Below are 67,950 nucleotides of genomic sequence, written 5' to 3'. Positions count from 1 at the left end.
GCATGCTTAAAACGAGCAAGGATTTTTCCGATGTATCAAGCTTGGGATGAGTAAAATATATTTTTCTTGCGATCCTTTGATCTCAAAAATATATACATTCTCCCAAGTCCTTTATATTGAATTATTTGGACTACCATACCCTTACTTCTGACAACATTTTGATATTGTTTCCAACTACCAAAAATGTTATCTACGTATAGTACAAGAAATACCACCACGTTTCCATCACACCTTTTGTATACACAAGACTTATCCGTTTACTCAATAAATCCATAGGTCTGGATTACTTTGATAAACTGGATGTTCCAAGACCTTGAAGCTTTGCATCAGTCCATAGACTGATTGAGCTTGCACACAAGATGCTCTTAGCCCTTTGCAATGAACCTTTCTGGTTGTTTTATATGGATGCTTTCTTCAAGACTTCTGTTAAGGAATGTTGTCTTGACATCCACTTACCAAATAGATAAAAGAATCCGGATAGACTTAAGCATGGCTACCAGTGAAAAAATTTCCTTTTTCATCTAGCCTTGTTTTGAAAGTTTCTACCTTCCTGTCTATCCCTCTTTTTCTATTATAGACCTTTTTATACCCAAAGGCTTTTACACCATTTGGTGGTTCTACAAGCTTCCAGATTTTATTAGAATACATATATTCTAATTCTGTTATTCATTACTCTTTGCCAAGATATTGCATCTTTATCTTGGAGTGCTTCGTCATATGTCCGGAGATCAGGTTCATGTCCTCCAGGGATCGAGTCCAAAAACTCTCCCAAAACATGAATCTTTTTAGGTTGCCTAACAACTCTCCCACTACGACAAGGCACTTTCTGCAATTGTGTACGTGTTGCAGTTTCCTTGTGGTATCTCATCTTGTACAATTGATACTAGATTAGACATGTCTTTTATTATTTCCTTAAGAACAAATTTTCTTATGGGCACATGGTTTATTACATAGTCCTTTTCTAAAAATCGGTCATTGATGCTAACAATGACCTTCTGATTTTTAAGACTATAATCCTACTTTTATTTCTCTAGGATAATCCACAAACAAGTGAATTCCTGTCCAACTTATCATTGTCTCTCTTCAGCATATGTGCTGGACTACCTGAATCCGAATATGCTTCAAAATAGGCTTACGCCTATTCAGCAATTCTATATGAGTAGAGAGTTCTGACTTTGGAAGGTACTATGTTCACTTCCGTTTCCAGAGTATATCCTTAAAATGAATTTGGTAAAATAACTCATCATCAATCTACTTATTTCCATAAGAGTCCTATACCTTCTTTCTACTACACCATTCTATAAGGGTGTATCAGGTGCAGTTAGTTGGGATTGAATCCCTACTTCTGATAAGTGACTCCTAAATTCTCCTAAGAGGTACTTGCCACTACGATCTCACCATAGTGTCTTTTTACTTTGTCGTTTCTCCACATCAGCCTAGTACTCTTTGAACTAATCAAAGTACTTAGTCTTGCGGTACATTAAGTAAATTTATTTGTATCTTGAATAGTTGTCTATAAAATAGACGAAATATTCAATACTACCTCTTGTCTAGATAGTCATAGGATCACACAAATTAGAATGAACCAATTTCAACATATCTTTGACTCCATACCCCTTAGACTTGAAAGCTTCTTGGTTATTTTTCCTTCAAAGTAAGACTCCCAGGTTGGAAAGATTTCCACTACTAATGAACCCAAAAGTTCATCAGCTACCAATGAATCATACTCAAGTTAATATAACCTAGCCTTAAATGCCAAAGATATAATTGGTTCATTTCCGAAGGTTACTTTTTCTTAAAGTTAGAAGATGTGTTACTAATTTCCATTTGTTGCATCGTGAGAGTTATTGGATTTATAAATTGCCAACCAACGTACCAGAACAGATAACTTCTCTCGTTTTCTTAATAACAACTTTGTTATTAAAAGAGGCAGAATATCAAGTTCTTTGAATAGTTTAGAAATTGAAAACTAGTTCTTTCTAAACTTAGTGCGTAAAGACAATTACTCAAAAATCCATGTTTTATTCTTATCAAAAGATAAACATCTCCCACTACAACAGCTACCATTTTTACAGTAGTGCTCATGTGGACGGTGTTTTAATTTTCATTTAGTTGTCGGGTTTCCTGGAACCCTGCAATGAATTGCAGACATGATTAATGGCATCTGTATCTACACTCCAGGTTCTGGTAGATAACACCACTAAACATGTTTCAACTAATGAATTAAATACACCTATATTGTTCTTAGTTCTAAGAAGACAGTCTACTTTTATGTCCAAGTCCTATTTCCAATCATTACAATTGGGATTACTAAGTCTTTCTTATAGTATGACTACTAGGGGATTGACAAACATTTTAAATCCTAAGAATCACAAAAATACTTGGTCAAGATCAACTCCTAAAAAATCCCCATGAATTTTGTATGTCACGATAGTGTGGACGTATACAAAAACGAAGAGGTGATTTTATTCATTAATTTTATTATCTCGTCAACTTTACTTTATGACAAATAAAATTAATAGTTGATCTGTCTTTGATCAAATATTTGGTCAAAAACTTTTGAATTTTAAAAAAATATGGATTCCTCAAACAATATTATTTAAATTCACCAACACCTCAAACACCGTGAATTTTGCATGCCACGTTAGTGTGGACGTATACAAATTCAACATTTGTAAAAGGAGGGTTTTAACCCATTAATTTTATTATCTTGTCAACCTAACTTTTTGACAAATAAAATTAATAGTTGGTATCATTTGGTCACACAAATAATAGAAGTGACTCCGATGGGGAGGATACTATTAGATGTGTCTAAGTGTATACCATTACTTGACACTAAGTCCATTAATAAGATTATGCCCCTTCCGTTGGGGAAGATCACACGCTCTTAATTAACTTCCTATAGTCATCCAAAAATGGAAGTCTGTTCTAGTGATCCACAAACAAGCTCATCCATTATGGAGGAAGGCACTCAGAGCCAACGCGCAAGCTTGTTTGCATCACTTACAAACCAATAATGGAGACCATGGGATTTACTTAAAAATCTCTCTCCCACTTAGTTATTTATAAATGAGGAATTTTAACTATGCTAGCCTACTAAATATGTAAACTAACATGCACACACAGCACAATATAAAAGCAATAAATAGAAAATCTAATTTTCAACTATTATGACTTTTATCTCTTGTTGTTCTCCGTGTGTTGTCATCCCAAGCTGCTGCCATATTTGGCCACTGCCACCGGGTCTAGCTATCGCATCCATCTTGCTCCTAGTTCCGCTGCGCCTCTGGTCCTTAGAAGGTTCCACGCTTTGCAAGATTCGATCTGCGACATAAATAGAATTTTACATTTTGATCCTATATTCCTCGAAGGAATGTACGTGTAAACTAGATCGAACATAAAATAAAATTTACATCCATCGATCCTATATTCCATAAAAGGAATGTACATGTAACTAGATCAAAAATAAAATCCTAATAAAACTAAATACAGCTCCTGCTGTATTTTATAATACAATCATGCACAGATAATAAAATGCCCTTGACATGTCCAAGGGTCCAATCACACACATAATAACTATAAGCCATAATAGTTGGATCCTGCATCCACAAAGTTAGCATATCCTACTATTAACCTGCCTAAATTATGTATGACATGTGCATAATTAAACTAATACCAAATACACAGAGGCAAAACCCTAGCTCTGATACCAATTGTTGGTTGCTACTCGGAAAACCTAGAGGTTCCACTATACAAAAATTTTGTACAAAGGTCTGAACCTTTTCCTAGCTACCATGTGTTCTTTTAAATTAAATTTTGGATCGTCTGCGGAACTTAACACGTTTGATCCAAAACTTAATCTATTCGTTCTTTTAGGTTTTGACTTGGGTCTCCTGCGGAACTTAACACGTTCGACCCAAATCACCTTAAGTTATTAATTCCATTAAATATTAATTTCCATAATTGGTTCCCAAGATCGACGTGGCGAGGCACATGGCCTTCTTGGATATGGGAGCAACCACCACCGACTAGACAAAACCTTTTATGGAAAGCTAATATTTAATTTCCTAAAATAACTTTAGGTTAACCGAAAAGAACAATCAAATCACACGGAAAAAAAAATAAAAGAACACAACATCGAAAAACATATTCGAAATACTAGAATCGCATGCCTCTTGTATTTGGTATTATTTCCAAAAATAACTAGTATGATGCGGAAAGAAAAATTACTAGTTATACCTTTTAGAAAGACCTCTTGATCTTCTACCGTATTCCTCTTCTAATCTCGGACGTTGTGTGGGCAACGATCTTCCGAGATGAGAAACCACCAAAGCACCTTCTTTTCCTTTCTTCAAATTTCGGCCAAGCACAAAGCTTCCAAAAGATGAAGATCTTTTCCACCAACTAAGCTCCAAGGGATGTAAGCTTTCTCTCCTTCTTCCTCAAGCTAGATCCGGCCACCAATTAAAACTCCATGAGCATGAAGAGGTTCGGCCACAAAGAGAAGAAGAAGAGAAGAAGAAAGGGCCGGCCACACCACCAAGGAAAAGAGGGAGAAAAATAGAATAGAGTCCTTCGCCTTGAAGCCTCCTCTACCCCCTCTTTTATAATCCTTGATCTTGGCAAATAAGGAAATTTTAATAAAAACTTCCTTAATTCTTTTGCCATTGAAAAGGAAAATTTATTTAATTAAAAATAAAATTCTTTCTCAATTTTATTTGGCCGGCCATATAAAAGCTACAAACAAGGAGAGTTTTAATTAAAACTTCCTAATTTGTCTCCAGAAATTTTTATAAAAAATTTCTCTAATAATTTTTATCCCTTTATGATTGGTTTATAAAAAGGAAATTTAATAAATTAAAATCTTTCTTTTAAACATGTGGATAAAAAGAAAGTTATCTCTAAAAATTAAAATCTCTTTTAATCTACAAATAAGGAAAGATATCAAATCTTTTCTTAATCTTTTGTAGAAACTTATAAAAGAGAATATTTAATTTTAAACTCTCTTTTAAATCATGAACATAGTTAAAAAGGAAAGTTTTCTTAAAATTTAAAATCTTCCTTTAATCAACAAATAAGGAAAGATTTCAAATTTTAAACTCTCTTTTAAACATGTAGATGATTTACAAATAAGGAAAGTTTTTACCAAAAATTAAAACCATCATTTTAAACTACAAATAAGGAAAGAGATTAATCTCTTCTCTTAATCTTTTGTAGAAAGGTATAAAAGGGAATTTTTAATTTTTAAACTCTCTTTTAAAATCATGATATCCACATAAGAAATAATTTTAATAAAAATCCTTTTTAATATTCTAGTGGCCGGCCACCTAAGCTTGGGACCCAAGCTTTGGCCGGCTACCTACATGACTCATCCACTTGGTCTTGGCCGGCCCTAGCTTGGGTTCCAAGCTAGCTTGGCCGGCCCCATTGGATGGGTAAGAAGATGAGTATGCGGTGGGTATAAATCTCTATATACTAGAGGCTACGATAGGGACCAAGAGGAGGAATTGGTTTTGGTCTCCCGATGAAATTAAGCATCCCATGTTCGCCCCGAACACACAACTTAATTTCATCAATAATAATTCATTCCACTAAAGAACTATTATTGAACTACCGCACCAATCCCAAATTACATTTTGGGCTCATTCTTATTATGAGTGTGTTAGTCTCCCTGTGTTTAAGATAACAAATATCCACTAATTAAGTAAGTTACTGACAACTCACTTAATTAATATCTAGCTCCAAGAGTAGTACCACTCAACTTCATCGTCATGTCGGACTAAGTCCACCTGCAGGGTTTAACATGACAATCCTTATGAGCTCCTCTTGGGGACATTCTCAACATAGATTACTAGGACACAGTTTCCTTCTATAATCAACAACACACACTATAAGTGATATCATTTCCCAACTTATCGGGCTTATTGATTTATCGAACTAAATCTCACCCATTGATAAATTAAAGAAATAAATATCAAATATATGTGCTTGTTATTATATTAGGATTAAGAGCACACACTTCCATAATAACTGAGGTCTTTTTGTTTCTTTATAAAGTCAGTATAAAAGAAACGACCTCTAATGGTCCTACTCAATACACTCTTAGTGTACTAGTGTAATTATATAGTTAAGATAAACTAACACCTAATTACACTACGACCTTCCAATGGTTTGTTCCTTTTCATTATGGTCGTGAGTTACTATTTATAATTTATAAGGTACTGATAACATGATCCTCTGTGTGTGACACTACACACCATGTTATCTACAATATAAATTAATTGAACAACTACATTTATCATAAATGTAGACATTTGACCAATGTGATTCTTATTTCTAGATAAATATTTATACTAAACGCTAGGCTTTTAGCATACACTCTAATACGATCGACTACCGAAGGCCACTAGGAGATGTTGGTTTAAATGGACTTTTCCACTTTCTCAGTGTGCTCTTGTATAAGTGGTTATACTGTGAGCAGGTAAACATGGTTGAATGGTTTAAGCGAACTGTACAAAGCAATCATGAAGAGGAAGTTGTTGATCCGTTAATTGAGGTTAAACCGTGTCAACTGATCCGTGACAGTTCCACTTAATGCATGTGAAGTTTTGAAACAATGTCACCCTTTTTAAGTTTTCCAATTTGCCATCAAAGGATTATCCATCTGAAACAAGTTGACAACTATCAAGTTAGAAAACACTTGTATTTTCAGAAATGTGTCCAATTTCAAGTCACTGAAATAGAACTCATTCCAAATATCTGATTGGACACATTACTCAGGAACACCAGTCGGCAAGAAAAGGGGACTTTGAGTTCATACAAGTCTGCCCAGGTGACACCACCGGCTAACTCTGAAATATCGATGTGGTGACCATTTGATGGGAAGCTTCTGTAAGTAGGTAGTTTTTTATTCTACCTCCTGTAATTAACTCGACCACATGGAGCAGTAATCAAATTCCATATCGAAATTTCAGAAAGAATATTGAATGTTTCTTATATTCTGAGTATCTAAGATTCAATAGGTCATAAAACAAAAATAGATAATACGATGATAAAAATTGTTAAACAATTAATATACAGACATGCACCGTCATGAAATCTATGAGTTCCCAGTATATGTGGCTCACTTGGTTGCAATTATAAACAGAGAACATAACATAGCTCGTGAAATCATTGAAAAAAAGAGTGGGCAACTCGTGTGTTGCCATCACGCATCACAGACATTCCATCAGACTCAATTCCTACAATGAATGTCTCCTCGCCCATTCTCTACGTTTCTAGTACACATCGAAAAGGTATTATGTACATTAATTAGATAATAATAAGAAAGCCAATTACGTTCAAGAACTAATAGTGCACGGATGGGGGAATAATAAGACGATTTAACTTTAGTTTAAATATGTAATGGATCCCTTGTGTTATCACAAAAATGTAAAGACATCTTACATTTTTATTACAAGCTCTCTCGGAGGCTTTTGTAACCTAAATCTTCAGTTTTGATGCAGCTTGCAACAATAGCATCACCCTTGAATTACCATACGAACCAAAAGAATTTAGGAAGAAACGCAATGCATGATTCAATCACCTGAAGTGAATTTCCATTAAGATATATGTCTTCTTCAAATCGAGTTCCTAAAGAATGTCCATTGAGGGACAACCATCTCTTCAAAGAAAATTGATACCTGCAGCACAAGAGGCTAGAATTTGTCACAAGGGAACCATAAAAGATTTAACTTAAACAAGAAAGCACTGTAAGAACCATGCTTAGTTAGTTTTTGTTCGCCAAAAAATTAACAAGGAAGATAAATTAAGTATCAATCCGATTTTACTTTCCAACAAAAAACCTAGGATATTTCAAAATGTACTTGGCAAATGCCATTGGTAATATATTTCAATTAACAGAAATTGTTCTCCATGGAAAACTATTTGTGCTTGCTTAAATACCTACTACTGCTCTGTAGCCTTTTCAACATCTGCAGAATATGAAGGTCTCCATTTCCTATCGTAAGGACCAAAAGTATTCTGTTCGGAGGATTTATCTGAATTTAGCTTCTTGTCTAGGAGATACAGCAACTCTTGTAAGCCAACTCCTGTCACTGCAGAAATTTTCACACGGTTGGTTGCCCAGGTTTCATGGCTTTCTTTTGTATCCTTCTTATTATTCCATTCTACCAAACAGTCATCATCCTTTTGAACATCAAAATTTTTCAGATTCTCTTCGGATGGAAGTTCAGAGGGAACATCACTGAAATCCGTGTTCCCAGAAGAGTCCATGTCATCAGCACCATCCATAGTTTCTTCTTGTGAAAGTTCAGAAGTCTGGTGATCATCACACTCATCATCCTCAGCATCTATAAGTTCACCTGATGAACCATCAGAATCCATATCCTCCTCTTGCCATTTTTCAGTGTCTTCACCAGTGCTTTCTTCTTCTTCGTGGAAGTCTTCAGCTTCACCATTATTTTCAAGAAGATCAATCTTAACAAGATCAAAACAAGATTATCAATAACTTATTTTAACCAACACATTAAATAAATTTAAACAATAGTTTTAACATCTGTTATCCATCATATGCATAGCAGTACTTTATTCCAAACTTCAATCATATTTTGAATCTTCTCGTCTGATACCCCAATTTGTTTCAGCACTTGTAGTACAGTTTCACGTTGTTCATCAAGATCAGGTGAACTGGAGTCTAGCACATGCTGCAGAATTCCCAATCAGGTATTAGACATGCTCTGGTTTTTGCAGAAAAAGTAGGGTTCATATGTTGACCAAAGAGTATACGAGAGGAAACTGCATTTAATATTGTAACATGAAACTAAACCCAATATTGTAAATTTGTAACAGACACAAAATCCTTCACCATTGACAAATAATAACAACCACCACAACTATACAATAAAGCAAACCATGTCTAATCAAGTTAAGATCTAGCACACAAATATTATCCCACAATTAAACTCTTACTAGGAGTATGTTGCTATTAACAGTTAATCTTTCAAGTCACTTTAGTAGTTTCAAGTGATCTTTCCCTCACAACAATTCTAATTGATTCATCTGAATATGAATTTTGTTTGCCAACTTGCTTGATAAGAGAAAAAAGACTAAGATAATAAATGAATCCTAAGACTGGTACGAAGGATAGAGAAACAAATCAAAATGAAAACCGTCTAGAAGCATCACATATCAAATGTTTAATATTGCTAGCCCTTGCAAATATGTAGCAAGGGGTAATCAACAATACCTTATTCAGATAGTATATCCAGTAGGTATGCCAATAGATAGACTAGTACTATAACAACACAAGTCCAGAACAGTATTCATATGGCTACTAGATCTTCATCCAGGTACTATATCCAATCCCAAAAAATAAAGCAATGCATAAAAATACCCTGTAGGCGCTGACAAATTGAGGACAACATTGACTTGTACTTTCTTCTTAAAAACACAAACTTTAAAATAATAAAAAAAGAAGTCAAGATAAATAAATAATAAGAGAACAGCAAACCATACTACTAACAAGTCTGCTTCAACCACTTCTTCCAAGGTTGCGTGAAATGCTTCCACTAACTGAAAATTAGCATGAACATTGTCAAAAAGCAGTGGAGAGGACCAGGTTCTCTCAGATGACACATCAAAACAAAATAGTATTTGTATTACCTGTACAGGCAAATCTGAGATGAAGCCAACGGTATCACTAAGAAGCACTTTCTTCCTGGTGGCATGATCAGCGAATAATTTGGTGCAAACAGAAATAAAATTCTAGCTCCTACTTAGATGGGTTTAATTAAGAATTGAAGATTACAATAAAAATACCCTGATGGAAGAATGACACTCCGCAATCGAGGATCCACAGTTGCAAATAACCTACAGAGAGGTAAAATTCCATGTAAGCTGAGGCATTTTTACATAGAATAACAAACAGTTATAAGAAAAACAAAATTCTTAAAGGTTGGGATAGATGCTTGCAAAGAAAATACTAGATGTGAAGTAGAAATACCTATCATCACTGTACACATAACTTTCGGAAAGAGCACTGACTAATGTAGATTTGCCCTGGATAATGGTGTTTCAAATGAGGAAGGGTAGTTTGATCAAGCTAAAAAACAGCAACTAGAAACTTTAAAGAAATATAGCTGAAAATTGATCCTAGTCTAGTTTCTTTTCCATAATTTAAACCAAAATATAACTAGCTAGGAAAACGATACAAGTGCAATCACATACAGCATTTGTATATCCAACAACTGCAACAGTTGCCAAGGAATGGCCATATGAACTACCATGCCTTTTGCGTGCATATCGTTGCAAAGCCCTTGTTCGTCGAACTTCCTCAATCTGGGATAGTAAATAAGTTCTACGTTCCTGGATTCTGGAGTTTGTTCAATGGTTGAATAGAATCTTTAAGCAACATTTCTAGAAATTAAACGAGAATCAAATGAGACATGAAAATAGAAACATCATTCAAGATATCTAAAAATAACCTCCGGCGTTGAAGCTGCAGTTCAGTTTCTCCAGCACCACTAATGAAGCCACGCCCTCCACTTGCTCTCCTGCAAAAAAAAAAAGGTTACAAACGACAAATATTTGAAAGATCAAATATAATTAAACATAGTATTCCTGTTTGTCTCGTCTCCAAAACTTGCAGAAAAGTACTAAAATATTTATCCTGAGGAAAAAAAAACATTTCCAATAACTTCCAAGGCATTACTTCCTCATATGATGAAATTAACGAAATTGTTTGCTTCCAGAATGAAGAATAATCATCTTAAATACTTAGAAATCACTCAGCTACTTTGTGGACATGTCATTTAAAGTGTAGTCCAATCAAACAATAAGGCATGCATTAGTAGTAAATATCAGAACCCATAATACTGCCAAGCTATGCTACTCAGACATGGCTAACTAAGTTCATACCATGTTCGATCTAGATGTAAATTTTTTTGTGGATAACACAAATATCATTGTTTGACATGGAGTGTTGTTGTCAGGGGCCAGAGCCAATGTAGGTACGGGGGAAAAGTATTTTGAGTAATGTAGATGGTATGCATTAATATTTTGACAATTGCATAGCCATCATGATGTATGGTCACCGGGAACCAATAATCTCACACAACAAAATATTATCATAGAGAAGCTGATTAGTATGGAAATATTTTTGTTCCCTTTCAAATATGATTAATATTGAAAGAAATATTATCATACAAATGATGATTAATATGGGAGGTATCTTACTCATTCTATTTCGCCCAGGATGGCTATTTCAAATTTATCCACCTACTAAATTGTTCATTCTTAAAGTATGTTGTGATGTACTACTTTACTAAAATTTCTCAGTGACTCCAACGAGTTTGACTGTGACACAGGTCCTGTTATGCTAATCAAAATAGTCTTCCATTTCAGCTAGCCAATCTATAATAAATCCATCCAGGTTTAATCGGCCATCAAACTAAACTTCTATCTCAACACATGGTCTCATCTCCTAAATTATGCCTAGGCCAAGATCCGTTATTGGTTCCATGAAAGCGATTTTCTCTAAACATGCAATGATCATCATGATGCATTTTATGTATAAGTGAGACTTGTGAGGTTATATTAAATGAGTGATCTAGTCTATCATGATTTTCATTCCTTGCCAAACTACTGAATTGTTATATAGCATTATAGCATATTCTTTAAATCATTGTAGGTCATCTACTGAATTGTTATATAGCATATTCTTTAAATCGTTGTAAGTTGTCTACTGAATTGTTATATAGCATTGTTTTTTGAGAGTCTACATCCCTTCTCTTGTCATTACTGATATAAAAATTGAAAATAATGAAATAAGGAAGCACAGTAAACTAGGAAACAAATAAGATAATAAATAATGATGATGATTGTTTTTAGGTAGGATGGAAGCTAAGGTTTATTAGAAATACAAGAAGCAAAACAAAAAAATTAAACGAAAGCAATTTTAAGAGAGGTTCAATCACACTAAGGTGATGTGAACTTAGTCTATTGTTGAAATTGTCAACACAGAATTCAAACATTGATCAATGATTGGTGCTTTGTACTAGGTGTCCGTATCTTGTAATTTTGCAATGTGCTTTGTACTGGATCAAATCAGCCTTGTAGTATATCACAATTGCTTCCCTCTTACAATGTGTATTGAATTGAGTTCAGAACCTCTTAGATTGGATCCCAAGTGATAGGGACAACAAACTTTTTTCCTTTACCCTTTTTTCCAAATAATTACTACTACTCGCTATTCTTTTTTTTCCTTCACCAAAATTGCAGATTGTCAGTTGAAGTCAAGCAGAGAGGTGACAGTGCAGATTGGACATGAACAGTTGATGAACAAGTTCTTCATGGAGGCACGCTACTGGAATTGAGGCTCCAATTATGACAGTGGCCAACCTAGAGAGGAGTCAGTCAAACACATGGATCCGCAGAGGGGATCATGAATAGGGTCAAGCTTGAGATTGTAGGAGCTGGGAGAGGCACAAACCACTGCATGAGGTGGCGAACGATAGAGAAGCAACAGGATTGACTATTGCAACCAGAACAGGGTAGAGAGCACGTGTACACTATGGATGGTCTACAAGATTGGTGGCTAAAAGTGATGGAAAAAGGTAGTGGTGAAATAAGAGTATTGAGGAGTGAGGGATACATCGCCGGTTCGCATAGGAAGGCATGCCTGGAAGGATACGAGAAGTTAGTTTTCATTTGAGGCTAAAGAGAACAAGAAAATGTGAGGTTGCCTTTATTTGCTATGGTAGCAAGAACCAGTGAATGCAAGAGAATATCAGAAAGTATCAAATACAAAATCCAAGAATTCAACTCTCATATCAAATGATGCAGCACCAAAAACCAACAATCTCATACATAGAACAAATTAACAAATCAAATATTATTGTGTTTGAGATCTTTCGCAAAATCCACCCCAAATAAAATTGTAAATAAAATAAAATATCCTATTAAAAAAACAATATTATACCTAAAGAACTAGCTAGGTTGGAATGAATCATTTATTCTCTAAAAAAATAATTACCAAATCAAAACTAACTTAATTAACTTATTCCCCTAAATAAAAGGATCTGCCAAAATCAACTTTTACAAAGTCTAAACTTGCAAAATTAAAATTCCTAATTTGCATAAGGGGACCATACCAGAAAAACTAAGCTATAACAGGAAAAATCACTTGATTCATTGTTCCAATATAAATTGGTAAGAAGCATTGGCAACTAGAAGCATTTCAAGAAGCATTGGCAACATAAAGTATTTCAAGATTACTGTGAAACCCCTACTATTGGCAAAGCAGGGCTAAGTCAACTGCTAAGGTAGTGGATAATGCTCACCCTCGAGCACTGACAACTTCTGCTTCTCCACTTCCCCCGAAAGTCAGCCGGCCACCTGAACCACGGACTCGCACAAGTCTGCTCCTCTTATACACGAGGGCTGCTAATTCTGACTATGGCAATGAGAGTAACAAGTTGTAAGTCAGATTAAGTGATGTAATTCAGCTGTGAACGGATAAGAAAGATCATGTTCTTAAAAGGCAAGAGACTTTCTCAGCAAATGGATATAGAAGCAAAAAAGTGAACTAACATAGTTTGTTCATATAAATAAAAAATATAAAAAAACTAAGATACCTGCAATTTTGCTTCTTTTGTTTCAGCATGAGCATTGAATATCTCAATAATAAGTCCTACACGATCTAAGACCGGTTTCCCCCAAGCAACCTGCTAAATCACATGATGATGCAGTAATATCATACATCTATATAACCTTCTAATTGAACCGTACTAGCATCAACTGAAGATTAGACTAACAGTATATAGCAGCAGATATTAAATACTATATTAATCTTTCATGTACACCAATACAATTACTGTATAGTGTATATCAATAAACTCTCTTTAATTATCACCAACCATTGCCACACTTCAAAGGGCATAAAATTTTATACTTGATGCCTTTATGAAAGTTTTCATGAAGCTCATTTATCATATTTATTTGCAATCATATTAAGTTCAATTCAAGTTTGTGCTACTGATTAGCTAAAGAATATTAACTCACATGACATTAGAAGTTTTAAGAATTTCCAGGGAATTTCTATGCTTAAACATAAAGATGAAAAATCTTAAATAAGAATCAATAACGATTGAAGACTACAGATCATTTTTATCATAACAAAAATTATATGCAAAAGTACTCCAACTTGCCTCCAAATTCCTTTGTTGAATCCCAGAAAGGATTGCATTGATGAAAACTGCATCTATGTTATTCTGTTCAATGAAATCAAGAAAAAAAATGTCACATCACATTGAGAATTGAAAATAAAACAAATGGAGAGAAAACATCTCCTACCTATATTAGAGAATAGAAGAGTTTCATATTGTTTTCAAAAGATAATCTTACATTTTGCAAATAAGACTTTCTATAAGCAATTAACAAAGAAGAAGCATAATTAATGTATAAAAAAAAAATTCTATATTAGGTTCCTTTGATATGCAACTGACCATCTCATTACTAACATCACAAAATTGAAAACAAAACTAGAACGTAATCAATATAAATTGAATTCTGCATGAATTTTTAAAATCTTTTATTCAGTTTAATAAGTCATACAAACAAAACAAAAAATTAGGCTTCCTTATGTTTTCTATTTAAACAGACAGCATATGAGGGAAGGTTCTGACCTCTGCAGAAGATTAACTCATAATCTCCCAGAATCTGTTCACAGAGAAAAAAAACAAAGATAGGCCAAAGGGGTGGTGAACTGTGAGTCCACTACACTAAGTATACTAAGTGTTCATAACTTGATAAGCATCTCAATCAAACTCTAATTCAATTGTCCAAGTTGTGAATCATGCTAATCAAATAGACATTGCAAGTAACTTACTTGGTAAATATGAACCGCAGAAAATTACAACTTAAATTAAATGTATTAAAATTGCAAGTTGGTATAAAATAAATTCAGTTAAGGATGCTTGAGAGTTTGTTACATTGTTCTTTGCTGGCTATCAAGGTCTAGCGCAATCCTAATGTTTTACATCACACACCTTCCAGATGTATATTATATATAGACGATATATTATTCTAATTGATATGCTTGCAAATAGGATAAACTCAAAGCATGGTTTGTGAAGAGAATTTTTAGAGCCTATGGAATTTAAGCTAAATAGAACTAAAATGTAGCTTCAATAATAAGAAAAGAAGGGAATAACTAAAATGGAGAATAATATGTCTCCGTAAATTGGAGTTTTAGATATTTAGGATATATTATTCAACAAAAATGAAATTTTGTTGGACATTAATAAAATGGCAACTTGGAACACGAAGCTATTGCGGAGTCCCGGGGAAGAATTTATTGTACGCATCTTTATCCTGTCTTTCAAAAGACTGTTTCCGTAACTTGAAACCGTGACAAGTCACACAGCAGCAACTTTTCCATTGTGCAAAGATAATGTATAGGATAAAATGTGGATGGTTCAAATAGCAAGAAGCTTCTGAAGTTGTATTTTCGTCACCCATGCCTTTGGTTAAAAAGAGGATTTTGTATAGCGCTATAACAGCACTCAAATAATAATAATAATAATAATAATAATAATAACAATAATAATAATAATAATAATAATAATAATATCATTAATAAGTAAAAAGTGGATGGCTAAGTAGAAGCTTCTAGAGTTTTTGTGTGATTGGCATTTGCCCCTTCATGACACAAAAGTTTAATAATATTGTCGAAGGATCAGCCATACTTGTTATGATACAAAGTGTTTGGCAATTAGAAAAACATGTTTAAAAAGTGTACAGTATATAGGAAATACTAAAGTCATGCATTGGGATAATGGGAAAAAAGAAAATGAATTATCCTGGGTTAATTATGAGTATCTTCAATAATCATAAAATGAGAAAATATATATTAAGATAGTATCAAAATACTAAAAGATGACGAAAAAGCTTTATTAGTTAGACAAGTATGAATTGATTAAAGAAGCATGAGGTGTCGAAGGACACCAAAGTAACCTCATTTTAACATAATTAAAAGTGATTGAAATGATCTAATCATTATTAGTTTACTAGTGTTATAATCTTAAATAGTTACAATTATCAGAAAAGCTCCAAATGATCATTTCTTAATTTTCCATATATAGAAAAAATAGAGTAATAGACTATAAATGACATCTCTTATGCCAATGACACCAAAGGGACATTACATGAATGGAATTGGGATATAGATGGAATATAATAAAATAGAGCCACGTTGAGGGAATATAATAAAATAGAGCCACGTTGAGGTTCCCTATGAAATGAGGCATGGAATGGAGCAACTACGAAGAAGTTTTGGGAATTACGGAGGAAGATTTGGACTCATTGTTTTAGTTGGTATCACCCAATCAGATATGACAGATATGATTCAATCATACACTCATTTAATGAGTAAAGAGAATTTTCAAGTTGAAGTACATGAAATCATAAGTCTTTTTAATTTCTACCATTATAGAAAAGACCATCCATATTTGGTTATGTTATATATAAAATTTGAACCGAAACTACATTTATGATTAATTATTTCAATTTCATTGGCTATTTGGCTATTGTTCTTTCTATCTTCATTAAATTCAGTAGAATTCAGAAAGTATATTGGTCAAATCATTAATATTCTCTTAATTATCACTAGCATCTGCAATTTAGGCAAATGCCATCGCCTATTGTTACTAGTAAAATAAACAAAATCAAAGAAAAAAGAGAAGGAGAGAAAGAAGGCAATATATAACCTACTTTCAAAAGTAAGGAGACTAAACAGGAACAAGAGGGAAGAGGGATCCTCTAAAAAGAACCCTTCCCTTTATTGGGAAGGATCAGGACAAAATAGACCATGTCTTGTTGTCTTTCTTCTGTACCATATAAATTATGTAGAGTATCAATTTACAGCTTGTAATATCTAAATCAACAATCCACAATTCACAAACTTGTAAGCATAGTCAAGCAGGTAATCTGTATAGGGTTTACAACATTTAATTTCCAAAATAAAAAATGTACACAAAGCATGCAAGTAGGTAAAAAACTTCATTAAACTAACTGTTCAACAGAGGATTTAGATAGGTTCCTTGATTGAGTCAACTCTCTAGCTAGGGATACTTTCTAGGATTTTGCATAGAGCAATTTTATTAATCTACATATTACAATACACTCTGATTTCTTTCTCAACTATCTCTGGTCCATTTGTTCCTCACCACTAGAGATCCAAACACCTGGGGTTTTAATGTTTGTTTGACAATATGTTTAAAAAGTCCTAGCAGGTCAAAGATGATTAGATGTTTGGCAAAAGGAAAATCTTAAGGGAGTGAATTTTAGGTAGTAAGAAGTCTTGGAGGAGTGAACTCCAAGTAAAAGGAAAACCCTAAGGGAGTGAACAGTGAAAAGTCTTGGAGGAGTGAACTCCAAGCAAAAGGAAACCCCTAGAGGAATGAATCCTAGGTAGTGATAAGTCTTGGAGGAGTGAACTCCAAGCAAGTGTGACCGAAACAAGGTTTCCGGTCGACCGCTCACGGTCAATCGGACTAGCGTATTTGGACGACCACGGTTGACCGAACTAGCGTATTTGGACGACCAAAGTATATGTTGCTAACACTGTTTACTTTACTATTTGTATTTATTATGCTAATTTGGTATTGTAAGAAAGTCTTAGTGGATCAGGTCAATCGGACACTAAGTTGAAGAAGAAGTCCAAACAGGTGGCCGGATGTTTGACAAGTAAGTAGGGTAAATCCTGAGGAAGACTTTCGTTCTGGGTAAGGACGTGTCCGAGTTGGGACAACCTTAGGCGTTGATTAAGAAACCAACGGAGGTTTCTAAGTCAAGATAAGAAGTCTTAACCAAGGAATGAAATCTCGATCCATGCCGCCCGACACGGACGGTTTTTACCGTTTTGACACCGGACCGGCACCGCACGGCAACAATTTCGTTTGCGTCATCGCGCGTGTCAAGCACGTGCAACAAAAGGAAGAAGGAATCAAGATGAAGACTTATCCGGAAGGAAGTATTGTCGAAAGATCAGGGTTTAGGGTTAGGCGACGGCGAAGACGAGGCGACGGTAGTGGCGGTGGTGGCGGCAGGCGAGGGGGAGAAGTAGTGGAGGAGAAGCGGAATCACGATGAGAGTGGCGAGGAAGAAGCGGAATCACGATAAGAGAAAAAGTTGAATTTTATTAAATCGTTAAATTTTATATAGAATTTATAATTTCTAATTAATTATTATATATATTATAATTATATATTATATAAATTAAAAAATAATTAAATAAACTGTTAATTAATTAATATAATTAAATTATATAATTTTATTATTTTTATTTAAAATATAAAAAATAAAGTAAAAAATAATATATAGCTATATAATTTAAAATAATTTTAAAATCAAAATTTAAATTATTTTTATAAATAAAAATAGATTAAAATTTTATAAATATATTTATATATATACCGAAACTGTATCGTTCCGGTCTGAAACCGAAACCTCAACACGGGTCGAGATTTTAAACCTTGGTCTTAACTATTAATTTGATCCATGCACAATTATCTACCTCTAACTCTGTTTTGCAGGATTCTTATCGTGTCTATTGTGCTAACTTTGTTTTGTAAAAAAAAATAAATAAATAAAGATTTTGGTTAACCGAAGGGTTCGATTGACCGAACATGGTGGTTTGGTCGACAGATATGAGCAAATAAGCATAGACCAAATCCGTATTCAAGCAAAAAAAAAAGGAAACAAATGTTCAGTCGACCGGTCATAGGATGATCAGACACATGGAAAAAGCAAATCAGATGTGATCGGATCAAACTAAATTCTAAGGTAGTTCAAATATAAATCTCAATGAACAATCACTCTAGTCTTCTTTCAACGATGATTCAACCGAACTTATATGTCACAAGAAATAAGCATAAATAAAGAAAAAGTGTAAAATAACATGGACTTCAGAAATTGTTCTTATTTATAGCTTTAATTATCATTTTTTTATTGGGTGATGATACTAGGGAGACATCCAATTTGATTAAAAAAATAGCACAAGGGCAGAGTTAGGGATACGTAAATGTTCCACCAGAGACAGGGCAATAGTAGTGTTAGAGAGCTCAATATGGCCAATACAGATCTAGATGTAAACTACAGTTGATCTTGTTTGGATCATCACTCATGAAATAATATAATTTGAAATGATAATTGAAGAAGGCTCCTTGTTTTGTTTTCTCCCACCAAGATCCTCCATTCTCACTTGTTCCCTCATGACATGCACATTATACGAAAACCAGGTATATAACACAAATCTGATGAGTGCATAGTGAGGAAGGAGGAGGAAGCATTTCTTCAAGGAGAAATCCTCCACTTAACCACTGATATTGTATGTCATAAATTTCAAAGTGGCGAGTAACAATTAGTTCCTTTAGAAAAGTTTTGGAATGTACCTCTGTTTCAAAGGCTGTAAGATGGCATTTAACATTTTCAACTGTCCCTTGTCCAAAATATTTGTCTGGAATAGAAAAGTTTCACCCAATATTACAACCCTATGCAAAGAGTTGAAAAGGTTATCTGATATACTAAAAAGTCCCTAGCCAATTCATGAACTTATTTTTCTGCTAGGCTAAACAATTTTCCAAGAAGTTAAAAATAAATTTAAAATAATAACAAGAGTAAACTTGTAGCATATACTTCAACAAGTTTTATTTTAGCGAACTCCACATTTTTTTTCTATATTTCCTAGGTATGTTCTTCACGTTCTCTTGCATGAATGACCATACAAAAGAAATAAAATTAGCATACTCCACTTTCGTCCTCTTTTGTATATCCAAAATTTTCCCAAATTTTTTATAACTTTCACACATTTCTATTTTCACTTTCCAAGACCAATTTATTCCCCAAACAAAAAATAGAAATTATGCTCTAAATTTCTAGTATTTAGCCAAAGAAGTTTCATAGAAAATTCCTGAAAGTAGAAAACAGCAGCCTAGATCTAGATGCCAATCATGGTAGAATCTAAGCTAGGATCATGCTCCTATCATTTGACCTATGAAACTTTGACCACCATTCCTACTTAAGATTCTCAATCTTAGAAGTAGAATGTGCCCACATTCAAATAGATATTTGAGGCTTCACATAAATTGAAAGCATACCATATGGAAAATACTTTTGTAAGAGAACTCTTTTTTATCTTCTAAGTCAATCTTTTTCATTCGTGCCATTGTCATAAATTTTACAGGAACTATTACTTGATACATAAAAACACAACAATTTAACATTCATATTCCATTGTGAATGACCACATGTATAATAGGAATAAATTACCTAGTATAATTCCCTATGTTTTAGATTAGTATGCTAGAGTCTATAAATACTTGGGTTGTATCCTATTTGATACAACATTAGTAAATCTATGTTACATTTTCACTTAGTATTAGATCCAGCTATTTACCCAATGTATCTCCTCCCCTGTCCTTCCCCCAACGAGGTTGCTTCTTCTCCATGTTTGCAAAGTGTGCCCATCTCTCCCCTATTCTTGACCACCATGTTCTACATTATGGTCTTGGCCTCCTAACACTTCCCACTTGCTTTGTAATTCCACCAAAAGCCCTCCAATGCATCTCATGTTGTACCGACGCCAACTAAAATCCCTCCTCTCCCTCCTATTTTTGCCTAGACCAGAAGATCCAACCAATATAATAATTAATTAGAAGCATCTTGGTGTTAGTCAACCATGATCCTCTCTCGCTCTATGTTCCTCCATGAGCCAGTGTAGTGCCAAAGTGTCTTGATGTCGATCAACAAGGAAACAGTAAATTTCACCCATGCCAACCAACATGGCTTAGCACCTCAAACCATGGATCCAACTCCCTTTATTTCCTTTTCATTGTAGTGTCTAACTTTTTCCTTTTGTTTCTGACCCTCGATAGAAAACAAGTCCTTGGTCCCCCTTCCCTCTTGGAGGAAAACCACTTTGCCAAATTTTCACTAGTACTTCAACAATTTTAATTATGCTTCATGATATAAAAATAATGCAAAATTCAAAATGTTCCCAATAATAATATATACTGAATATTAAGATATCTATTAAGCATAAATGGAAAATATTTTTTTAAAAAAGTATTTTGTTAAATGGTAGGATCTTATATAGCTATACTAAGATAGATGAGATATGCACCTCACAATACCTATTGTCTGGATCCTTAAAACGTCTACATAATGACTCTCTTCTTTGATTCAAAAAAATCAAAAACTCGAATTAAATACTAGACCAATTGACAAATACATGACATTAAAACCACTTTGGTTCCACAAAGAATCTAGATATTCACAATTTTATCTTTCTACAATAGTAAATTTACCCATGTGGCAAAGAATCTAGATATTCACAATTTACAATAGTAAATTTACCCATGAATCTTATCTTAACATTGAAGGTATCTATCAACTATAACATGAAGATATATGTAACGGTTTCAAGATGTTTTAATTAAATATGAGGTTGGCAAATAAACAAACAAGACTTCAATTGTCATACGTAGGTTCTTTGGTTTATAAGGAGTTAACGTGCCACTAAGTATTCTCACTAGTTTAGACTCAAAAGAGGGTGGCTGGAATATTGAAAAAGCAGTGTATTTCAGTTGATATTAAAAAGGAAAAAAAATGCATATTGTATTGCTATTATATCAAGTTCTTCTTGCATCCCCTACTGTGATGTAACTAAATCCTTAATCTGGTTCATTATTATATATCATTCTATCATACAGCTGAAGATATATGCACAAGCCTAGCACACTAACTCTATATTCTAAAAATAACATCAAGGAAACAAAATAAGCAGCTATGACAGCGAGTGTTTCATAAAATATTCTGTATCCACACACTATAAAGATACTGAATAGAGATTTAAATGATAGGCAAAACATTATGTTTTGAGCAGTTTGATGGCGACTGCTTGTAAGAAGCATTACATACTGCTTCCCAAGGTATACATTTTATGATTGGGATAATGCTCAGTATAAATCAGTGAGGCTTATTTTTTGTATACATTTTATATTTTATTGTCACTAAGATATGGTAAAATATTTCATTGACAATATGCCAAAATTGGCAGCCGTTGATGCCAGGATGGAGTATGAATTGAGATTACCATTTCTTCCAAATAAATAAACTTTACCTGCTCACCCCTTCTTATTCTTTATTAACTACATTGATATTAGAAAAATAAAAATGAATCCATAAGATTGTAGAGGAAACAAATTACAAGATAATTAGTATGGAAGTTACTGATGAATTCTCTTGTTGGCTGAAAATAGTCATAAACAACAACCTTGCTCTTTCAGAGAACTGGTCTCAACTGATTTAGATACTAGGATTTACATAATATATCAGCGACGGGATAGGATCTTAGGATAAATTGTGAAACAAGTACTGTACAAAATGTCTCTGATTCCAAGATCTAAACCATAGAGAAGTCCAGACTTCAGAAGAATATGCGCACCAACTCCAAAACTTACTAACAGCTTTCTGCCCTTGATATAAATAATGCCAAATTGTCCAAAATCGTGATAATCTAAAATGAGAAAGAAGGCAAAGTGCAAGTGCAAATGTTTTTGGGAAATACTGAGCAGTAGTCTATGTCCCGATTGAAGTAGCTACAGTAGCAACAACATCCTATTATTGTTTTGAGCATCATTCGCTTGTCTGTGGAGTCATGCCTTCAGTTCCTTCTAAATACACCAACTCATATTTACTACCAAGAACCAACTAACTTGTTTTTCATATGTTATAGACATCAATCTACAGCACACTTCGGAAATATATTACAATGTGCTCTCATATTAGTAAATATTCCATTATCCGTGCTCTTGGTGAAAAATTATCCTTCAACCGACTTAAAACATAATCCAACTAAACCTCCAGAGAATGTGTATGTTATACTGATATAGATCGAAGGGGGGAAAAATCGTTAAGTTCAATTATACAACAAAAGCATTCCACAATGTAACCATATAGAAGAAACAAATAAAGTATGCAGACAAGAATGTCACTTGAAAAGGAAACCATGCGAATAGCAAACCCGAATGCATTCTCTGCGATCTGGCAGCGGGGTTCTGCACAACGACATGGGGAGGCCGCTCCTTGGCGCTAAACTCCTCCTCGAAGAATCCATCCCTAGGCTCCTCAAGAGAATTCGCGAGGTTAAGAGCTTCAGCGAGCTTGGATTTGAGGAGGGAATCGGGGCGGAGGCGGGGCTGGACCACGAACAGCCTCGGCGGTCGCGTGGGGTCACGACCGAAGATAGAGACGCTGCCCGCTGGAATCTCATTTTGATCGGTCTCCTCTCTACTTCGGCGGCTGGAGGAGAAGGAGGCGGCGGGGAGTGGAGCGGAGGAGGAAGGTGTCGAGGGGAGGGCCGGTGAGAAGAGAGGCAAAGGAGGAGAAAAAGGAAAGAGGGGAGTGGGTTTGGGCAGCGACCGGAGTGGGGTTCGGAGGCGAGCGATGGCTCTCAGCATGATAGAGGGTTGCTCGGCGGAGGGAGTGGCAGACACGGGCGGCGGGGCGAGCCGGCGATTGTGGGACTTAAATTTAGACCAGCGAAATTTCGTACTCCCCCTGCCTGAAAAGAAAATTTTATTTTGCTCCCTAGTTTACGTACTTTGTAAAAATGCACTCACACTTTTAATCTATCTCTTCCGTCGCTCATCGTGTTCCGGTCTTTCCCTAGCCACCCACAATCGCTCCCTCGCGCCTCTCCGTCTCTTCCTTCGCGTCAGATTCCGATTTTTCCCACAACCCTAAAGCCTACGCCACCCACAGTCGCTTCCTCGCGCGTCTCCGCCTCTCTTCCCTCTCCAGCGCTCCCTCGCTGCTGCCGCCCGTTCCCTCTCTGCTGCCGCTCCCTCGCTGCTGCCGCCGCCGCCTGTTCCCTCCCTGCCGCTGATCCCTCTCTGTCGCCGCCGCCGCCCGTTTCCTTCCTCGCTGTCGCCGCCCGTTCCCTTCCTCGCTGTCGCCGCCCGTTCCCTTCCTCGCTGTCGCCGCCCGTTCCTTTGCTGCTGCCGCTCCCTTAAGCATCTGTAGCTGCATTGGTTTGAAGTATATATTTTTTGGGTCAGTTCTTTCTTCCTAAAAGTATTAAATGGTTTGCACATGAAAAATAGAGGATCACGTGTTGATTTGTGGAATTCTTTTAACTTCTGGAGTTTTTACTGTGATTAGGTATCTGTTATCATGTCCTAGAACCAATGCATAAATTACTTAATAAAACCAATTAATGTTTTTTCAGGATTTTGTAGATATGTGCTAATTTATGTATTTATTTTCACACATTAGGATTGTTGAAGCTATCCAGAAGCTTAGCAGCCTTATTCTTACTCAAGGACCAAAACTTTGGTTGCAGGTTTTATCGAGTGGAAGGTATACAAAGATGTGTATCAAAGGTATGCTAACTTTGTTGTCACTGTGGTGATTTCCTTACTAATTTCTTCCTGAGTTTAGTAATCAAGGTAGCAATCTTGTTGATCAATCATTGAACTGGTATGTTAGCCTTTCTTAATGTTCTGCTCTCATTTAGCTTACACTACTTTTGCCTCTTAATCGTCAGCAAGTCCCACTGCTCCCAATCTCTCACTACCTTCTTCAAAACTTTATTGATCATATTTTTTATATCAGAAAACAAATATTTATCACCAACTTTATACACGTAGTAACCTTATCACCAAAAACATAAAGAGTAAGATTGTTTGTTACATGTATTGTAAGAATTTAGGTATAATTATGGTGTTATTTCGAGTCAACCAGTTCCACCAATCCTATCAATAGTCCAATTTTCAAACATTGCCTATATATTTTGTTGATGTAGTCAGTGCCACAGTTCAAGGAATGTGAAACATGAACAAATAAACTTGGGTAATTAATCTTTTTTATCTTGTATATTACTATAAGAATTATGTTGAACTAATAAAGTGGCATAATTTAGATGTGTCATTTGTATAGCTAAGGTAACAAAAGAGGCCGATAAAATATTTTAGAAAGGTGAGCAAACATGAAGCATTTATAGAAAAATGCCCAAAAATCACCTGATTTAACTAGAACTGAAAATCGAGGTTTTAAGTGAGAATCAGACTAATGAACTGGTTGTTCCTTAATTCAAATGATGCCCAATCTGATTCTAAAAAAAATGCCAAAAAGATTGATTAGTTTAGAGTTTCTGTTTCATATGCCTCAAATTGTGGCATCCATCATGCAAACTAAATGTATTGGTGTAAAAAGTACTGAAGCTCCTAATTTATGTGTATCAAATTAATTGCAAAATCACTAATAGGTTTGCCCTAGTAGTAAATGAGTTAGATTCAAAGGGCTTCCCGCCAAAGATCAGGGGATTCAAATCTTGCATAATGGCACTATTAGGAGAGCTTAATCTTGGTCTTGTTGCAATGGAGATTGTTTTACATTCAAGTGATATGAAGAAGTCAAAAATAATATATATATATAATCGCATAATTAAGGATTTTATGATCATGTAATTCCCAAAATTGTGCATTGATCATAAATTCATGAACATGAAAAAGGATAGCACTGCAGCTCACAGGTAATGTAGAATCAACACAAGTAGAAGAATATAAACGAAAAAAAAAAAAAGAAATGGGCTTCTCATCCACTATGCCTACACCTGATTCAACCTTGACCTATACCTCTATAAGTGGGCATCGACCAGACTTGATCATTAACAGGTCACTGACCATAGATCATCTATGCTTCATCCATAAGCTACAACCTTATAAGGCTTCACCCTAAATCTCACTAAACCTTTTTGGCCCTCTAACCTACAAGGGTATAGACAATATGCATATAATATCCACTACTCAATCACAATATAATAAATTTGTTTATCATGCCACTTAAATAAATCCAACAGGCACAACGTGCCCTGTTTAATACAAACTTCTATCAAACATTGAAAATAAACAGACAACGTGCATTGCAACAAGAAACACCAACATTCACCAAGGCAATAAAAAAAAACTAAAAAAGCCATGTTCAATCCTACAAAACCAAGAATCCACGCACAAAAAAGTACCCACAGAATGAAAGATAGCTCGTTCAGTTAATGAAACGAATTATTCTAGAAGAAAACACCTTTACATGAGAAAGGAAACGTATCCGCGAGTAGGAAGCAAGATCTACGAGTTAGGTAACGTTCTATAAGTACATGTGAGATTCAAGGATTGCAGAAAATGATGGTACAAGAAGTGAGCGTGTAATAGAGAACGTGTCACAGCAGGAGAGGCTGAGGTTGTTTATGCTCCTTCGAATTCTCATGGTCGTAAATCTCATTCTGGTTCAATTGCTAGTGAGAAATGAAATTTCCTGGTATGATATGATTCTATCTTCATAATTCTGGAAGGACATGGATTCTATTTTTGTGAGTCTTTCTATATGGTCACATGAATTGTGTTCTCTGATTTTTTTTATTAATTAATCCAAGTATGATCAGTTGATTACTTCTATAAACCTACTAAATGTCCTTGGTTTTAATATTTCATCCATTTATTGATAGAACCTATCCTTTGAATCATACCCATATATGATCCTGCAGCATCTTTTGTATTTATGATTGTTTGTGTCATCTCAGTTGGTTTCTCTTTGCCTAGATCAACTCTTCTCTTTTTTTTTTTTTTTTTGTCTTTTTCAGTCAGGAAACCTTGCCAATATGTATAGTAGGCCAGTTACAAATGAATCTGCTGACCAGGACAGTGAGAGTGAAGAGATTGACATCAGGAAGATATTTAAAGACATTGAAGACTTGGGTATGGTGCTTTGAATTATAAAGTTATTAATAAGTAGTGGCCATCTGAATCTTTTTAAATCTATTACCTATAAAAAAAATCAACAAGGTTATCAAATTGAGATTCATATTGTGAATGTTTTTCGAGAAATTTTGAATTGCTAATTGTTTTTTAGAATAATTTTGAAATCATAGTAAAATAATATAATATTACTTTTATAGCAAGAGGGAGTAAGATGATGCTATTCATGATAAAGTATATAAGTTCATATCTTACATTGATGGCCATATTATTATTCGTATCGTTCCAGTAAATTCCCAAAGAATTGAAATGACATTAGCAATAAGAAATTTCTTCATTAAAGGTTCTTTATATAAAAAAGTCATTGTCAATTAATGGAAGATTGACTTTGATTTGGTGTGATTTTTTATGTTACTATCTATTTTGCCCTCACTATCATTGTGTTTGTCTCACAAGACTTGTTCCTCTCAGTGTTTGTTTGTTGCTTGGTCTACTACTTTCACTATTATTGACTCTGCTTCTTCACATTGACTATTTATTCTTCTATTTATACACTTTCGGATTCCACTCTCTTTAACCTTTATACTTTTATAATATGAAATTTATCCTTTTTTTTCTTCTTTATACTTTTACATTGTGTTGGTTTTACTTTCTTCGAGGTTTGCTTTCTTAATTGGATAAAATAAGATTAATATTGATTCATATGAAAATGAACCAAATCATCAAGATGCCTAGGTTCTTTCCATTTCTGATTCATACATAAGAACTGTATTTTTCGATATGATATGAATCATAAATTGTACCATTCTAATAACTATACTTATGGAATCATGTTTTTGCTACTAATCATTTCCTTCTTCATTTAGGTGCATCCAATATGCCATGGAAGGAGCGGAAGCAACTGGAGAATAGAAAAGTTGTCCACTTAGGTGGAATGATTGCATTGAGACTTTCTACCTCTCATCATCTCATCGACTTGTTGAATATGTATCTGATTTGATGATTGTCTATGTGAAGCACCGCACGCGTTGAGTGTGGCAAAACCTGCTATGAAAAATCAGAAGAAAAGAGAGCTAAAGCAACAGGAACGGGTAATCCACTAATCCATCACTTGTGCAATCTCTTTTTGTTCTATGGATTTTATTTTATATATATTCGATGATTTTAGGACTTGATTCTCAGCCGGTTCACAAGGAATCGATCAAGGACGGACAGTAAAGATAGGATGCTGAAGCCGGAGGAGCGGATTCCGGATACTGAAAACGAGTGAGGGAAATTTCAGGAAAGATGTACTGGATGTGAGCATCTGTTGAAACCCAGTGGTAGTAGTGCATCCAAAAACAGGGATGATTTGGATTACAAGAAGAGCCATAAGTAGGAAAAAAGAAAAGGGATGTTCGCACCACCACTAGATCCAATAATTTATTCAGGGAGGCAAGAACAAGATGCTTGAAGGGGGAATTATCCCATGCAACTTGTGACGTAATATATATATATATGCCTCCTTATGCAATTTTAATCGTATTAATTATAGCAACACTCATTCTTTAATTAATATTAGAACATATATATGAGACAATGTTGAGTTTTGTTGGATTCTTAATGCTAACCTCCTCTTTTAACATGACCCCCTTAAGACTTACTAATAGAGGTGATGGGCACCATGTGGGGAAGTGAAACCGTTGTCAATGTTTCATGAGAAAGTAGAGGGAAGAAAGGCTTCACTTCTGTGGTATGTTCATATTAAAATTTCGAGTTATCACTAAAACGTAGCAATTAATATCACCTAATTAAAGTGAACGATCATGATTCATGACTCGCGCTATCCGACGCCAAACACTGGCCACCTACTAAACACGGCTATTAATGCCACACCCCTGCTTCAATCGATCGGTTCTCTTAAATCACTTTTGAAATTCCATTAATTCGATCGGTTCTCTTAAATCACTTTTGAAATTCCATTAATTAGATCACTATGAGTATCTATATCAATTTCTCTATCCAAAATATATAATTTAAGGTAAAAATTTTATTTTATTAAATTTGGATATCCACTTTTCAATATATCATATATCAGTTTTCCTATTTTTTCTCTCTCATCTATAATGTTTAGGGAATGAAATTCATTCCTTAAATTTAGAGAAGTACTGTTCATAAATGCATAATTTAGTGAATGGATAGGATAACTGATGTAAAGATTTTATAATTATCCTATCTAAAATTTAAGGTAAAATTTTTGAATAAAATATCTAATATAAATACTCTAATAACTTGGATTTTAGATTAATGGCCTTCGCTAATCAAAGTATGCAAACGCGGGACACCATGCGACTGGTTTTATTTGATCGGCACTACCACGACTCGTTCCCCCCAAATTATATTTGAGGGAGGCATATGCGAGATGGCTGCATCCTTTGAGTCATTTTAATTTTCCCTCACGCATGGTTTATTCCTAGCATCACGGTACGGTTCCATCCATCAGCGCATAATTGGTTATCCATGATCCATACGTAATTAATTAAGTAGCGCATAATTGGTTATCCATGATCCATACGTAATTAATTAAGTAGCGCATAATTGGTTATCCATGATCCATACTCAATTAATTAGCATTTGCAAATGGCATCAGCTCTTTCCTCTCCACCTTGCTCCTCTTCACAAGAATGAAATTACCTGATCCTCTCGATACGGTTTAGTAATGAGGTGTTATCATCATAAGATTTGGGATTCGAATCTCAACATAATCGATATAAATGTCTCTCTTATATGTCAGTCATTATTCCAAAGGCTAGTAGCTATCCGTGATTTACCTCTTCCGTGATGACCTTAGGACGGGTTGGTGGGTGCGCTGTGAGCGAGCGTAGTTGCCTTTCTGCTATCACAAGTATGAAATTGTTACCTCAATTTCATACTTATGTGTTCCCAGGACTATGGTGTCGCGGTAGGACATTCAAGTTGTCACCCAGGCACCCGTGGTTTGATCCCCAGCTATGGTGTATTTGTAGAAATTTTTTCTCCAAATGGGGGGCGCAACCAAAGGATACTGGGCTTCTAGGCTAGCCGCCGTGCGAGCTTCCCGATTTACCCTAGTGGCCGGTGGGAAACTTCCGTAGGATCGGACTGGTCACCCCAGGCAAGGCTAGTAGTCACTCGTGATTTACCTCATCCGTATTGGCCCTATAACATATTGACAGGGGTGTTGGGGCGAGCGTGTCACCTTTTTGCCAACAATTTCAGTCTTATGTATTAATTACCATTTAGTCATTGTTTATGATTTATGTGTATCATGGTAAAGCTCATATTCAACATTCTAAAAAAAGGGCATCCGTGTATCTCGGACATCTCACACAACTGAGCGCATAGTCATTTATAATTTATAGAGAGGTAAAGGAAATCGAGTAGGTCACTACATGGAATAAGAGGGTATTTCTTCCAGTTTCGTTGGGAATCGACCATTACTTTCTGTAATAACTGTAATAGAACTAATTATGTTAATACAGTAATCTATAATTGCACCAATAAATGACGAGCATGCAATAAACATTAATAACAGTAAGGGTTAAGAAATTGTGTATCTCCGGTCGAAGCGTCGGACGTGCAAACTGTCTTTAGAGAATTGATTGCCGCCCACGGTGCAGAGGCTCTCCGTAGGTGCACTCCAAAACGAGCGCCGCACTCGGACTCAACCTCAGATCGCGAACCAAGCCTCAGAATTTAGAAAGAAAGAAGAAGAAGAAGAAGAAGTAGAAAGCAAGGGAGAAGGAATGCTATGCTTTCTGGAGTGAATTGAGAAGGAAGTGAGGAAGTGTATTTATACACTTGAAGCAATGCAGAGGAGGGACGCACACTTTGCTTCTGCTACCTCCACTCGATTTGGGCTTGGCCCGCGCATGCGTGTAGGTCCTCTTATTATTGCTAAGCAAGGATGGAAGGGCTTCCTATATAAGCCCTTCCAAGCTTCTCCACTTAGCAATGTGGGACTAAAAATACTCCAAAAAATACTTTGAATTTTTTAAAACAAAATTCAACACTTTCTACAACTCTACTATGTGATGACCAACTCGGTCAAGCCCGAGGGCATAAAGTTCATATTCCAATGATATATATTGGATAAATAGATACATTTTTCCAAAGTTGAATAAAATGATGGTGTTATCCTGCATACCCTTCGGCTATGTTTGGTTAGGGATAATGTAATTAAACTTGTAATTTAATAAACTTTGTAATATAATATAATGTAATTAATATTACATTACTACATTTTGTAAAAAAAAACTTGTATGTAATCTTTGATTACATTCTTTTATTTGGTATCCATTATTTTTTATAAGAAATATAATTTGTATTATTATAAAATGATAAAAATATTATGCAACCTCTACCGGAGGCGGCGACGGTCGACAGTGGTGGCAGGTAGCGGGCTGAGGGCGACGAGCGGTGGTGGCAGCAAGTGGCGGCTGCGGCGACGACGACTAGTGACAACAGCGACTGACAGCAGCGAGCGATGATTGGCAACGGTGACAGTGGCATCAATGACCAGTTGGTACAGGAAATGAACTAGGGTTATATTTGACATTTAAATTTTAGTTAAATATTGAGCTTAGAATATAATCTGGATTAAGTGTTGTTGGCCTTGTAATTTAGATTACAAAACTTTATTGTCTTTTGTAATCTATATTACAATACAACTTTAAGAATATATCAAAAAAAGTAATCAATATTGTAATATATCTTGATTACATTACAATATTGATTACACCTCACCAAACGTAGCCTTAATGGGCGACTGTGGCCCCCACAGACATAACTGAGGTGATAAGTGGATGGAGGTTTGTAACTTGAGGTCAAGGGTCAAACCTCGGGATTGGCGGGGTGTAAATCCTTGCACCACGTATAACTCACCCCCCCCCAATCCACTTGTCTCTTCAATCATCGTAATTTACCTCCTTCATGTTGATCCTGGGGCGAGATGGTGGGAACGCTAGGGGCAAGCACTTCACCTTTTGTCACTTAAATGAGCGACTATGGGCGACGATCCGACAAGGCAAATCTGACACTATTTTTGTTTTTTGTTTTAATCCCTCGCCTCTCTTCCTTCGTCGAAATTTTTTTAATCTATCTCTTCCTTTGCTCGCCCCATTTCGGTCTTTCCCTAAACCCTAAACTCCTCGCCACCCACGGTCACTCCCTCGTGCCTCTCCACCTCTTCCTTTGCTCCTCTCTTCCTTCACATCAGTTTCTAATTTTTCCCTCAACCCTAAAGCTCGCTGCTCACAGTCACACCCTTTTACCTCTCTGCCTTATTGGAGCAATCTTGCTCCAAGTATCATTTACTTTTGATGTTTAGCTAAATAAGTTTAAGTTAGGTAATGTTAGTGGCCTAACATGAATGTTGAGTAGTATTTACAAAGGAAAGTCCAGGTATGAAGACTTGGCAAGGAAAGCCCAAGAAGATAGTCTTTGCGAATGAAGTCCTAGAGCGTGGCTCTTAGTGGTGAAGTCCTGGAGGTGTGACCTCTAAGAAAACTTAGCATGACATAGTTGAAGGAAGCACTTGAAGGCAAGCACAAGGATGAGGAGTCGTGGGCTCGAAAACATCCTAAGGGCGAGGTTGATGGAAGGTGCTTTAAGGAGTAAGTCTAGGCTAAGGGTAAGCTTAAAATATGAAAGGATCATACTTGAGTTATTTAAAACTCAGCTTGAGGCGTATCAGTCGACTGATGTTTGATCTAGAAATTCACAGAGTTTGCAGCAACCTATCAGTTGACTGATCCATGAGGGCAGTCAACTTGTATAATACCATTGAGCTGATAACGGACAGAATTCCCGAAGATCTTTAAAGGAACAGTAGTCGTTACTTGTTACCAGTCGACTGATGCATCCATCAATCGATTGGCAATCGGGGTTTTAAAAATTAGCCTCAAATATAAAAGGCTTGAGAGCTTGGAGAAAAACACAAGAACTCTTTCATGCTAAAGCATCCTTAGGCTTTTCAAGTGATCTCAAGCTTCCATACTCTCAATCTCTTCCTTCTACGCTCATCTTTCATCATGTAAGAGGAAGAGATCATCTCGTAAAGGTTTCTCCACCTTCGTGCTTGATTCGAGAAGGAGAAGTTTATAGTGGAAGTGTGCTCATCAGTGTGGATCCTTGAATTAGTCACCTCTAGGAGGTGAGGACCAAGTAAATTAAGTAGTTAGCATTGCATTTCTTAGATTTTTATTCTAGCTTTTCCATTGTTTGTGTTTCCGCTAACAAAGTTCTAGGGAGAAATCGAAGAAAGACTATTCACCCCTTCTAGTTAAACATAAAAGTCCTAACAAGTGGTATCAGAGCCCGAGTCACCTCGGAAGAACTCACCATCAACCGAGCATCAAGATAACATTTCAAGAGAAATATAGCATCGCTCGACCACCTTTGTTTGATGGCAATAACTTCACACATTGGAAAAGTAGGATGAAGTATTACTTAATGAATGATATTGAAAATTGATTTATTATTGTAGATGGATTCGAAAAACCAAAGGATGAGTTTGGAGCACCTCTTCCAACCAAGGATTAAACAAAAGAGATGTCAAAGAAGGCTCAAGCAAACGCAAAGGCCACAACAACCCTACAATATGGACTCTCCAAGGATCAATTAAGTAAAGTAGGATCATTCAACTCCGCCAAAGAACTTTGGAAAAATCTCATTGAGTTGAATGAAGAATCAAGGAGAGCCAAGAGAGATCTCTTGGTGGGCCAACTTCAAACCTTCACCATGAAGACCAATAAAACCATTAATCAAATGCATGGTAGATTCAAAGAGATAGTAAATAGGCTTCATATAATAGATGAGAAAATTGACAACTAGGATCTAGTAAGGTATGTTCTTCAATCTTTTCCTATAACACCTTATGGGCATCAATAGTTAATGTATATAAGGTTTCTAGAGATCTCTCCTTAGTTAAGCTTGATGAATTGTTTTGCGAATTTGAACTTCATGAACAAGCTAACTGTTGGTGCAGTTAGTACCAATGATCAAGCCTGAGTTTTGATGAATGACAAATAGATTAAAGTTAAATGTATTGTTGATCTAACCTTTGTTGGGATATGTCCAATGTAGTATGTACTAAAAACACATTTTGTAAATATGTACAACAGAATACATAACAATAAATGAACTAATTTATTACATCACACACACCATACACATGCAAAATACAATCGCGTAAATAAGATCATAAAATAAAAAATGAAATCGAATAATAATTATTTTACGTATACCTTACGGATGACCTGTACCGAGAAGGATATCAACCTTTTGCGACATTATCGACCTCGCCTCTATTTGTGTCCATGCCAAGCTCTTCAAGACAACACCAAGTGAATAAGCTTCGCCTTCAGAAGGTACTAGCCATGAGCAAATGAGAAGGATCAAGAAGGGGAGAAGAAACAAAAGGAAGATCTTCTTCCTTTGGGTGGCTCATGGCAACAAAAGGAGAACCTCTTGTTGTGGTCGGCGATAAGAGAGCGGGAGAAGGAGAGAGAGATTTTGAGTTTAGGTTTCCAAAACCTAATCAAGGCAATAATGAATTGTGTATTAATTCTCACTTAACCATATCAATATATAGTCCTCTTTAATGAGCTGGATTAGAAAGCTCAATTTCATATACTTTAATAAAAAATTAGCTCATTAACCCCTTGGTTTGGTTCACAACTAAATTAAGTTGGTTCATAGCTAAATCAAATTGGTTCATAACTAAACCAAATAGGGTCCAACTCTTTCATAAGAGATGTGGCGCATCCGTGCTTCTGTTCCAACAAATATTTCCATATTTATTTTATGTATGGTCTATCCATCTCTTGATCTGAGAATCCTCTTCTCTAACTTATTTTACATCTTTCAGAGACTGTAGTGCGTATGATCCAATAAATTTTTTATTTATCTTGGTCATCCATAATTAACTACTTAATTATAGAACGATCATGAGTGGTACCTACTAGTACATCATGATCCTTAATTAACCAAAACATCACAGTTGATCTCAGAACTAATTCTGAACCCTTCAGCAGCTACATTGAGTCGTGTCTCATTCTCTTCACTCGTCTTATACTCACTTAGTTCAGGACATGATTTATGTGTCTGCCCCTACTAGATTGATTACATCACACCTAGCCCAAGTAATACTTTCTCATTCTGTAGATTCAAATTACTTGTACATGTGTACAAGAGTCACATACTCTTAACATGTAATGATTTGACCAAAGACTTTAAGTAATAATCCTAATGAGTGGTCATAGGGTATATGTCTCCTTGTAAGGAGCGGTGAATTCTCTGTGGACTATACAAATATCTACGGGTACTTTGACTTATACCCAATCATCTCGAGTCCACACCTCCAAAAGATGCTTGGTTAAGATGTTAAAGTATAAATCTTTATGACCAAGATAAATTGTATACCTCAAATCGAAGGAAACTTGCACTCGAGTTACAGTAAGAACTTTAAAAACATATCCATATATGTAGAGAACCATATGAAATCTTACAGTAAGTTACTCCAATGAACTAGTTCTCATAACTAACATCTACGTTTAACTCTCAATATCTCAATGTCTCCAACTAGTGAGAAACAGCTGCTTAGATGAACTAAGAAGTATAACTCATGCTAGTCTTACAGAATTAATGATGTTCGAATGTGCTAATTCAACGACTAGGGAAATTTCAATACGTTCATAATTACACATATAGAAATAATGACAAGTTATGATCAAATCATAAATTCTCTCATGCTATAAATTGTATTACAGACATTCAGTAAATACACTTCAGACTATTCAAACATATAATATGCACTTAAATAGTAAATTTATATTTATTAAATAAATATTAAACCATAAGGCGATTATCTTATGACATTCCTCAAAATCTAGCAACCTTTTCTACCAAATATGCAAGACTTGACTAGTCTGACATCAAGTTAAAATCTAGCTAAGTCTGGAGGATTTGATAGCTGGTGTAAAAGTCCAAATAGATTAAGGAGTGACCTAATATTTGGTGGGAAGTCCAGCTGGATTCACAGGACCTGGCAGCTGGCTGAAGTCTAGTTGAGTCTGCAAACTTGACAATTGGCAGGAAGGCTTGGTGGACTGAGGTAGAGTCAAGTGATTCTGCAAGGTAAGTAAGGTAAGTCATTGAAGGAGAGTGTTCTAGTGAGGATGAGTTCTAATTTAGGACTTTAGGTGTAGGTCTAATTTAGATCTATTTTGGAAACCTAAATTAAGACCATGACTAGTTCCTGGTCTTGGAAGGACATAAACTAATTATTACTGCTATCTTATTATTGTGTTAACTTTATTTTACAACTTAGATATTTTGTGTAGGACTAACACTTTTTATATGACAAAAGGAACGCAAAATGCCTCAGGTGAACAGTACCCGAGGCGTTTCAACCGAAGGAAGGTGCCTTGAGCTGGGTGAGGGAAGATGCCTTCGAGAACTTGGAAGGCACCTTCGGTCGGATAACGCAAAAGGCCTCGGGGATGATAAAGCACTACTTTTTCAGGACAAAAGTTGGGGTTGAAGGCGGTTTTAGTGTTATGAAAGGCGTCTTCAACACTCAATAAAAAAAAGTCTCGCCCAAGACTTCAACACAACTTATACACACTTCTTCTATGAGCTTCTACATGTTCGTGCGACGTTCCAATTGCTCCGACCTCGTCTTGCTGCTTTGCTAAGATGTTGTTATATCCAACTACTGCTGAGGAGTCACCCAACACCAAGCCTAATTCGATCCTCTTCAAAAGTATTGGGTAACGAAAGTTCAATTTTGTACTTAATTTCTACAAAAAGGAAAGTGTAGTGTTTTACACTTATATTGATTTTTCTATTGTACTCATTTCACTCTTTTGGCAATTCCAGAAAAGGATCATAGTGGATTGGCCATCGATACGATCCGTAGGATCGTGGGTCTTGGAGTAGGATTCACCAAAGACTCTGAACCAAGTAAAAATCGCTTGTGCTATGGTTTTCCTTTTTATCTCTTTTTGTCTTTTCTGTTACGTACTTATTTTTCAAAAGCGAAGAAAAAGTCAAGTTTTCAAAATCACGTGATTCACCCGCCCCCCCCCCTCCCGACCGCCACCGCCGCCTCTCACAAGCATTATGATCCAATACTAACATGTTTTCTAAAGAGAAAAGTATAGCTCTTATTGTAGAGAAAAAGGAGAAGAAGAAGAAGAAAGAAAAGGAGGAATCCTTATCATCCAAATCTGACCTAGAGTCATCGGATAGTGATGAAGAAATGTTGGCTAGTGAAATGACTCACTATGTTAAGAAGATGATGGGACGAATAAGGAGATTCAAAAGAAAGGATGTGAAAAAAATGTTCCAATCCTTGAAAGATAAGAGTAGTCAAAGTTTAAGTTTTAACACTAATGTCATTTGTTATGAATGCAACAAGAAAGAGCACATCAAGCCAAATTGCTTAGAATTGAAGAAGAAAAAAGAAAAGGAGAAGAATAAGGAGAAAAAGGAGGTCATGGTGGCCCAAGCTACATGGGATACACCAATCATTAACTAATCGGATGAAAATGAGTTATGTCATGTCACCTGACACATGGCATTTATAGCTTTTGAAGATGACAAGGAAACTTCAAGTGAGGAGGAAGCTTCAAGTGAAGAAGAATCAAGATATGAATCATCATCTAATGACGATGAGGTAAAAGAATGTCCTAAATAGAACTTCTTTATAAAACTATTGTTTATCTCAAGAATGCTTTAGTTAAGTCACAATCTAGGGTTAAGGCCTTGAAGGTCAAAATTAGGTCAACTAGGAATGATGCATGTATATCTAGTGAGTAAATCATGTTTAAAGAAGAAAATGATAACTTGAAGAATCAAGTGATTGAATTAAGAACATACTTAGAAAAATTAACAAATAGATCAAAATACCTCGATATGATTCTTAGTAACCAAAGAGTCATTTATAACAAGGTCGGATTAGGATATCGACCTAAGACTAAAGAGGTTGCATATGTTTCTCTTATAGGAAGAAATGATACATCTAAGAAGTTAATGCTTAAGGGAAAGATAAAACAAGCTTTGATACCTAAGAAATTTTTGCATGATATTACCAAATCAAGTACATGGGTACCAAAGAGTTATATTTTTTATGTTGTTTAGGTAGAAGAGAAGAAGGATTTAGGTATATAGATTGTGGATAGTGGTTGCTCAAGATATATGACTAGTGATGTAGGCAAGTTCTCCACAATCAACTATATAGAGAAAGGAACGGTAGCTTTTAGAAATAGTGGGAAGCTCAAGATTATAGATAGAGGTACAATTGAGGTATCATCCACAATTGTTATTTATAAAGTCCTATCGATTAAGAATATGGGATTTAATTTACTTAGTGTAAGTCAATTATGTGATTCCGAGTACAATGTGGAATTTCACTCTACTAAGTATTTGGTTAAACATAAAAGAAAATTTCATGCTAGTTACTTAGTGATCCTAGAGTTTCATCCTTTCTTATGCTTCTAACATTTCTACTAAGTGTCTCATGTCAAAAGAAGAAGAAGGGTGGCTATGGTATAGAAAACTTGGACACATCAACATGAAAAAATAGCCAAGGTAGACAAAATGGAATTAGTAAAGGGACTACCAAAGGTCAAGTATGTCAAGGATAAGATGTGTGATGCATGCCAAGAGGGCAAGCAATCGAGGTCATCACCTAAAGGTAAAACTCTAACTAGTACCTTATTACTGTTAGAATATTGCATTTAGATCTTTTTGATTATCATAGTACTCCATTGGTAGGTAACAAATATTACTTAGTGATTGTTGATGATTTATCTAAATATGCTTGGGTCTACTTCATGAAATATAAGGATGAAACTCTAGGAAAAATCAGAAGATTTAGTAAAAGAGTAGAAAATGAAAAGAACTTCAAAATCAACCGGATCCAGAGTGATCACACTGAAGAATTTGAAAACTCAAAGTTCTCTAGGTTTTGCTTATAAAATGAGTATAAGCATGAGTTTTCTTGTCCAAGAACACCCCAACAAAATGGGGTGGTGGAAAGGAAAACTTGACAAGAAGCAACTAGGACTATGCTTAATGCTTACTCTTTACCTAGCTATTTGTGGCCGGAAGCGGCTAATATAGCTTGTTATATCCAAAATCATATTTTAATCAATAGGTTTTTAGGAAAAATATCTTTTGAATTATAGAATGACACAATTCCTATAATCCACTATTTTAAAGTTTGTGGTTGCAAGGTCTATATCCTAAATACCAAAGATGACTTAGGAAAATTTGAGTCTAAGTCGGATGAGGGAATTCTAATTGGATACTCATCTACTAGTAGATGATATAGAGTATACAACAAAAGGACTCAAACGGTTGAGGAATCATCTAATGTTAAATTTGATGAGTCTACTAAGATTTACTCTAGGAAATCCTCCATTTGAAAGGCATATAAATGAAAGAAATCAAGTCATTACTCAAAGGATTCAAAATTTGAATTTAGATGGTAATGATCAAGGGGCAGGAAGAGAAAATTTCGATGAGAAAAACAATGACCATGGTGAATGTGATGAGCCCACACCTCCTAGGACCTTAAGAATTCATCAAAATCATCCTATAGACCAAATAATAGGAGACGTCATACAAGGAGTGAGAACTAGATCCTATCTTTGAAATCATACTAGTCAAATTATCCTAATCTCTCAAATTGAACAAAAATCAATTAATGATACCTTGCTTGATCCAGATTGTGTTAGGGTCGAAATATGCTAGAGGGGGGGAGGGGGTGAATAGTTCATCGTGCGCTCGTCGTCTTGCTTCTTGGTGATGATAGGCGGCGGAAAATACAAGAAACAAAAATACAACACTAACACGAAGAATTTACTTGGTATTCACCTCAAGAAGAGGTGACTAATCCAAGGATCCACACACGACACACACTCTCCACTATGAAAACACTCTTTTACGGTAACTACCGAAGGTGGAGAAGCGCTACAACACTCTCAGTACAAGAAGAAAGAAAGAGAAGTAAATACAATTGAAATCTTACAAGATTTACACTTGAAATTCTAACCCTAGCTTCTTCTTCTTGTCGTAGATCGCCTCTTGACTTGGACGTGCACAAGCACTTGCCTTCAAGAACCTTCAAGAACTGGCGGTGAGAGCTCGGAGAAGATGCTGTGAGGATCGAAGAAGAATCGCAGCTGTAGCCGTGTAAGCCCTGCGAACAAGAATGCTCGCCAACAGATATAATCTGCGCCAACGGTCGGATCCCAATTGATTGGATTGCTCCCAATCGATTGGGGAGATTTTGGATTGATCGGTCGATCAATCTAGAGCACCTCTGAGCTCTCTGGAAATCGCCTGAATCGATTGCCCGATCGATTCAGGGTTCTCGCCCGATTTCCTGTGCTCCAATCGATCAACCGATCGATTGGAGGCTCCCAATTAATCGGGTGATCGATTGGGAGGTGTTCTGTGCGAGCCGATTCTTTCCCAATCGATTAACTGATCGATTGGTAGAAGCCTTTGTCGATCGATCGGTTGATCGATTGGACTCACTTGCGACTTGCCAAATCACGTCCAAAGTCCCTAAAATCAGCATCCGGTCAACCATGACTCGTTGAGACATCATGTCTAGCATCCGGTCACCCTCGACCTGCTAGGACTTCCTCACCAAGTGTCCGGTCAATCCCTTTGATCCACTTGGACTTTTCTCCTCGTGCCAAGTATCCAGTCAAACCTTTGACCTACTTGGACTTCTCAATACCAGGTGTCCGGTCAACCTTGACCCACCTAGATTTCCACGTGTTTGGCTTCACTCACCAGGACTTCCCTTCTGTCTAGCTTCACTTATTAGGACTTCCCATCTGCCTGGCTTCACTCACCAGGACTTTCACCTAGCTTCACTCACTAGGATTTTCATACTGTCTAGCTTCACTCACTAGGTCTTTCACCTAACTTCACTCACCAGGATTTTCCAACTACCTGGCTTCACTCATCAGGACTTCTCCTTTGCCTAGTTTCACTCACTAGATCTTTTACCTAGCTTCACTCATCAGGATTTTCCAACTGCTTGGCTTCACTCACCAGGACTTCTCCTCTGCCTAGCTTCACTCACTAGGTCTTTCACTTGGCTTCACTCACCAGGATTTTCTAACTGTCTGGCTTCACACACCAGGACTTCTCAGTCAAGTATCCAGTCAGTCTTGACCTACTTGACTCTTCTTTACATCTAACTCGTCAACCTTGACCAAAGGAGAATTGTACCAACAATCTCCCCAAATGAATGATTGCACCTGCAATTTCCATGTATTATAAGTCTTCATGTATTGTCAAACATCGAAACTCAAACATCAAGACTCAAGCTTAGCCATCTCAAGCTTAGTCAAATAGGTCAACCTTGACCTAGGGAATATTACACAAATAGATTGGATACTAGCAATCAAGAAGAATTAGCCCAATTTGAGATAAGTATGAGAGTTGGCCTCTAGACCCAATTATAGTATAATTGTTACAACAAAATAGGTTTTTAGAAATAAATTAAATGACCAAGGTAAAATCACTAGAAATAAAGCTAGATTGGTGGCTAGAGGTTTCAATCAAGTTGAAGGACTTGATTATGATAAAACCTATGCTCCAGTATCTAGATTAGAGTCTATTCGAATACAATTAGGATATGTCGCTCATATAGGGTTCAAACTCCATCAAATGGATGTGAATTGACATTCCTAAATGGAGTTATTAAGGAAGAAGTTTACGTTGAGCAATCGCCCGAATTTACAAACATAGATTACCCAAATCATATTTATAAACTTAATAAAGTCGTATATGGGTTAAAACAAGCTCCCCATGCTTGGTATGAAAGACTCTCGTCCTTCTTAATTTCTAAGGATTTTAGAAGAGGAACAATCAACCCAACTTTATTTCTAAAGTCTAAGAATAAAGATATTTTTGTTGCCCAAGTTTATATTGATAACATCATTTTTGGTTTAACAAATAATGAGTTTCTTCATGAATTCATCAAACATATGGAGAATGAGTTTGAAATGAGCCTAGTTGAAAATTTGAGCTTCTTTTTAGGATTGCAAGTCAAACAAACTAGTGAAAGAACTTATGTTTGCCAAATAAAATATGCTAAGGAAATTATCAAGAAATTTTGTTTGAAAAATGCTAAAGTAGTATCTACTCCTATGGGAACTAATACCAAGATAGATAGACCTAAAGCAATATACGAGTATCATTGGTAGTTTGTTATACCTAATCGCTTGTAGATCGGATATACTATTTATGATAGATATGTGTGCAAGATATTAATCTTGTGCTAAAGAGTCTCACTTAGTGGCGGTAAAGAGAATCTTGAGATATATCAAGAGGACTCTTAATGTAGGTATTTGGTGCCCTAGGACTCAGAATTTTAATTTGATTGGGTACAACGATTTCAATTATGTGGGTTGCAAATTGGATAGGAAGAGTACTAGTGATGGATGTCAATTTCTTGGATCCTCCCTAGTAAGTTGGAGTAGTATGAAGCAACCTTGTATTGTTTTGTCCACAACCGAGGCGAGTATGTGGCCATGGGTGGTTGTGTGACTCAATTGCTTTGGATGATATATACCTTAGAGGATTATGAGCTTCACTACTCCAAAGTCAAAGTTTTGTGTGATAATGTAAGCATCATCAATTTGACTAAAATTCGGTGCATTACTCTAGGACAAAGAACATTGAGATGAAATATCACTTTATTCGAGATCATGTGACAAAAGGAGACATTGAACTCAACTATGTTGAATCTAAGTCTAATCTTGCTAACATCTTTACCAAACCTCTACCCAAAGTGGAGTTCATCTTCCTTAGGAGAGAACTTAGTATGTGCTTTGCAGAGTAGTGGGTCTAACTTTGCATGGTCCTATAGCTTAAATTTAGGACAATACCTCAATGCACCTCACAAAAGACTTAAGAAACATTGATTTTTGTATTTCTTCAATTATACATCATGTGAGATGATAAGAAGATAAGTTTGGTTCATCATGTTAGTTATGATGCATTATTTTGAGCCAAAATTGTTAGTGTAATTTGCACTAATGATCTAACTCGAGTTTTGATGAATGATAAGTGGATTAAAGTTAGAGTATTTTATGATCTAATTGTTTACCAAGCATGCAAAAGTTGACGGGTATGAAGGACCTGACACCAAGATAAAATCCAACTAGGTCCAAGGGACCCGAAGCTGGTGGGAAGTCCAGATAGGTTAGCGAGGTCCGATTTCTAGCGGGAAATCTAGTTGGATCCGCAGGACCTGACAACCGGTTGAAATCCAGTTGGGTTCATGGGACCTGACAATTAGCGGAAAGACCTGGTGGGTCAAAGGCAAGTCAAGCGATTATAAGTAATAAGTGAAAGTAAGCAACTAAAGGAGAGATCCAGTGATGATGCATTCCCAATTAAGGGAACTGCAAGCATCGGTCCAACTTAGGTCCATTTGGGAAACATAAGATGAGACCATGACTAGATCCTGGTCTTGGGGATACGGGATCTAATTACTACTCCTATTTTATTAATGTTGTATTAACCATATTTTGCAGGATAAATATATTTTTATTTGCCTGGACTAACTCCTTTTTAGGAATTCAAAGGCTGAAAAAAGGAGTTCGGGTGCTCAGAAATGGTCTCGGTGGTCGGACCATAAATTTCGTCCCGAAGCTGAGTTGGAGTGCGATAACTGGCTGAACCCATGTCAACGGTCCAGGCACCCAGAGGGGGTCTAGGCGCCTAAAGGGGTCCGAGTGCCAGGAAGTGGATAAACTTCACAGATGAAGTTTCGATGAGAGATCGCCATGTCAGCAACAGTCCAGGCGCCCAGAGAGGTTTCACTCGCCCATAATGTGCCTATATAAGAGTCTTCGACTAGCAACTTTAGATAATCATCTACTACGACTTTCATTTCTGCACAGTGCTCCAAAAAAGATCCTACGACACTGTAAAGCTCATCGTTGTAAGAATTGAAAGGCTGAAAAAAGGGAATCCCGGCACCCAGAGTTGGTCCGGGCGCCCGGACCAGTGTGGCCCGGGCGGGTCCCGTAGACACCTAGGTTGTCCAGGGGCCCAAAGATGGTCTAGGCGCTCGGACCGTAAATTTCATCCCGGAGTTGAGTTGGAGCTCGACGACTGACTAAACTCACGTCAACGGTCTAGGCGCCCGAAGGGGGTCCGGGTGCCCGAAAGTGGATAAAATTCACGGATGAAGTTTCGACGAGAGATCGCCATGTTTGCAACGGTTCAAAAGGAGGGTAAATTGTCTATAAATTAAAAATGGACCTTTTTCGATCTTTCAAACAAGATTAGTAGTACAATTAAACTAAAGCAATTTAACAACTAATAAAATAAAGAGGCAAAGAAAGTTACTTGGTTGCAATCTAGTTGGTTATTAATCCAAGATAAAAGAAAATGCTAAAAATCTTCTTCGATGAAGGCGGAGAAGCCTCTTATACTCGTTGAATGCTCAGAAACTTACTAGAAAATGAATACTTGAGTTGTTATCTCTTTCTTAGGTCTAGGAGTCTTTTTATAGCCCATAGAAAATCTTATCTGAGGCTATAAGGTGCCTTCAATAGGCTTAAAGGTGCCTCCAATGTGTCAAAGCTTATCATCGAAGATAAAGTCTTATCTTCGTCGTTTGCCCAGTCTAAGGTGCCTTCAAGGTGTTGAAGGCATCTTCCATAATGGCTCGAAGGCGCCTTCAAGAGTTTAAGGCACCTTCCACCAGAAAGGTGCGAGGGTGCCTTCAATACCATTAAAGGTGCCTTCAACAGTTACTATTGACCTCCACGCTTCTCCATTGGCTCTTCCATTGCTCTGCTCGCTTGGGTGATTTTGGTCATCCAGAATAGGGCTCATCTGAACTCATTTTTTGGCCTTCTCCTCAAGAAAGTTTCTGCTCTGACTTCTCGTCCCTCGGAAATGTCGCGCGCCTCCTTCTTATCCGCCAACGTACTCTTTCCCAGTGCCTCGTCCCTCGGACGCACTGATCCCGTCGACTCTATCCCATGTCATCCTTCTCGCTAGCTACATCTTTCGCTCAACTTCTTGTGCTCCTAAGTTCCTGCACACTTAAACATAAGATATCAACTACACATAGGACCTAACTTAACTGGTTAACCACATCAAAATTAGCTTGGGGTACTAACACCAGGCGCCTGGAATGGGCCTATATAAGGGCCTTGGATCAATAGATTTAGATAATCATCTGCTACAACTTTCATTCCTGCATGGTGCTCCAGAAAAGCTCCTACACCGTTGTAAAGCTCCTCCAACAACCGACGATCAAGATCTATTTATTTTCTCTGTTGTCAGTAACATTTTCTTATAGTTCTTATACTTAAATTTTATAATCATTCGAACTATTAGTGGATTGTCCAACGAAAGCACTTAACGAGTGCGGGTCTTTGAATAGGAGTCGTCAAAAACTCCGAACCAAGTAAAAAACTACTTGTGTTAGCGCTTGTTATTTCTATCTCCATATTCTTTATTCCGCTGCGTAACTTGTTTTTAAATCATAATTTTTGACGATCGGTATTCACCCCCCTCTAGCGACTTTATGATCCTACAAAAATGACATCTAGAGACATTAATCTTTTATTGGACCAATCATTGGGAAGGCTTATACAAAATTAATGTGCACATAGCTCCTTGAATATGATTAGAAATTTTAATTATTTGGATCGACTTCATGCATAAAGAGTAAGATTTATGTCATATTGCATGAAACTTGGTTTTAAATGTCTAAATACCATGTAAACTAATGCAAGGAATGCATTATGGTTTTGTATAGACGGATACATCAAGAGAAAATCAAAACTAGGACTTTAAGTCAAGGCTAAATTGAACCATTTAGACAATTTTGAGTGTTGTATTTATCTTGGGATCCATGATGAATTAATTTTTAAGTATATTTTTTCCAAATAAAAAAAATGATAAAATAGACCTCTTTATAAAATTTGAGAATTTTTTGTACTAGTCGACTGCATTATACATCAGTCTATATGTGTCTCTTTCATATATTGTGTGTAAACTCTTCTAAAATTTATCTCAGAATGTTGCTAGATAAAAATGATATCAGTTGATTTGGGTATCAATCAGTCGACTAGTATAGTTTTCTCAACACTGAGCTCCAGATGCTTCTTTGTATTTTGCTTCATATTTACATATGCATTATTAGGACGAATTACCTTATCACCTTAATATTAGAGAGTGTTTTGAATTTAGGGGGAGCAACAACTTTATAGGGTTAAGCTAATTTGTGACACCTAGGCTTGCATTGAGGGGGAGCTTAGGTTATGCCCTAACCTTAAAATTTTTCCTGCCCTCACACGCTTCCGGGTTGTTGTCATAGTTACCAAGTAAACTTCATTTATTTTGATGTGTGTCAAAGGAAGAGAAATGAATAGGTTAAGTTAAAATCTTCACTCTTTAAGTTGAGCTTTAGATTCATATGACTATACTTATGCTTTATGATTATTGCATATTTAAAGACCTAACTTAAATATTTTACCAAATATTAAAACGGGGAGATTATTGAAGCAATCTTGCTCCAAGTATCATTTACTTTTGATGTTTAGCTAAATAAGTTTAAGTTAGGCAATGTTGGTGATCTAACATGAATGTTGAGTAACAAGTATAAAGGAAAGTCCAGGAATGAAGACTTAATAAGGAAAGTCCAAGAAGATAGTCTTGGCGAATGAAGTCCCGGAGCGTGGCACTTGACGGTGAAATCCCGGAGGTGTGACCTCTTGAAAAAGAAAACTTAGCATAACATAGCCGAAAGAAGCACTTGAAGGCAAGCGCAAGGATGAGGAGCCGTGGGCTTGGAAGCATCCTAAGGGCACGAGGCTGATGGAAGGTGCTTGAAGGTGTAAGCCTAGGCTAAGGGTAAGCTTTAAGTATGAAAGGATCATACTTGAGTTGTTTAAAACTCAGATTGAGGCATATCGGTCGATTGATGGTTGTATCAATCGACTTATGCTTGATCCGAAACTTACAGAGAGTTTGCAACAACCTATCGGTTGATTGATCTATGAGGGCATCAACTGGTATAATATTATTGAGCTAATGACGTATGGAATCTCCAAAAATCTTTAAAGGAATAGTAGTCATTACTTATTACTTGTTGACTAATTCATGCATCAGTCGACTAATAATTGGGGTTTTAGAAATCAACCTCAACTATAAAAGGCTTGAGAGCTTAGAGAAAAACACAAGAATTCTTTAATGCTAAAACATCCTTAAGCTCTTCAAGTGTTCTCAAGCTTCCATACTCTCAATCTCTGCCTCCTAAGTTCATCTTTCATCTTATAAGAGGAAGAGGTCATCTTATAAAGGTTTCTCTATATTCGTACTTGATTCAAGAAGAAGAAGTTCATAGTGGAAGTGCAATCATTGATGTGGATCCTTAGATTAGTCACCTCTACGAGGTAGAGACCAAGTAAATCAAGGAGTTAGCATTGCATTTGTTAGATTTTCATTCTATCTTTTCCATTGTTTGTGTTTCTGCTAACAAAGTTCTAGGAAGAAATCAAAGAAAAAATATTCACCCCCTCTAGCCGGACACCAAGGTCCCAACACGTCTTTCTTCCCTCACGTCTCTTCCACCAACCCTTGCCATCAAAAACCACTCCCTCGTGCCTCTCTACCTCTCTTCCCTCTCTAATGTTCCCTGTTGGGACACTCCAGGAGTTAGAGGATGGGTGAATAGCTCGTCTCACCTTGTTGATGATGATTTGTAGCGGAAAACACGAAGCAAAGCACCACCAATTCTAACACTAGGATTTACTTGGTATTCACATCAAGATAATGTGATTAATCCAAGGATTCACACTCTAGTACACTCTCTACTATGAAAATAACTCCTTCTCGGAACAATCCGAAGGTGGAGAAATCTCGTACAAGCTCACATATAACAAGAAGAAAAGGAGAAGCTAATACAAATAAAATCTTACAAGATTTACAATAATAAACCCTAGCTTGCTCTCTTCTTGTTTGGAAGCACCTCTTGATGTTTAGAAATGCAACAGCACTTTGCTCCACGAACATTCAAGAACTGGCAGTGAGTGTTGAAGAAAATCGGTGAAGAGTTATTGCATTTAAACCTCATCATCATCTTTATACTTCACGATCTAGGGCTCCCAAATCGATTGGGCTTACTCTCAATCGATTGCCATGTTAAATCCAAGCGATCCCAGCCGTCTAAAGCTCATAATCTATGCAACGGTTATATCCTAATCGATCAGATGATCGATTGGGGCAACTGGATCGATCAACTAATCAATCTAAATGTCCTTTGTGCTCTCACAGAAGACCCCAAAATTGATTGACCAATCAATTCCGCCTTCCTCTCAACTTCGTGAGAAAATCAACTCCAATCAATCAATTGATTGATTAGAGTAGCCTTCTGTGCTCACTTGATTTTCTCTCAATTGATCACCTGATTGATTGAGCTCCTTGTGTCAAAAATACACTGCCCAATTAATCTACTGATCAATTGGGCTTTGGCTTAATCGATCACCTAATCGATTGACCAACCCAAACTTATTTAACAAAAGTCTAGGGTTCCCACTTACAACCTCTGGCCAACCGTGACCTATTGGGACTTCTCATTGTCTAGCATTTGGTCACCCTTGACTTGCTAGAACTTCGTCACTAAGTATTTGGTCAATCCTTTGACTCACTTGGACTTTCCTTCTCGTGCAAGTGCCTAGTCAACCTTGACGCATTTGAACTTACCGTCTCATGCCAAGTGTCTGGTCCTCCATGCCCCACTTGAACTTCCAAATGTCAGATGTCCAGTCAAAATTGATCCACCTGAATTTCAACATGTTTAGCTTCACTCACCAGGGTTTTTCACCACCTAGCTTCACTCACCAAGATTTCTCTCTACCTAGCTTTACTTACAAGGGTATTTCATGTGACTTCACTCACCAGGACTTTTTTCACTGCCTAACTTTACTCACTAGGACTTTCCACACCAAGTGTTTAGTTAATGCTATCTCACTTAGATTTTCTTCTTCTTCCAACATTCCCGTTGGTCTTACCCTTGCCTAACCTTCAGTTAGAACTTCCTAGTCAAGTATCCAGTCAACCTTGACCTACTTGACTCTTCTAGTCAACCTTTGACCGACAATATATTATATGGACAATTGCTCATGCAATCTTCATATATTGTCAAATATCAAAACTCAAATATCAAGACTTAAGCTTGAGCCAACTGGTCAACCTTGACACAGGAAAAATTATACCAACAATCTTTCCCTTTTTGATGTTTAACAATGCATTTAAGTTAAGCTCATACTAACTTTAACTTCTTTTTCATACCAAAGCATGAATGAGGGTTTCCTTTATTTTGATGTTTGACAATTCGTTTAAGTTAGGCTCATACTAGCCTCAACTTCTTCTTCATACCAAAGTATGAATGAGGATTTCTTTCATTCTCTCCCTTAACAAGAGAGTAATCTCCCAATTTAGGTAATGAATTTTTTCTCTCCTTTTGGCACACATAAAAAACTCTCCCCTTTAAGAGTTATTCACATGTTGTTCACAACTTCACTTGTTGTTCACAACATCACAATGAAGGTTCCATACCATTCATTGCCTCTAAATGCTCACCCTTAAGCATTAAGCCCTCATCCAATGTTCATCATGGAGCATTAATTTATCTTAATGAAGATTTTCAATTTTCCATTCATAACAATGAAGGTTTATAACCTTCCATTGTTTTGTTGTAAAAAAAATCTAATACGTGTCTTTAAGGAGTAGCCCCCCCCCCCCTCTCAAAATATGTTTCAATCTTTTATCATTATACCAATAATGACTTGAAATTCCTAAATATTTAGGAAACCCAGAATTTAAAGTTTGAGATTCAAAATTCAACTTTAAAATTAAGCCTCATCCTAAACTTTAAGTTAGTTTTCTTTAACCATTCTGTTCTTGTTTTCATCAAAAAAATATTATCATTAAATATTCATAAATAAATTTCTTAGGGTTAGGAATGGTTAGCACAACTAAATATGGCTTAATGGACTGAAATCATACCATTTCAACTTTTCCAATTGATTCAAGTTGGAACTCAATCAATCAAAGTCACTCAATCGATCAACTAACTAATTCTACGAGCTTCTGTTTGTGAAAAAAACACTTGAATCGATCAACTGATCGATCAAGTCAGGGCCAATCGATCAACTGATCAATTCCACAAGCCTCTGCTTATGGAAACCTAGTTTAATTGATCAACTGATCGATTGAACATACCCAATCAATCAACTGATCAAATGAGTTTTTGATATTTCTGAAATTAACTTTCAATCGAATTTCAGAAATTTCTAAATAATTCTATATTTATCAAAATTCATGAAATTTTACATAGACATTATTTATGTCACGTAATATCATGGAAGAATAGTTTTCTAAGAAAATAATTTCTATTTTCAAATATTGACACAAAACTTAAAATCATTGAAAACTTCAATGTTTTGCTCTAGTTTGTGTCTAACTATACAATGGTAATTCCTATTAAAAGATCGCCTTCGCCAAAGTTTCCCAAAAGCATTTTGAAATGATTTTCAAAACCAATTTCCAACCATATTCTTTGCGCTAAATATACATAACTTTTACACTAGCTTTCCCAATAATTGGATAACACATAATCTGTGTCTATAAAATTAAAATTCAAAAAGATGTACTAAATAAATATCTTGAGTTTTTTTCATCCTCCTAGCATTTCACTTGTATCTAATGTGTACTAAAACGCATACAAATCAACTTATGGTCTTTGTGAGATGTAGATATTAGTTTTTCCTAATCTAAGGGTTCATGCAACTCTATCTAGACATTTAAATTATTATCATCCACCTATGATGTCATTTGATAACTAATGTCATTGTCCTTAGTTATAAGAATTTAAAGTAATACATGATGATTTATAACATACATCAAAATGAATATTTTTTAAAAGAAAAATTAATATAGCTACATATTGTATGTATGACATGACATATGATATCTTTATAAAAATATGAATATAAAATATGATATTATGACATATAATGGGCGAACAACAGAAAGCATGACATCTTTAGCATAAAGAAAATACCTAGATTATTTATCTAAGTGTTTCTATCTTTAAACCCGTTGCTAAGCCAAACCTAACTTTGTCATTTTCTCAAGAAAATGTCAAAAATTTCAACTTGGCATTTCTTTGCCTCTATCCTAATTGTGTCAATTTTAATTGAGTCCAAAGCTTCAAATTTTAGCACATTTACTCTTCCAAAGAGTAAAAAATTAACCCTTCTTATTTTTAAGGTGTAACAATATCTTAAAAATGTACTAAAGTGTCAACTTCATTAAGGTTGGGTTAACTATCCTTCCAATTATAGTTAGCACTCTCAAAACCATCTAGGGTGTAGAGAATACACTTTTAGGAACCTAAAATATATCGGTGCTCCTTGAGTGTTCTAGGTACTCACTAGGGATAACTTCCCTTGATACCTTCCTAATAATCTTTCTAAGCTTCTTAGAAGCCTTGGTCATACTAGACTCCTCACGGTCAACACTAGGGATAACTTCCCTTGTGACATTCTTAGTAACTTTCTTAGACTTATTAGAAATCTTAGTCACACTCATCCTTTCAAGGTTACTTCTAGGGATAACTTCCCTTGTTAACTTGACTTGACTGTAGACCTAGGATTAGTCCCATAACTATATAGAACTCTATGATAAGAAGGTACATCCTTCTTGGCTTTAGGTTTGTAATCGAAACCCCTCCTACTATTGAATGGCTCTTGCCTATATATCCCTAGATTTTGCTCATTTGATCTCTTAAAGATATTGTCCATTCTTTTTAGGGTCTTTTTCAATTTATCAAGTCTTGACCTTAAGACTTGATTTGCAATCCTTAAATCCTTATATTTGGATTCTTCTAAATTTCCTTAGACTGTATTTTCTTAGGCACATATCTAATTTCTTTAGACTTCTTACCTAAATTGTTCTCTACCTTTCTATCCTTAGTAAGGTAGTCTTAACATGATAAGCTACATATTTTTCCTTAATTCTATCATGCTTCCTATTTTCATGATAAATAGCATTAAAATGATAGAGATTATTTCTAGCATACTTTTTATCATTTCTCAAAGGAATTGCATCAATAAATGATACCTTAAGTTTGCTCTTAAGAGCTCCCCCTTGAGTTGAACTTCCTACTTTAGTCTTGGTCGAATTTTTTTCCCTTTGGACATTAACTCCGATAATGTTCCTTTTGATTGTAAGAAAAAAACACAATGTGCTCATTGTCTTTTCGTACGATGGGATCAACCTTCCTTGCTTTCTCCTTGCCCTTCGGTGTCACTTGACCCTTCTTCTTAATCAATTTTGGACACTTATTCTTGTAATGCCCACTTTCCCTATACTCAAAGCAAATAATGTGACTTTTGTTATTTACAATTGAAATTATTATATCTTCTTTGCTTATAGGGGTGCCACATGATCTTCCATTTAATTTTTCTTGACTTGTGGAGGTGGCATAATCTTCCTTTCCATTTAACCAGGAAGTAGAAGCTTCTTCTTGCTCCGTTGTTAATGAATGACGCTCCCCCTCAATTCGTGAGATAGAGCCTTCTTCAATTTCTTCATCCTCAGATATTGAGCATCCCTCAACCTCCGAATCCTCATACGCATCAAACAAAGAGTACGCACATTGCCTTTGTCCTTGCACTCTCTTGAGAACAAATCTTTTTCAATCTCATCTTCTTTGGGCGTTGAGCATCTCTCAACTTCCGAATCCTCTTCCTCTTGATCCAATAAATCTCCCTCTTTGAATTCTTCTTGATTTGGCAGAGTGGAGGGATCTTCATGAATCTTTGCCAATTTTCTCCATATCTCTTTAGCATCTTTATATTCTCTAATTTTGCATACAATAGAGCTCAACAATAAATTAAATAAAATTTTGGTTACCTTATCATTTGCCTCACATATTTAGATTTGTTCCTTGTTCCAATTGCTTCTCTTAATGATTTTGCTTTTGCTATCCATTGGAGCATCAAAGTATTTCATTAGAGTAAACCATTACTCTATCTCAATCATCAAGAAATTCTCGATCATTGATTTCCAAGAATCAAAGCTTGTAGACATGAATGGTGGAGGCACTCCAATATTATATCTGAGTGCATCTCATAAATTCATCTTGAAGTTGAGCTCTTTTGATGATAATCTTTAACTTTTTGAAATTAGGGCTTAGACTTCTTCTTCTTTCTTTAGCTCGTTGCCCTTTCCGGTGATAAATCTGGTGAAGAGCGGCTTCACTCTGATACCACTTGTTGGGACACTCCGGGAGCTAGAGGGGGTGAATAGCTCGTCTCGCTTCATTGATAATAATTTTCAATAAAAAATATGAAGCGAAGCACCGCCAATACTAACACTAAGATTTACTTAGTATCCACCTCAAAATGAGTTGACTAATCCAAGGATCTACACTTGAGTATACCCCACTATGAAAATAACTCAGTCTCAAAATAATTCGGAGGTGGAGAAACCTCGTACAAGCTCATGTACCATAGGAAGAAAACGAGAAGCTAATACAAATGAAATCTTACAAGATTTACAACAATAAACCTTAACTTCCTTTGTTCTTGTTTGGAACTCCTCTTGATGCTTGGAAATGCAGCAGCACTTTACTTTAAGAACCTTCAAGAACCGGCGATGAGTATTGGAGAAGAATTGGTGAAGAGATGTTGTGTTTGAACCTCCGCATCGCCTTTATACTTTGTAATCTAGGGCTCCTAATCGATTGGGCTTACTCCCAAAAAATCACCACGTTAGATCCAGGTGATCCCAGCGGTCCAAAGCTCGCAACCTGTGTAACGATCATATCCTAATCGATCATCTGATCAATTAAGGCAACTGGATCGATCAATTAATCGATCTAGATGTCTTCTATGCTCTCGCAGAAGACCCTGGAATATATTAACCAATCGATTCCGCCTTCCTCTCAACTTCGTAAGAAAATCAGCTCCAATCAATCAACTGATCGATTGAGAAGTCTTCTGTGCTCACATGATTTCCTCTCAATCAATCACTTGATCGATTAAGCTCCTCACGTCAAAAATGCACTGCCGATTGGGCTCTGGGGCTCTGGCTCAATCGATCACATGATCAATTGACCAACCCAAACTTGCTTAACTTAGGGTTCACACATCCAATATCCGGTCAACCGTGATATGTTGGAACTCCTTATTGCCTAGCATCCGATCAACCTTGACCTGCTAAGACTTCGTCACCAAGTGTCCAGTCAATCCTTGGACTCACTTGAACTTCCCTTCTCATTCAAGTATTTGGTCAATCTTGACCCACTTGAACTTACCGTCTCATGCCAAGTGCATGGTCCTCTATGACCCACTTGGACTTCCAAACACCAAATGTATGGTCAGCATTGACCCACCTGAATTTTTACATACCTGGTTTCACTCACCAGGGCTTTTCACCATCTGACTTTACTCACTAGGATTTTCCTATGCCTATTTCACTCACTAGGGCTTTTCACCTAGCTTCACTCACCAGGATTTCCTTCTGTGTAGTTTTACTCACTAGGGCTTTTCACCTGACTTCACTCACTAAGACTTTCCTCACTACCTAGCTTCACTCACCAGAACTTTCCACACCAAGTGTCTGGCCGACACTGACCCACTTGGATTTTCTTCTTCTTCCAATATTCCCATTGGTCTTGCCCTTACCTAACCTTCAGTTAGGATTTCCCAGTCAAGTATCTAGTCAACCTTGACCTACTTAACTCTTCACTCACTAGGATTTTTCACCTGGATTCACTCATCAGGATTTCCCTCTGTCTAGCTTCACTCACTAGAACTTTTCACCTTGCTTTACTCACCACGACTTTTCTCACTAACTAGGTTCACTCACCAGGATTTTCCACACCAAGTGTTCAGTCAACACTGATTTACTTAGATTTTCTTCTTCTTCCAACCTTCATGTTGGTCTTGCCCTTATCTAGCCTCCAGTTAGGACTTTCTAGTCAAGTATCCGGTCAACTTTGATGTACTTAACTATTCTAGTTAATTTTTGACCGTTAATATCTCATATGGATAATTGCACCTGTAATCTTCATATATTATTAAATATCAAAATTTAAATATCAAGACTTAAACTTGACTCAACTGATGAACCTTAATCCAAGAAAAATTACATCAACACTCCTTCACTGCCACCTTGCGTGACCCTCCCTGTCGCTGCTCCCTCGCTGCCACCACCGCTCGTTCCTTTCCCAGCCGCCCATTCCTTCGCTCCCTTAAGCATCTGTGGCTGACTTGGTTTACCGTCTATATTTTTGGCCAGTTATTTCTTCCTAAAAGCATTAAATGGTTCGCACATGAAAAATAGAGGATCACATGTTGATTTGTGGAATTCTTTTAACTTCTAGAGTTTTTAGAATGATTAGGTATTTGCTATCATGTCCTGGAATCAATGCATAAATTACTTAGTAAAACAAACTAATGTTTATTGCTAAATAATCTTGAGGACAGTTACTTAGTAAAACAACCTTTTAGAAAGAAAACTTTAAAGAAGAATAATTAAGTGACTATTGAACTATTAATTCAATTCAATGGGACAATTTATCTATCAATAATGTAATATGAGAGTTATATGATACAATTTTTTAAAAAAAATCTAGAGTTTATTGCTAAACAATCTTAAGGATAGATCTTAAAGGATGGTGGAATAATAAAATCCTTTAATAGATATATTCAAATAAATGGTTTAAAACTTTATCTTTAGGGTAAGATCCTTTAATGAAATTATTCAAATAAATCCTACTTTATTTATTTTTCTAAGATAAGTTTATTTTCCTTTTAGATAAGTTAGAATTTTTCAAAGTAATTTTATGTGCCTATTTAAAGAGATGTAATCTTTGGAAACAAGTTCTTTTGGTTAATCAATTACACTTGATTATTAAATGTGATCCTCTCGAAGTGATCACCCTACCCCTCTCATTTTTCTTTATTTTTTCACATCATAAGATCCCAAGTTCCTTTCATGAAAGAAGAGAGAAGCTAAGGAAGAGGTGGAGAGACACGAGTAGCAATTGTAGGTGGCGAGGAGTTTAAGGTTTAGGAAAGACGGAACAGGGCGAGAAAATGAAGAAATAAATTTTTTTAAAAAATAAAGCTAAGGAAGAGAGGCGGGGGATAAGAAAAATAAAAAATCATGTCATATTTGTCACATCAGATCGTCCGCCATCGCTCATTTAAGAATGTGCAGGATAACACCATTGAAAGTAAAAAATTTATTTTGCTCCCTAATTTACTACTTTTCAAAAATGCACTCATACTTTTGAAAAATGTCAGCTTCATGATGTCGAGAATCTTACTTGACACAAATACGAAGAAACTATCACTAAAGATCTCCCAAGCGTCATGATTCATGCTGGATCATAAAGACAAGGATGATCAATCTCTAAGGATCGAAAGGGCAATCATCAAGTGTTAGAGTCTCTCATTGAGATGAGATTGCTCCTATATACTTAGGGTAGGGTGAAATTGAATGACAATTATTCCCAATAGGAGTTTCGATACGATGCTCAATTTATACAACAAAAACTATGTAATTTTTTCAAGAAATACTAAACTATTCGTCATTTGGGAAGATAATAGACAATAGGTAAATAAGTTTCTCTTTGTTAAATAATGAAGTAGAAGGTGATTTCACTCCCCTTAAATATCTTTCATCGTTGGCTACACAGTGAAATGAAGGAAAGTAAATTACAGTATCAAGCGGTCTCCTAAATAGGAGGACGTTTAATCTTAAGGGAATGAACCCCCGAGAATACTCAAGTACCAACTCAGTTATATCTTAAAACCTTCTCTAAATAATAATGGGTCATCTGTTGAAGTTTTTCTTTATTTTGTAAATCACTCCCAACATCTCTGTGCCATCCTTTTCGCTAGCTACATCTTTCGCTCAACTTCTTGTGCTCCTAAGTTCCTGCAAACTTAAACATAAGATATCAACTACACATAGGACCTAACTTAACTGGTTAACCACATCAAAATTAGCTTGGGGTACTAACACCAGGCGCCCGGAATGGGCCTATATAAGGGCCTTGGATCAATAGATTTAGATAATCATCTGCTACAACTTTTATTCCTGCATGGTGCTCCAGAAAAGCTCCTACGTCGTTGTAAAGCTCCTCCGACAACCGACGATCAAGATCTATTTATTTTCTCTGTTGTCAGTAACATTTTCTTATAGTTCTTATACTTAAATTTTATAATCATTCGAACTATTAGTGGATTGTCCAACGAAAGCACTCGATGAGTGCGGGTCTTTGAATAGGAGTCGTCAAAGGCTCCGAACCAAGTAAAAAACTACTTGTGTTAGCGCTTGTTATTTCTATCTCCATATTCTTTATTCCGCTGCGTAACTTGTTTTTAAATCATAATTTTTGACGATCGGTATTCACCCCCCTCTAGCGACTTTATGATCCTACAAAAATGACATCTAGAGACATTAATCTTTTATTGGACCAATCATTGGGAAGGCTTATACAAAATTAATGTGCACATAGCTCCTTGAATATGATTAGAAATTTTAATTATTTGGATCGACTTCATGCATAAAGAGTAAGATTTATGTCATATTGCATGAAACTTGGTTTTAAATGTCTAAATACCATGTAAACTAATGCAAGGAATGCATTATGGTTTTGTATAGACGGATACATCAAGAGAAAATCAAAACTAGGACTTTAAGTCAAGGCTAAATTGAACCATTTAGACAATTTTGAGTGTTGTATTTATCTTGGGATCCATGATGAATTAATTTTTAAGTATATTTTTTCCAAATAAAAAAATGATAAAATAGACCTCTTTATAAAATTTGAGAATTTTTGGTACTAGTCGACTGCATTATACATCAGTCTATATGTAACTCTTTCATATATTGTGTGTAAACTCTTCTAAAATTTATCTCAAAATGTTGCTAGATAAAAACGGTACCAGTTGATTTGGGTATCAATCAGTCGACTAGTATAGTTTTCTCAACACTGAGCTCCAAATGCTTCTTTGTATTTTGCTTCATATTTACATATGCATTATTAGGACAAATTACCTTATCACCTCAATATTAGAGAGTGTTTTGAATCTAGGGGGAGCAACAACGTTATAGGGTTAAGATAATTTGTGACACCTAGGCTTGCATTGAGGGGGAGCTTAGGTTATGCCCTAACCTTAAAATTTTTCCTGTCCTCACACGCTTCTGGGTTGTTGTCATAGTTACCAAGTAAATTTCATTTATTTTGATGTGTGTCAAAGGAAGAGAAATGAATAGGTTAAGTTAAAATCTTCACTCTTTAAGTTGAGCTTTAGATTCATATGACTATACTTATGCTTTATGATTATTGCATATTTAAAGACCTAACTTAAATATTTTACCAAATATTAAAACGGGGAGATTATTGAAGCAATCTTGCTCCAAGTATCATTTACTTTTGATGTTTAGCTAAATAAGTTTAAGTTAGGCAATGTTGGTGATCTAACATGAATGTTGAGTAACAAGTATAAAGGAAAGTCCAGGAATGAAGACTTAATAAGGAAAGTCCAAGAAGATAGTCTTGGCGAATGAAGTCCCGGAGCGTGGCACTTGACGGTGAAATCCCGGAGGTGTGACCTCTTGAAAAAAGAAAACTTAGCATAACATAGCCGAAAGAAGCACTTGAAGGCAAGCGCAAGGATGAGGAGCCGTGGGCTTGGAAGCATCCTAAGGGCACGAGGCTGATGGAAGGTGCTTGAAGGTGTAAGCCTAGGCTAAGGGTAAGCTTTAAGTATGAAAGGATCATACTTGAGTTGTTTAAAACTCAGATTGAGGCATATCAGTCGATTGATGGTTGTATCAATCGACTTATGCTTGATCCAGAAACTTACAGAGAGTTTGCAACAACCTATCAGTTGATTGATCTATGAGGGCAGTCAACTGGTATAATACTGTTGAGCTAATGACGTACAGAATCTCCAAAAATCTTTAAAGGAATAGTAGTCATTACTTATTACTTGTTGACTAATTCATGCATCAGTCGACTAATAATTGGGGTTTTAGAAATCAACCTCAACTATAAAAGGCTTGAGAGCTTAGAGAAAAACACAAGAATTCTTTAATGCTAAAACATCCTTAAGCTCTTCAAGTGTTCTCAAGCTTCCATACTCTCAATCTCTGCCTCCTAAGTTCATCTTTCATCTTATAAGAGGAAGAGGTCATCTTATAAAGGTTTCTCTATATTCGTACTTGATTCAAGAAGAAGAAGTTCATAGTGGAAGTGCAATCATTGATGTGGATCCTTAGATTAGTCACCTCTACGAGGTAGAGACCAAGTAAATCAAGGAGTTAGCATTGCATTTGTTAGATTTTCATTCTATCTTTTCCATTGTTTGTGTTTCTGCTAACAAAGTTCTAGGAAGAAATCAAAGAAAAAATATTCACCCCCTCTAGCCGGACACCAAGGTCCCAACACGTCTTTCTTCCCTCACGTCTCTTCCACCAACCCTTGCCATCAAAAACCACTCCCTCGTGCCTCTCTACCTCTCTTCCCTCTCTAATGTTCCCTGTTGGGACACTCCAGGAGTTAGAGGATGGGTGAATAGCTCGTCTCACCTTGTTGATGATGATTTGTAGCGGAAAACACGAAGCAAAGCACCACCAATTCTAACACTAGGATTTACTTGGTATTCACATCAAGATAATGTGATTAATCCAAGGATTCACACTCTAGTACACTCTCTACTATGAAAATAACTCCTTCTCGGAACAATCCGAAGGTGGAGAAATCTCGTACAAGCTCACATATAACAAGAAGAAAAGGAGAAGCTAATACAAATAAAATCTTACAAGATTTACAATAATAAACCCTAGCTTGCTCTCTTCTTGTTTGGAAGCACCTCTTGATGTTTAGAAATGCAACAGCACTTTGCTCCACGAACATTCAAGAACTGGCAGTGAGTGTTGAAGAAAATCGGTGAAGAGTTATTGCATTTAAACCTCATCATCATCTTTATACTTCACGATCTAGGGCTCCCAAATCGATTGGGCTTACTCTCAATCGATTGCCATGTTAAATCCAAGCGATCCCAGCCGTCTAAAGCTCATAATCTATGCAACGGTTATATCCTAATCGATCAGATGATCGATTGGGGCAACTGGATCGATCAACTAATCAATCTAAATGTCCTTTGTGCTCTCACAGAAGACCCCAAAATTGATTGACCAATCAATTCCGCCTTCCTCTCAACTTCGTGAGAAAATCAACTCCAATCAATCAATTGATTGATTAGAGTAGCCTTCTGTGCTCACTTGATTTTCTCTCAATTGATCACCTGATTGATTGAGCTCCTTGTGTCAAAAATACACTGCCCAATTAATCTACTGATCAATTGGGCTTTGGCTTAATCGATCACCTAATCGATTGACCAACCCAAACTTATTTAACAAAAGTCTAGGGTTCCCACTTACAACCTCTGGCCAACCGTGACCTATTGGGACTTCTCATTGTCTAGCATTTGGTCACCCTTGACTTGCTAGAACTTCGTCACTAAGTATTTGGTCAATCCTTTGACTCACTTGGACTTTCCTTCTCGTGCAAGTGCCTAGTCAACCTTGACGCATTTGAACTTACCGTCTCATGCCAAGTGTCTGGTCCTCCATGCCCCACTTGAACTTCCAAATGTCAGATGTCCAGTCAAAATTGATCCACCTGAATTTCAACATGTTTAGCTTCACTCACCGGGGTTTTTCACCACCTAGCTTCACTCACCAAGATTTCTCTCTACCTAGCTTTACTTACAAGGGTATTTCATGTGACTTCACTCACCAGGACTTTTTTCACTGCCTAACTTTACTCACTAGGACTTTCCACACCAAGTGTTTAGTTAATGCTATCTCACTTAGATTTTCTTCTTCTTCCAACATTCCCGTTGGTCTTACCCTTGCCTAACCTTCAGTTAGAACTTCCTAGTCAAGTATCCAGTCAACCTTGACCTACTTGACTCTTCTAGTCAACCTTTGACCGACAATATATTATATGGACAATTGCTCATGCAATCTTCATATATTGTCAAATATCAAAACTCAAATATCAAGACTTAAGCTTGAGCCAACTGGTCAACCTTGACACAGGAAAAATTATACCAACAATCTTTCCCTTTTTGATGTTTAACAATGCATTTAAGTTAAGCTCATACTAACTTTAACTTCTTTTTCATACCAAAGCATGAATGAGGGTTTCCTTTATTTTGATGTTTGACAATTCGTTTAAGTTAGGCTCATACTAGCCTCAACTTCTTCTTCATACCAAAGTATGAATGAGGATTTCTTTCATTCTCTCCCTTAACAAGAGAGTAATCTCCCAATTTAGGTAATGAATTTTTTCTCTCCTTTTGGCACACATAAAAAACTCTCCCCTTTAAGAGTTATTCACATGTTGTTCACAACTTCACTTGTTGTTCACAACATCACAATGAAGGTTCCATACCATTCATTGCCTCTAAATGCTCACCCTTAAGCATTAAGCCCTCATCCAATGTTCATCATGGAGCATTAATTTATCTTAATGAAGATTTTCAATTTTCCATTCATAACAATGAAGGTTTATAACCTTCCATTATTTTGTTGTAAAAAAAATCTAATACGTGTCTTTAAGGAGTAGCCCCCCCCCTCAAAATATGTTTCAATCTTTTATCATTGTACCAATAATGACTTGAAATTCCTAAATATTTAGGAAACCCAGAATTTAAAGTTTGAGATTCAAAATTCAATTTTAAAACTAAACCTCATCCTAAGCTTTAAGTTAGTTTTCTTTAACCATTCTGTTCTTGTTTTCATCAAAAAAAAAATATCCTTAAATATTCATAAATAAATTTGTTAGGGTTAGGAATAGTTAGCACGACTAAATATGGCTTAATGGACTGAAATCATACCATTTCAACTTTTCTAATTGATTGAAGTTGGAACTCAATCAATCAAAGTCACTCAATCGATCAACTGACTAATTTTGTGAGCTTCTGTTTGTGAAAAAAACACTTGAATCGATCAACTGATCGATCAAGTCAGGGCCAATCGATCAACTGATCAATTCCACAAGCCTCTGCTCATGGAAACCTAGTTTAATTGATCAACTGATCGATTGAACATGCTCAATCAATCAACTGATCAATTGAGTTTTTGATATTTCTGAAATTAACTTTCAATCGAATTTCAGAAATTTCTAAATAATTCTATATTTATCAAAAATTCATGAAATTTTACATAGATATTATTTATGTCACGTAATATCATGGAAGAATAGTTTTCTAAGAAAATAATTTCTATTTCCAAAGATTGACACAAAACTTAAAATCATTGAAAACTTCAATGTTTTGCTCTAGTTTGTGTCTAACTATACAATGGTAATTCCTACTAAAAGATCACCTTCGCCAAAGTTTCCCAAAAGCATTTTGAAATGATTTTCAAAACCAATTTCTAACCATATTCTTTGCGCTAAATGTACATAACTTTTACACTAGCTTTCCTAATAATTGGATAACACATAATCTGTGTCTATAAAATTAAAATTCAAAAAGATGTACTAAATAAATATCTTGAGTTTTTTTCATCCTCCTAGCATTTCACTTGTATCTAATGTGTACTAAAACGCATACAAATCAACTTATGGTCTTTGTGAGATGTAGATATTAGTTTTTCCTAATCTAAGGGTTCATGCAACTCTATCTAGACATTTAAATTATTATCATCCACCTATGATGTCATTTGATAACTAATGTCATTGTCCTTAGTTATAAGAATTTAAAGTAATACATGATGATTTATAACATACATCAAAATGAATATTTTTTAAAAGAAAAATTAATATAGCTACATATTGTATGTATGACATGACATATGATATCTTTATAAAAATATGAATATAAAATATGATATTATGACATATAATGGGCGAACAACAGAAAGCATGACATCTTTAGCATAAAGAAAATACCTAGATTATTTATCTAAGTGTTTCTATCTTTAAACCCGTTGCTAAGCCAAACCTAACTTTGTCATTTTCTCAAGAAAATGTCAAAAATTTCAACTTGGCATTTCTTTGCCTCTATCCTAATTGTGTCAATTTTAGTTGAGTCCAAAGCTTCAAATTTTAGCACATTTACTCTTCCAAAGAGTAAACAATTAACCCTTCTTATTTTTAAGGTGTAACAATATCTTTAAAATGCACTAAAGTGTCAACTTCATTAAGGTTGAGTTAACTATCCTTCCAATTATAGTTGGCACTCTCAAAACCATCTAGGGTGTAGAGAATACACTCTTAGGAACCTAAAATATATCGGTGCTCCTTGAGTGTTCTAGATACTCACTAGGGATAACTTCCCTTGATACCTTCCTAATAATCTTTCTAAGCTTCTTAGAAGCCTTGGTCACACTAGACTCCTCACGGTCAACACTAGAGATAACTTCCCTTGTGACATTCTTAGTAACTTTCTTAGACTTATTAGAAGTCTTAGTCACACTCATCCTTTCAAGGTTACTTCTAGGGATAACTTCCCTTGTTAACTTGACTTGACTGTAGACCTAGGATTAGTCTCATAACTATATAGAACTCTATGATAAGAAGGTACATCCTTCTTGGCTTTAGGTTTGTAATCGAAACCCCTCCTACTATTGAATGGCTCTTGCCTATATATCCCTAGATTTTGCTCATTTGATCTTTTAAAGATATTTTCCATTCTTTTTAGGGTCTTTTTCAATTTATCAAGTCTTGACCTTAAGACTTGATTTGCAATCCTTAAATCCTTATATTTGGATTCTTCTAAATTTCCTTAGACTTTTTTTTCTTAGGCACATATCTAATTTCTTTAGACTTCTTACCTAAATTGTTCTCTACCTTTCTATCCTTAGTAAGGTAGTCTTAACATGATAAGCTACATATTTTTCCTTAATTCTATCATGCTTCCTATTTTCATGATAAATAGCATTAAAATGATAGAGATTATTTCTAGTATACTTTTTATCATTTCTCAAAGGAATTGCATCAATAAATGATACCTTAGGTTTGCTCTTAAGAGCTCCCCCTTGAGTTGAGCTTCCTCCTTTAGTCTTGGTCGAATTTTTTCCCTTTGGATATTAACTCCGATAATGTTCCTTTTGATTGTAAGAAAAACACACAATGTGCTCATTGTCTTTTCGTACGATGGGATCAACTTTCCTTGCTTTCTCCTTACCCTTCGGTGCCACTTGACCCTTCTTCTTAATCAATTTTGGACACTTATTCTTGTAATGCCCACTTTCCCTATACTTAAAGCAAATAATGTGACTTTTGTTATTTACAATTGAAATTATTATATCTTCTTTGCTTATAGGGGTGCCACATGATCTTCCATTTAATTTTTCTTGACTTGTGGAGGTGGCATAATCTTCCTTTCCATTTAACCAGGAAGTAGAAGCTTCTTCTTGCTCCGTTGTTAATGAATGACGCTCCCCCTCAATTCGTGAGATAGAGCCTTCTTCAATTTCTTCATCCTCAGATATTGAGCATCCCTCAACCTCCGAATCCTCATACGCATCAAACAAAGAGTACGCACATTGCCTTTGTCCTTGCACTCTCTTGAGAACGAATCTTTTTCAATCTCATCTTCTTTGGACGTTGAGCATCTCTCAACTTCTGAATCCTCTTCCCCTTGATCCAATAAATCTCCCTCTTTGAATTCTTCTTGATTTGGCAGAGTGGAGGGATCTTCATGAATCTTTGCCAATTTTCTCCATAGCTCTTTAACATCTTTATATTCTCCAATTTTGCATACAATAGAGCTCAGCAATAAATTAAGTAAGATTTTGGTTACCTTATCATTTGCCTCACATATTTAGATTTGTTCCTTGTTCTAATTGCTTCTCTTAATGATTTTGCTTTTGCTATCCATTGGAGCATCAAAGTATTTCATTAGAGCAAACCATTACTCTATCTCAATCATCAAGAAATTCTCGATCATTGATTTCCAAGAATCAAAGCTTGTAGACATGAATGGTGGAGGCACTCCAGTATTATATCTGAGTGCATCTCATAAATTCATCTTGAAGTTGAGCTCTTTTGATGATAATCTTTAACTTGTTGAAATTAGGGCTTAGACTTCTTCTTCTTTCTTTAGCTCGTTGCCCTTTCCGGTGATAAATCTGGTGAAGAGCGGCTTCACTCTGATACCACTTGTTGGGACACTCCGGGAGCTAGAGGGGGTGAATAGCTCGTCTCGCTTCATTGATAATAATTTTCAATAAAAAATATGAAGCGAAGCACCGCCAATACTAACACTAAGATTTACTTAGTATCCACCTCAAAATGAGTTGACTAATCCAAGGATCTACACTTGAGTATACCCCACTATGAAAATAACTCAGTCTCAAAATAATTCGGAGGTGGAGAAACCTCGTACAAGCTCATGTACCATAGGAAGAAAACGAGAAGCTAATACAAATGAAATCTTACAAGATTTACAACAATAAACCTTAACTTCCTTTGTTCTTGTTTGGAACTCCTCTTGATGCTTGGAAATGCAGCAGCACTTTACTTTAAGAACCTTCAAGAACCGGCGATGAGTATTGGAGAAGAATTGGTGAAGAGATGTTGTGTTTGAACCTCCGCATCGCCTTTATACTTTGTAATCTAGGGCTCCTAATCGATTGGGCTTACTCCCAAAAAATCACCACGTTAGATCCAGGTGATCCCAGCGGTCCAAAGCTCGCAACCTGTGTAACGATCATATCCTAATCGATCATCTGATCAATTAAGGCAACTGGATCGATCAATTAATCGATCTAGATGTCTTCTATGCTCTCGCAGAAGACCCTGGAATATATTAACCAATCGATTCCGCCTTCCTCTCAACTTCGTAAGAAAATCAGCTCCAATCAATCAACTGATCGATTGAGAAGTCTTCTGTGCTCACATGATTTCCTCTCAATCAATCACTTGATCGATTAAGCTCCTCACGTCAAAAATGCACTGCCGATTGGGCTCTGGGGCTCTGGCTCAATCGATCACATGATCAATTGACCAACCCAAACTTGCTTAACTTAGGGTTCACACATCCAATATCCGGTCAACCGTGATATGTTGGAACTCCTTATTGCCTAGCATCCGATCAACCTTGACCTGCTAAGACTTCGTCACCAAGTGTCCAGTCAATCCTTGGACTCACTTGAACTTCCCTTCTCATTCAAGTATTTGGTCAATCTTGACCCACTTGAACTTACCGTCTCATGCCAAGTGCATGGTCCTCTATGACCCACTTGGACTTCCAAACACCAAATGTATGGTCAGCATTGACCCACCTGAATTTTTACATACCTGGTTTCACTCACCAGGGCTTTTCACCATCTGACTTTACTCACTAGGATTTTCCTATGCCTATTTCACTCACTAGGGCTTTTCACCTAGCTTCACTCACCAGGATTTCCTTCTGTGTAGTTTTACTCACTAGGGCTTTTCACCTGACTTCACTCACTAAGACTTTCCTCACTACCTAGCTTCACTCACCAGAACTTTCCACACCAAGTGTCTGGCCGACACTGACCCACTTGGATTTTCTTCTTCTTCCAATATTCCCATTGGTCTTGCCCTTACCTAACCTTGAGTTAGGATTTCCCGATCAAGTATCTAGTCAACCTTGACCTACTTAACTCTTCACTCACTAGGATTTTTCACCTGGATTCACTCATCAGGATTTCCCTCTGTCTAGCTTCACTCACTAGAACTTTTCACCTTGCTTTACTCACCACGACTTTTCTCACTAACTAGGTTCACTCACCAGGATTTTCCACACCAAGTGTTCAGTCAACACTGATTTACTTAGATTTTCTTCTTCTTCCAACCTTCATGTTGGTCTTGCCCTTATCTAGCCTCCAGTTAGGACTTTCTAGTCAAGTATCCGGTCAACTTTGATGTACTTAACTATTCTAGTTAATTTTTGACCGTTAATATCTCATATGGATAATTGCACCTGTAATCTTCATATATTATTAAATATCAAAATTTAAATATCAAGACTTAAACTTGACTCAACTGATGAACCTTAATCCAAGAAAAATTACATCAACACTCCTTCACTGCCACCTTGCGTGACCCTCCCTGTCGCTGCTCCCTCGCTGCCACCACCGCTCGTTCCTTTCCCAGCCGCCCATTCCTTCGCTCCCTTAAGCATCTGTGGCTGACTTGGTTTACCGTCTATATTTTTGGCCAGTTATTTCTTCCTAAAAGCATTAAATGGTTCGCACATGAAAAATAGAGGATCACATGTTGATTTGTGGAATTCTTTTAACTTCTAGAGTTTTTAGAATGATTAGGTATTTGCTATCATGTCCTGGAATCAATGCATAAATTACTTAGTAAAACAAACTAATGTTTATTGCTAAATAATCTTGAGGACAGTTACTTAGTAAAACAACCTTTTAGAAAGAAAACTTTAAAGAAGAATAATTAAGTGACTATTGAACTATTAATTCAATTCAATGGGACAATTTATCTATCAATAATGTAATATGAGAGTTATATGATACAATTTTTTAAAAAAAATCTAGAGTTTATTGCTAAACAATCTTAAGGATAGATCTTAAAGGATGGTGGAATAATAAAATCCTTTAATAGATATATTCAAATAAATGGTTTAAAACTTTATCTTTAGGGTAAGATCCTTTAATGAAATTATTCAAATAAATCCTACTTTATTTATTTTTCTAAGATAAGTTTATTTTCCTTTTAGATAAGTTAGAATTTTTCAAAGTAATTTTATGTGCCTATTTAAAGAGATGTAATCTTTGGAAACAAGTTCTTTTGGTTAATCAATTACACTTGATTATTAAATGTGATCCTCTCGAAGTGATCACCCTACCCCTCTCATTTTTCTTTATTTTTTCACATCATAAGATCCCAAGTTCCTTTCATGAAAGAAGAGAGAAGCTAAGGAAGAGGTGGAGAGACACGAGTAGCAATTGTAGGTGGCGAGGAGTTTAAGGTTTAGGAAAGACGGAACAGGGCGAGAAAATGAAGAAATAA

At 36.0% G+C, this 67,950-nt stretch overlaps 2 protein-coding genes across 5 annotated transcripts; one reads left to right on the top strand and one right to left on the bottom strand.

Annotated features, from left to right (window-relative positions):
- Positions 1 to 7,367: 7,367 nt before the first annotated feature.
- Positions 7,368 to 23,594, bottom strand: LOC121981252 (GTP-binding protein At3g49725, chloroplastic-like). 2 transcript variants are annotated; one of them, XM_042533684.1, is made up of 14 exons: positions 23,084 to 23,594; positions 19,452 to 19,516; positions 14,208 to 14,270; positions 13,635 to 13,724; positions 13,341 to 13,453; positions 10,485 to 10,553; positions 10,228 to 10,372; positions 10,004 to 10,059; positions 9,820 to 9,870; positions 9,664 to 9,718; positions 9,517 to 9,573; positions 8,586 to 8,705; positions 7,949 to 8,478; positions 7,368 to 7,682 (listed from the first exon to the last, which is right to left on the bottom strand). In XM_042533684.1, coding segments are annotated over exons 1-14 (1,851 nt in total). In that variant the 5' UTR covers positions 23,520 to 23,594; the 3' UTR covers positions 7,368 to 7,681. The 2 variants fall into 2 exon arrangements, with proteins under 2 accessions (XP_042389618.1, XP_042389617.1); XM_042533683.1 differs by having other exon boundaries at positions 7,945 to 8,478; positions 23,084 to 23,593.
- A 92-nt stretch (positions 23,595 to 23,686) lies between these two features.
- On the top strand, positions 23,687 to 28,368 carry LOC121981253. 3 transcript variants are annotated; one of them, XM_042533687.1, is made up of 6 exons: positions 23,687 to 24,114; positions 24,337 to 24,443; positions 26,699 to 26,813; positions 27,680 to 27,742; positions 27,831 to 27,904; positions 27,996 to 28,368. In XM_042533687.1, the coding sequence occupies exons 3-6, from the start codon at positions 26,717 to 26,719 to the stop codon at positions 28,029 to 28,031; spliced, it is 270 nt and encodes an 89-aa protein (XP_042389621.1). In that variant the 5' UTR covers positions 23,687 to 24,114; positions 24,337 to 24,443; positions 26,699 to 26,716; the 3' UTR covers positions 28,032 to 28,368. The 3 variants fall into 3 exon arrangements, with proteins under 3 accessions (XP_042389621.1, XP_042389620.1, XP_042389619.1); XM_042533686.1 differs by having other exon boundaries at positions 23,691 to 24,114; positions 24,404 to 24,443; positions 27,982 to 28,368; XM_042533685.1 differs by having other exon boundaries at positions 23,691 to 24,114; positions 27,982 to 28,368.
- The last annotated feature ends 39,582 nt before the right edge of the window (positions 28,369 to 67,950 follow it).

The sequence above is a fragment of the Zingiber officinale genome, chromosome 5A, assembly GCF_018446385.1.
Source record: "Zingiber officinale cultivar Zhangliang chromosome 5A, Zo_v1.1, whole genome shotgun sequence".
In the NCBI taxonomy this organism is placed as follows: domain Eukaryota; kingdom Viridiplantae; phylum Streptophyta; class Magnoliopsida; order Zingiberales; family Zingiberaceae; genus Zingiber; species Zingiber officinale.
Note: the sequence above shows the minus strand (reverse complement) of the source record. Positions and strands in the feature narration are given on the sequence as shown.

What these genes read in the sequence shown, in the direction of transcription:
- LOC121981252 (XM_042533684.1), bottom strand. Translation starts at nt 23,519, where the DNA reads ATGCTGAGAGCCATCGCTCGCCTCCGAACCCCACTCCGGTCGCTGCCC. An exon ending in CAAAAGAAGCAAAATTGCAG is followed by an intron (nt 13,454 to 13,634) that starts GTATCTTAGTTT and finishes TCATTGCCATAG; the next exon opens with TCAGAATTAGCAGCCCTCGT. An exon ending in AGTGTCATTCTTCCATCAGG is followed by an intron (nt 9,719 to 9,819) that starts GTATTTTTATTG and finishes TCATGCCACCAG; the next exon opens with GAAGAAAGTGCTTCTTAGTG.
- LOC121981253 (XM_042533686.1), top strand. Translation starts at nt 26,717, where the DNA reads ATGTATAGTAGGCCAGTTACAAATGAATCTGCTGACCAGGACAGTGAG. An exon ending in TAGAAAAGTTGTCCACTTAG is followed by an intron (nt 27,743 to 27,830) that starts GTGGAATGATTG and finishes GTCTATGTGAAG; the next exon opens with CACCGCACGCGTTGAGTGTG. An exon ending in AGCTAAAGCAACAGGAACGG is followed by an intron (nt 27,905 to 27,981) that starts GTAATCCACTAA and finishes CGATGATTTTAG; the next exon opens with GACTTGATTCTCAGCCGGTT.